General features: G+C 46.0%; 2 protein-coding genes across 2 annotated transcripts; one reads left to right on the top strand and one right to left on the bottom strand.

Moving 5' to 3' along the window:
• Positions 1 to 1,180: 1,180 nt before the first annotated feature.
• Positions 1,181 to 34,951, bottom strand: CDS1 (CDP-diacylglycerol synthase 1). Its single transcript, XM_030492985.1, has 13 exons — positions 34,868 to 34,951; positions 25,569 to 25,696; positions 21,585 to 21,681; positions 18,645 to 18,742; positions 16,348 to 16,487; positions 14,756 to 14,814; positions 12,462 to 12,544; positions 10,904 to 10,991; positions 9,774 to 9,842; positions 8,822 to 8,974; positions 6,458 to 6,577; positions 4,422 to 4,525; positions 1,181 to 3,823 (listed from the first exon to the last, which is right to left on the bottom strand). The coding sequence occupies exons 1-13, from the start codon at positions 34,949 to 34,951 to the stop codon at positions 3,694 to 3,696; spliced, it is 1,353 nt and encodes a 450-aa protein (XP_030348845.1). The 3' UTR covers positions 1,181 to 3,693.
• A 17,023-nt stretch (positions 34,952 to 51,974) lies between these two features.
• Positions 51,975 to 55,624, top strand: NKX6-1 (NK6 homeobox 1). Its single transcript, XM_030492231.1, has 3 exons — positions 51,975 to 52,587; positions 53,212 to 53,384; positions 54,391 to 55,624. Exons 1-3 carry the CDS (start codon positions 51,975 to 51,977, stop codon positions 54,640 to 54,642), a joined length of 1,038 nt encoding a protein of 345 aa, XP_030348091.1. The 3' UTR covers positions 54,643 to 55,624.
• The last annotated feature ends 5,324 nt before the right edge of the window (positions 55,625 to 60,948 follow it).

The following is a 60,948-nucleotide window of genomic DNA, read 5'->3' as shown; positions in this document are numbered from 1 at the left end:
TAGGCAAGTGCAAGTGAACTGGTGGCACCTAAATGGGGCTGAAGCTTTATATCTTGATTTCCCTAGGAGAATATGTAGGTTTTTCATACTCACTTGCAAAGGTTATGTCCGTGCTAATGAAATCCTAACAATACTGGTTTTTCCTCACCTGTTAGAGACCAAAATATAATTTGCAGAGCAAGCATCAGTATTGAGAAGTCAGGGTGTAATATGTATGCAATGAACAAATCATGGTGGCTGTAGTATTCAGTGGTACATCAGTGGTGGACTTGGCAGTGCTAAGCTAACGGTTGGACTCCATGATCTCAAGGGTCTTTTCCAACCTAAATGATTTTGTGATTCTATGTTTATGGGTGACACATTACTGCCTGTTTCTGGAATCCTGTCAGATACAGGACTCACATTGAAGTTTATGCAATTTGAAATTGCTAAACCATCAAACTGAATATCCATTTTCTAATTGAGAAACTATTTGCAGGAGAAAGAGCAATTGTACTTTAGCTACGTGCAGGTCCTGGTACAAGCTGGACAAAGGGGCTCTGTGCAGTGTGGTTTAAGAGTCACGTACAACAACTAAAGTCAACTTAGGAAAAACAAAAAAAGTCACAAATTCCCTCTGTTGCAACTGCACAAACAAGGATTACTTTGGCTGCTACGTCAGGATCCCTGAAAGTAGCTCCTTCCAACTGCCTCGGCAAACACACCTTGAATGGGTTCTGTCTGTTGAAGGTAAAAATTTCCTGTTTCTGTGCAAGTAACAGTCCAAAACTTTACCTGTCTAGCAGGAGAAAACTCACCAGTAACATTGCATTTCCTTTCCTCAGAAGAGTATCAGGAAGCAGGTCACAGGAAAGCTCCCTCTGTGCTTCCGTAGTTTTCTGAAGTCTGAGGAGGTGCACAGCACAGACGTGATTTGCTGATGGTGAGTGTTTAACAGATGTTACAGTCTTCACTGTAATACAGAAATGAGCTGCGCTTGTTACCCAGCTTGTTTGAGGCTGCAGGAGGTGAAGGGCCTTGGATCCAAGACTTAAAAGGGAATGAATGGTCAGGCATCACCTGAAGTCTTGAGGGGTAAAAAGTAGGGAAGTAATAGCAGGCTTTATGATTAAGAACATAACTTTAAGCAATAATATAAAGGAATATAAATTCTTGTTAAGAAATCTCCACCCACTGTATGTGCTGTAGGAAATACTGGACAGGAGGATTTCTGTCCCAGTTTTATTTTTATTACAACACCTGCTTCAATGAAAGATTGAAACAGTCAAAACAAACCAGACATTATATGCTCATACCATTTACAGTATTTACATAATATACACATTTATTTGTTTTTCTGCTCAGCGGGTAGTTATAGCAACTTGGAACAAAAGTGCAAGTGAAAAGTGACACTGGTGTAAACAGTTAAACTTTCCTGTTGGTCATATTGCAGTGCTTGAACTAACAGAAGTAACAAGTGTGGTAAATGCACTTCTTAGTAAGCAAGCATAGCTGTCACTATACAGTGACAGGTCCTGCTGAGGTTTATTTACACCAAGCCTAAGCCGTCAGAAAGCTATTGCTCTACCCAGAAAATTGATGAGTGAGTTCACAAGTGATTCCTTCTTCATTTTAACACTGAACAGCAGAATTGCAGTGTTGAACTTTCTCTTGTGCAAATACATAGCAATTAATTTCAAATGCTCTGTTGTAGTAAATGCTAAAATATAATTTAACTTTATTATACATGCTATAAAATTACACTAAAAATTTCAAGTTTCCAAAGTAACAATTACCTTTATATATATATTCTCTATATAATTTTTTTAATTTTCATTTCTTCTTTTCAAATATCCAGGATAACGATATACCAAGTCGATATACCAGCTCCACTATGGCTGTGATTTTTCATAAGCACCTACTAAAGTCCCATACATAACCAAAGTTTCATCTAAAAGTTAGCTTTCCAGAAATGCTATTTTGGTTGCCCTCTCATTTTCTTTTCTCTTCCCTTCTTTTTAAAGCACTTTTCCATATGTCCCACTCCCAGCAAGGCTGTGCTACCTTTTAACCTCAGGCTATGCTGCCCTTCTGGTGGAAGGGCTGAAATTCGGTCCCCTCCAATTAATAAGCCAAGTCACACAGCCACTGAAGGACAAGCAGGTGCCTACCATGGCCTAAGTTCAAAACGGAGTGCGCAGTGGTCCCAGCTGCATGGTGTTCAAAAAAAGCAGCCTGTGTTTTACAGATACATCTCTTCACCCACCCTAGTGATTTTCTCCATGGTTTTACCCTCAAGTAGCACCAATCATTTAAAAATTTCATCTTTTCTATATATATATATACACATCTTCTAATATTTTTAATATATATATATATACACACAGAGACATATGTGGCATTGGTACGTTCACTGCAGGAGAAACTTATTTACAATTAATTGGAAAAAGTAAGTTTTATCAAGTTACAGTATACCAAAACAGAATCGGCATTTGTGCTTTCTGTTTGTACAGGAGTAATTTTTGTCATTTCAAAAAAGTGTATATTTTTTACTTGCCTCAAGACATGTCACGTGATGAAAAAAGTTAGAAAACAGCTAGCATTGAGAATTACGGAACATCAGCTTTTCTCATATGTCTACACAATAGCCGCTTCCTATGAAATTCTCCAGTCAAACATCTATGTGGTTACCCAAGTTTGCTTGAGGATCTTCTTAATAAATAACAACACACAGCAGAAGAACCATGTATCCCACCTTGCACGGTGCACATTCACGAGATAAAAGCTTTGGCCTTCACTGAGTAACATGTTAATAAAACAGCACTTAAACTTCACTTACTCAGGACCTCAAAGTGCTTTTAAAAAGAAGGAAATACCCCCACTCTACATGGTAGTTAAGAGGCACAAGGAATAAGGCTTGAATTACTGTCTTCAGACACTGAGCAGGCCAAGGGCTCAAACTCCAGATTCTCTCCAATCTGTTTACTGGGTCGGAGAATCCCATTTTCTCAGGTAATCTCTACTCTTGGATGTAGATGCTTGTTTATAATCCATAACATCAACAAAAAAATCCAGCAGCTCCACACCCCAAACAGCCCAGCTACACTTCAGCAAAGGTTCTTTTCACTGGAAAACATGAAATAGTTTCATAAGAAGGAGTTTAATTAAAAACAGAGCTAAGTTTAACCTTCACAGCGATTTACTAAATGCAGGGAGTCTGACACAGCAGGCTGTAACTACCTCTGTGACCAGGCTAACAAATATTTTCTGGCCAATTGTCATTTCAGCACTGAGCTACATAAAAGTGACCACCTGCCTCATCTGTTTACATTTCAGTAGCCACAGGAGACCAAGAAAAGTATTGCTAAGATATACAATATCAAATAACTGATTAAAAACTAATGGTGAGTTTTCTTTTTTTTTTAATACAAAGCCTGTCAGGCTGGGTGCTGAAGGAAGGCTGCTGCCATCCTCTTCAGGAACTAAAATATGCAGCATGTGAACTGTTACTTTGCAAGCATTTTATTTTAAGAGTAAGAGATCCTCTGTGTCCTAATAGGAAGTCATAGCATTCACATTCATTTCAGGAAACATTCACCTCTTCCAGACCACAAACTACTCTCCCTTTAGCTGTTATCTATGTGTATGTTTGCAATGCTTTTTCCACAGGCTTCTTGTAAATGGAGGTTTCTTCTGGTCCTCTGTTTTGACAAACTACACTCTCAGAGATGGCTGCAGGATCCCTTTTTCGATGAGGTGAGATTTCAGGGTTTTATACACGCTTAGTTGTTGCTCAGGCTGAAGTATCAACAGCTGCTTCAGTAATTTGCTGGGATTTGGACCCCTGTCAATGAAAAAAATAGTATTTTTTTTTAAAGCAGCCACTCTAAAGAAACTTTTCAACAACTTTCCATTTTCCTCTTGCTGCACAAGCAATGCCTTCCTATTTTGGGGGACACCAAGTTAGGGATTTCTCCCATTCTTTCTCCTCAGGATGCATAAGCATTACTGGCAGAGCATCCTCCTAACAGAAACTAAAAGGCATTTCTTGTATTTGCTGCCAAATGGGGATATTAAGCAGGCTTATGACAAATATGATTCACTGATTCATCCTCAGTCACTGTGATGAACAGTTTTCATCAAGAGATCTTTTTTAGTTTATCTTCTAAGAGGCTGCTACACAAAACTTTCTGGTATTTAGGGTACACAGGTTACCTCTAACAGCAGTCACAGAAATATCAAGGCACAGCTTGAACTTGACATAAATCCTAGGCAGCAACATATGTTTTCTTAATAGTTCTGTATTTTAAGTCATTGCATAAATCAGATCTAGAAAACCACAATCTCTGCTGTGCTAACAGTGCAGAACATAACTTGTAAGAAACAGCTACGGTACAGCTCCTATACAAGGTTAAGGAGTTAATATTGTAAAAAGCCCTTACCTTATGAAACTGGTGATATAGACATGAACAAAAGTGGCCATCAAGTACTGACAATCAAAGCGATCCATTATTCCACCATGCCCAGGGATTGTGTCTGCAAAATCCTTTTGGGCGTGAAGGATGGAGAGGGAAAAAATTAAGATAAAAGTGATGGTCAGCGATTCCAACGAAACACACTTAGCAGCAGCACATTAAGGCCGCAATTAAGCTACAGTTTCATTGCACTGAGACAAGAGTTAGCAAGAACCTCCTTTGTTAAAGGAGTTTTTGACTGCAAAGGTGAGTCAAGGGGTCAGAAGAAAAAGAAGAGATGAAGCAACTTGTCCATGGTATCACACAAGAGGACAGCAGTTGTTCAGGTGCAGGTTTGCCAGTAGTGAGTACACTTGCATGCCTATACATACTTCATTTTGTAGCAAGCTTCTTAAACTAATGGCTGTCATTTCTTGACTCTGCAGAATCCAGTTCTCCTCTTAAATATTTTTATTGCTTTTTCCTTTACTGGTAGCTGCTGCTGAAACATTTGTTACCAGGGAACATGTATTTGCTACAAGAGAAGCATTAACCTGAGGACTCTTTGCAAGTTGTACTGCCCATTCATGTGCCATTTGTCTCACTGGCTTCTTGGTAACCTTAGTTAAAAACTATATATTTAACAGAATCAAAAACCACGGTAGAGAAAAAATTGCCACTACTTCAAAATATTTCTGACGCAAACAAATCTCAATACACTACCTTCGTGTTACCCCATCTTGTCTGTAGAACAGCTTTATCAAACTTCTCTCATACATCCTTTTCGTCATCCACACTCACTTGTGTAGTTGCTGGGTGAAAACCCTGACCTTAGTCATGTAGAGAAACTGCCAGCAAGCTAAACCAGTCCTGTGCCAGTGCCACTCCAGCCCTCTAGTGCTGGGCAATCTTGAAGTGTCCCATCAATCTAGCCTACATGCTGCTGTCAGTAACAATTCCACGATATCCCTGTCTTTCTGACAGTCCTTTGGTCACCACATTGGGGCCCAGAAACATATATATACAAAAAAAAAATAGTTAATATCTACTTTTTAATGTTCTACTTTAAGTGCTGCTTTCCAGAAGCATGTTTTTTCTCCTCAGAAGCCCTTCTTCACACAGTCTACCTGGACGTACAGGTATGACAGTACATGAGGCTGTAGCTAGCCAGGCAGTGCCGGACAAGCTGCTTGGACCAGCATAAGAAAGAGGGGTAAGTACAAGCACATGTATGGGAGTTCAGCACAAACGGAGAGGTTGATATGCTTCTGTGCAAAGAACATGCCAAAACTGGTTGATGCAGGGAACAACAAGAACAACAATAAGCAACCAGATAAGAATTACAGCAGTCCTACCAAGACATAAAGAAGGTCGGGAGAAAATTTGGGACTGCCCTCTTCCCATACTCCTGCTGCCACTTAATATCAGCCAGGGACAACACTGCCACAAGCGACAGCGCACACCTTGCAATAAACAGAGTTTAGCACATTCCATCATTTGCCAATACACACTCTTGTTACAAGGCAGCACTGTACTGGCAAAGGCAGCCAAACATCCCATGCTTTGGTGAACCTGACACATCAGCATCTGCGTACGACACAAATACTACTGGTAAAACACAGCCTGCCCCAATCTGAAGGGTAAAACATTTGTCAGTGCCTCTTGGGCATCTACAGATTGCCTTTCATGTCAAGTGTAAGGTCTCACATCCGTAGCTGAAAACCGTTCTGCAACATGACTTGGAAGGGTAATTAGCAACCAAAATATGAAACCAAATTATCGTTAGATTTCCAACACTAAAGTCATATTCCTAAATCTTTGCATAATCAACATAACACATACATATATCTAATAAAAATAAGTACTGCTGCTGATGCTAAAAAACAGCTCAAACATCATCACACCTCAGAAACACTAGGTACTACAATGAATGATTAAAAGAACCCAAACCCAACCCACCAATTTATCTAATTCAGATAAAAAAAAATCCAAAATAAGACTGGCTTACAGGAGTCATTACACACCTTGATTTTGAAAGCTCTTTTAAATCCACTGGCAAAGAATCCTCCAAATGGCCCAATTAATGAGGCAAATGTCGACAGTGCGATGCTGTGCAACTGAAATGGGTACATATTCACCGTTTCCTACAAGTAAAGTAAATAGCACTGTATTTCAGTATGTTTGACCACAAGCATTTTAAGCTTAAATATTTTTAAATGGGGCTGCTACAGACCAAATTTCCACAAAACTCCAGTTTTTCTGACACAAAGCAATACTGTAAAGAAAGGAAAAGTAGACACACTGTAGAAAGTTGCTGAAAGGTCTAGTCATGTGAACAGGATAAAGTATTCAGGGTTACTAAAGCAGTTGACTTTAACAAACAATGTGGGTTTCAACCAACCCCTTAGTTGATCATAAGGAATATAATTACTAATTCCATAACATATGATGCTACTCTCTAGTCTTTCCTGGCTCTTTTCCAGCTCTATTTCCTGTAAACAGAGAAGCTTTCCACTAATTCCTAGTACTGCTCTAGTAAGTGGTCCAATGCTCCCCACCCTCATGCAATTCTCTCAAGATAGATACGAATTTTGCACTGTCCACTGTACATAGATACCTTTGTGTATATACTGCAATAATGGGAGATTTACCCCCATTAATACTTTATGGTTTGCATTTAAACAGATATTGTTCCTCTCACCCTGTTCACAGACTTGAAATCTGTTTTGATCTATTCAAGTTCTTACAGATAAGAGAGACTTCACTGGGAACAGGTAGCTATTTTCCTTCCTGACCCAGATTAGGAAAAAAGGTCTTTTTGCTTAAGCACCTTCAAGTCAACGGTACCAGCTCCAGCCTCTGAGGGAACACTATGCTGGTTGCATCCCTGAGAGCAGAACACACCTCTGCTGGCCGGATCTTGGTAAAAATCATCTGTAGCTGAAAAATCCTGTTTCTTGTGTTTCCAATTTGAATCACACCTGGTGAACAGCAACTAGCTTCTTGACTACTTTGTGCAGTTATCTTAAGACACCTTTCTTTAGGTTAAATTATTTAGTTGGTCAAACAGAAAAGTTTGAGTTGCAATTAAGTTAATTTTGCTGGGAGAACACAAGGCTTGACATCTTTTGACACCAAGAAAAATGTCTTCCAAACATAACATCTGGTCCTATTTCTGCGAGAGAACATCAGGAATTGAGTAATTGAGAGGGAGATCAAAACCAGGCTGTTGCCCAAAAAAGTAGATTCAATTTGACTCTTTAAAGAGTGCTAAAACTAATTCTCTCTTCAAAAGGCTTGCTAGAGCCTGGCTAAAGTACTCCAGAAGTGCATGTGGAACTACCATATCTTTTTAAGGTTAATTGATAGCTCTCTATTAGACTGGCACAGAGTTGGGCATTCCCATCTCCTTACAGTTTACTGGACACATAAGACTTTTCTCAGTCCACATTGTGGTTTTGTACAGAAAAATCCTTATTAAATTTGCAATCGACCCCACAGTTCCTGGAGCAACAATACATTCATTTGGTATGAAAATACCAGACTACTTCTAGATGTCATCTTGCTTTTCTAAGTACCAACTGTAGCTATTAATTGCTTTCAGTCTTAAGTTTGATTGCTACAGTTTCCAGGTTGTGCTTTCTTCTTGTAACCACATCGACTTTTATCCTTCAGTGTTACGCCCATGTAACCACAGGTGAAGCCCACTGCCTTCTCTAGTATGCTGTGCCCTCTGTGCTGAGCCACTGCACAGGCAAGGGGAGTGCTGCAAACCCACTTGTTCTGCATTTATTCCAGTCACCTCCTCTTTGCCCTAAAGGAAAGATAATGATAGACTGCTTTATTTCTATTTGGTATTCTGTTCCTGTTGGAGTGCTTCTGGAGCCTGTGTGTTCGGAAGCACTACTTTGTAGGGTAGGATAATTGATGACCTGTTTCCTGACAGGTAAAGATACAATGGCTCACTTAAAAGAATTTGCAAGCTGGGTGTGAGGAAAAGGATTGGTGATTATATCACATGGAACAATTACTGGTACTCCTTCTTCATTCAGCACGGAAGTAATGACACCACAAAAATTTAAAGCTTGCTCTTCAAAAACAGGTTTGTCTGCAAACTGCCTAAGTGACATCCATTTCCAGCACAAATGGGATAAGGCCAGAAGAACACAGGAGGGTTTGCTCAGATGACTCCAGCAATGCATTTCAGTTCTGCTTGGGTGACCTCCCCTGTCTGAGCAATGGAGAGGCTCATGCTATCGATTCAGTTCTTACCCCTCAAGTCTTACCAGCATCCTCATGCTTTTCCAGAAAGGCTTAGAGAACTGTTCAAGCTGTGAAGTACACTTTCAATTTTAACCAAAGCCTTGGGTTTTTGTGTTTTGACTTACCCATCCCAAAACAGCCTGAAACAATGGTGGCAAAGGGTACTTCTTAATCTGAAAGAGCTCTGAAGGTTCACACTCTGTCACAAATCTGTTGGTTTCACTGTTATATTCCACAGGGCAGACAAAGTACTGATGTTGAGCCAAAAAATAGGAAAACTGAAAAGCAAAACAAGGACTCTTGAAATAGGCATTTGTTGTTACACTTAAAAATCATACAGTAAGGGATGGCTTTGTCATCACAAGCTGAGGATAATGAAAATCTTTCTAATTACAATGAGACCCAGAATGGTGTAAAATCAGCCTGTTAAAGTTGCAGAATGCCTCAACAAGGCAGACAAATATGGATGCTCCATGTGCTTAGTGATGATTTCCCAACTTGTTTTCCTTTTCATATTTCTCATACCTACTGGGCATTTCTGCATTACAAAAATCCCCAAATGTTAGCCACTCATCATTTCTTTGCAGTTCACTTCTCCATTAAAACTTGGACTATCGCTTCTACCAAATTTGGCAGTCACAGGTTCTGCTGACCCTGGTGATAAATTACTCATCGGAACAGTTACTGTATGCTGTTACAACCTTCTATGTAGACACATAGTAGTTTACATCAGTGTAAACTACTTCTCAGGAAAAATATGATTATAAAGTACATAATACAAAAGTACTACTTTACAAAGCATAAATAATGCTATCAATAAACTTCAATTTCAAAACTAAAAGATAAAACTATTCCAGATACAATAATAGTAATGGCAAAAATGCTCAATATAACCCATTAAGGAGAGGTGGAAGCCTTGCCTAGCTAGTTAACAGTTGGCAGAATTCTCTAGACAAAAAAAAACCCTCTTAGGCTTTCAGCAGTTTGAGATGACCAGATATGTCAGTAATTTTGCTTCAAGTAAAAATGTGAAGTTGAAGACTGAACCTATATAAGAAAAGTCCTTTGGTTACTTACAATAAATCCAAATACAACTGTGGAAAAGAAGCCTCCAATGAACCCTTCCCAGGTCTTCTTGGGAGACAGCTAGGCACAAAAGAGATAGAGTTAGCCTCATCAGTTGCATTACTGAACCCTTTTTAACTCTATTTCTGGAGCTTGTTTGTGAACATTAAAGCTCCTGCTTGGTTTTTCAAAGGTGAAATAGAGAATGTCAGCAACTGCAGCCACAGAACATGATAAACAGAGGAGTATAGCTAGGACCTGTCCCAGGCAAGGAGGGAAAGTGCCACAGTTTGGTGTCACTAGGCAGCTTGAGGGAACTGAGAGCTCCCTTCCCATCTGCTACTGCTGTCTGGAGGTTGCTGCTTGCCTCTGGCCACAGCTGACCCTGATTGAGCAGCTGGGCTCCTTCAAGCAAAAGACTTGGAAATATGCACAAGTACTATGGTTCTGTTGGAGACCTCTGCTAGCAAAGGGCACATTCAGATAGTGACAAAAGCCCGGATGATCGACAGTTAATGCTGGGAACTCCTCTCAGGAGACACTAGCTTCCAACGTACAGACTGGCAAACTAATACAGCAAATAACTGCAGGCACAGAAACACCAGTGTAGCAAGCTATTTTCTTCATCAAATTCTATCATGTTTTCAATTTAGGAGCAGTTTAAAATGAGAACCAACTAAATATCCAAAAGTTGACGTGGCAACATTATGAAAATATTCATGGCTTTCTATGGGGTCTTGCATATTCTACCAGAATAGGAAGATTACCACTTCTCAGTGCTATGTCAACAAGACCAAACAAGGAATAGGCTTATATGATGTAGCAGCTTATTTAAAATTACAACGCCTTTACGATAAGCATGCACTTAAACCTGCGTATGAAATCCAAAGAGAACCAATTATAAATTATGATGTAATAGGCTCAAACTGTATTATACTGTAATGCCAATATTACATTCACATTAATACTAGTTTCCACTTACAAATTTTCAGAAACAGGAGAGTCAATTTGGTTTTTTTAGCAAAGATGTGTACCATGCAGTACACTGGAAAGTATTTTCTCCATAAACATGTTTTTGAACAAGTATCAAAACAGCTATAAATTGTAAAAGCTTGTTAGTCAGGAAGTGCCTTAGTACATACCTTAATTAATGGAGTTTTGCCAAAGAAGAATCCAAAAATGTAGGCAGCAATATCATTGCAGATAACACTTGAAATTGGAACCAGAAACCTGGAGAAAGACATGAGAAGTTTCATAAAGAAAAAGAAAACCTGCCCAAACCTAAACACAGGACAAACTGAAACAGCAACCTTTCTTTCTGGGAAATTTTTCTGTAGTATTTGGAAGGAATTACGTTTCATAATGTGCTCACCTACTTCCCCCATGAGCAGCATATTTAGCTATACTGGTCTTAGTCTTCAGCCAATCAAGACCATTACAGGCCCATGTTAGTTCAAGTTGAACTATGATTTTGGTGCATGAGCTTAATATGTGAACAGGCTGACTTTTTCCTGTAAGGCTTGAAGACTGGTACAACAGTTAAGAAGAAATCAACAGATATAAACATGTTAGTGTTTTTGGTAACATCAAGGCAAGCAAATTCCTAGTAAAGTTCAAGGGCATCTAAATTAAAAAAGAAAAAAAAAAAAAGTTTCTTTTTCCTCCTCTTGTCAGTTAGGAGCAGTTTATGTTAGTTTTCTAAGTGTTCTTTTCATGCAGGCAGCATCTGAATTTGTTACTCAAGCCTGTTAACCTCTTTTTTTCCCCCTTTTCAAAGCAGGGATGTATTAATAAGCCAAAAGTCAGATTTTGTGACCATATGCCGAATTGCTTAGCACCAGTGGAAATACAAAACAGTAGGTTAGCAAGGCAACTAGGTTCAGGTTTTGGCACATGAACATGATTATTATGAAAATAATTTGTTTATACAAACTCTGTCAAAGCCTTTGGGTTTTCTTTCTAACTATGAGCACATCTTTTCTGCGATAATCTCCCTAGTTGTACATATATCACGAAAAGAAAAAGGAGAATATGCAGTATTATGTTCTTGGAAGAACACAAATAATCTTCCATATGTGGCTCTTCCTTCTTTCTCAACTTGCAGTTTCCACTGTCCCTAAAGAAGTGTGGGGTTGGAAAACACACATTCTCTTTGAGAAGTGGTTTTAAGTTTAACTGCATCATCAGAATTTAATATATTGCTGGAAATGGGGCAGAAAGATGACCCAAAAATATCCAAGATTTAAACTCTTAAAATATTTTTAGTAATCTGAATTGATCTGAAGAGGGAAGGTGGCCAGATTGGGAATTTCAAATTAAATGGTCCAACTTCAATAGCATTGAGCAATCTGAAGCTCCTGAGTAATTGAGAAAGAATTGTTGGATATTCATCCATTCAGCAAAATGCTATGGAAACTATTTCACCAAGCATGCAAGCAATCCTATTCCTTGCAAGTAAATGAAGTGGTTGTTCAAAACTATTATACTTGTGGCTGCCAACCTAGTTAAAGTGGTTTCTGTTTCTTCTCCTGTATCTTTTACCTCATTGTTCACAATTCCTCTGACTCTCCTTCCAACTAGACATTAATGCTCCTTTGTGTTGCTTTAACTGCTCCCATGATTATTCCCTAACCAGATCTATGTAAAACAACCAACCTTTCAATGCAATAGTTACAAATCAGTTTATTACTGTCCCCTTACCAGATCATGCCTTCAAAGAGATTTTGGATGACAAGATGAGATTGAGTTACAGTGATCAGCAAAGTGACATGAGTCCATGCGAACTGTTAACAATGCAACAACACAACAGTTAGTGAAAACACCAATCCTGTACACCTTGATAAATACTGGTGTGTCAGCTAGAGGAGCTACTTAAGAGCTCACAGAGAAGACCAGTTCTAGTGATAACGCAAGAGATGTGCATACAGTATATCACAAGTTAGCTGGATTTCTGAAGCAAGTATTGAAACTTTAACAGGTTTCCCCATCACTTACCTCCACCCAGAATTTTTTTAACGTGCAGTTTAACATCTAATTTAATAAGACATACACCTTCAGCATAAAAGCAGCAAAGCAATGTAAGCAATGTGATATTCTGTATATACATACAACAGACGTGTTAGAACTTTAACAATAAAATGGCAATGAACTACTAATGAAAGAGTCATGGTACACAGATGTGGATATCTCTCATAACAGAATACCAGTCCTTTTATGAAACATGAACATTCTCAGGATTAGCAAAACCAAAACGTCAATTTTTATGTGCATGGTCATTTAAACAGTCATTTTCCCAGTATTACTGTACGCACTTGGTGTTTTTTCTATAGCACCAGTGTACAATAAAATGGTTTCCAAACAGTTTCCCAGTAAAAATTCTAGAATAGATTTTATTTTCCAAAACTTTTAAATCAAGAACTGGTAGTTTTTCCATAAAATGCCAAATTTAGGCACTTTGAATGTCTGGATGATTTAACACTCAATGTCCTACTTTAATTCTCTTATCACATGCGTCTTCCTATGGCAGCCAGCATCTACTTCCAGTTAAGACAACTCAAGAAGGCTGAAAAGGAGGGGTGCAAGACCTGGCTGAAGGTTTCTGAAAATATTCCTTGCTGGTTAATTAAAACAGGGAATTTTTAGTATTTGTACAGTGATACTGGAACACCACCTAAAATCAAATGGTGACTCTCCGTATCTTTCCAAACACTGTGTTGCCACATAGTGGATACATAGCTTCACTCTGTTTTACTGCAATTCTCAGGTAGTCACATCTTAATGTTTTCTGGGCAGGCACTAAGTGATATGGCTGACAGCCCTTTTTTCTGACTTCTTTCCATAAGGCAAAAAAGGAAGAAAAACCCATGGAAAATTAATATATTTGCCCTGTGCCTATCTGAAGATGAGGTCTTGGTGGGAGGTGGGGTGTGTGTGCAGATTAGAAGGTAAAGACTACCTCTCCTAAAAAAGCTGCATCTCCCTGTCAGGCAAGTTCTCCACAAACAGAGTGAATTTTTTTGAGTAAAAGATTTTTTTACATACTCATACAGGGCTTAGCTAAGTCCTAGTCTAGAATCAGGGATCCTCAATGCTAAAGTGCTACTTAAAGCACTGTAGAAACAGAGGGGTTAATCCCTGGAGCTTTAGAAAATCTTTAAGATTGCACAATGCCCTGACTACTCCAGTTCTTTAAAGACAGGAGCTGTACTGCATTACTGTTTTACTATTGCTTCTAATCATTCCTATATAGAAGTGGGGTTGTTCAGTGGGGTTTTTTTTTATCGGTTTGGGGTGAGGTTCTTGTTTGCTGGTTGTTTTTTCTTGTTTTGTTGTTTTACCTCTGATGTTACAAAATTAGATTTGACTTTTAAAACACGTATAACAAAAAGGTTCATGCTCTTGATTAGCTACTATGCTGCTTATTAGGTGGACAAATAGAAGAGATGAGAACACTGGTTTCTTTTAATAGATTATTGATCTATTGAGGCACAGCAAAGCAGAAGACTAGAACTGCTGTTAAGGGTCACACAACAAATCTTTCACATAGGGGTTAAGCTCAAGTTCCCTTCAGAGTACTTCAGCAGGTCCTCTACAAAGTAATGCTTGAGTCACAAGAACCACTTCCCAAACTATGCCGAATGGTTTGGCTTCAGACCTGGGAGGGAGATGCACACCCCTCTCTCCAGGAATCTCTTTTTTATTATCACTAAGGGAAACAGATGCCTAACAGCTCAAATCCACTTGATTTCATAGAATAACAGAATGGTTTGGGTTGGAAGGGACCTTAAGATCAACTCCCTGCCATGGGCAGGAACACCTTTCACAAGGCCAGGTTGCTCAAAGCCACATCCAGCCTGGCCTTGAATTTCATGTTACTGTTGGTTTAAGCAGATTTTCCACACTACTCTTCCAACCTATTTTATGAACATAGGGACATGACTGTTCCTAGTGACATTCATAACATTAGTGACCACAGCAAAGTGGGTAATACACACCATGTAAAATTGCAGACGATAATGTTTCTTCACTAAACTCAAAACAAACATGCAGAAGCCTGTAAAACAAAGCAAGTGTAGTTTGTACCAGCTTATATTTAATTATACTGAACTGTGATATATCAGTAATTCTCTTCCCTTGAAGCAACTTTAAATCCCTCTGTGGCTGGAAGCATTTGCTTGTATTCAGTTAAGTGTACATATAGAATTATGCTTATTAGAGCACAAAATTCAGTCAACATCAGTAAAGACCATCCATTTCCTTACTTACAAGTTCTTATCATAGGCATCAGTTTTTAGGGGAGACCATCACCTTTTAAAAACCATTCAAAAACCAGGTCAAGCAGCTGGTTTTGAATAATTAACAGAAATAACTGAAAGGAAAAGACCAGCTTGCCCCTTTCCCACAGACAGGCATACGGCTGCATGAAACACAAGCGTGAAGTGCAGGCGTTGGAGAATTCAACAGACTGAAAGAAATGTTCTGGGTGGCTAACAGGGCATCACTTCTTCCATAGGGCAACTTCCTGCACCAGCAGGGTCAGACACACTCAAAGAGCCTTAGCCCTAAAGACAGCACTGCAGTGACCCCATGATCCCAATATGACAGCCTCCAAGGGGCTCTGCTATGCTCTGCCTCCTGCTTTTGCTCATGACTGGGTTGTCTCATCGCTCCCTTCAGTGCCCTTCAGTGGTCATGAAGCATTAGTTAAGTTAGTTTCCTCAAGCCAAACCCAGCTGAAAAAGGTCAAGTCTTGCAAAGCTAGTTTCAAGTTTGCAATCTAAGCACCTAGCAGAATTCTTACCTGGTTTTAAAAATAAAATTAACTGTTGACAGACTGACAGTTCATCATGAAGATCATGTTTCTTAATTGTAATTGCAGCATAGCAATCTCCTGACCCTTAGGGCAATCTGAGTCTTCAATTGATTTAATTTTAGGCTAGAATAATATTAACTGCATTGCTGAAAACACTGTGGACTCTATTTACACATTCACAAAGCAATACCCCACAAAAATGCCAGCTTGTCTCTTCTTCCTACAGAAAAGGCTTTTAAAAAGTCTTTCTTTGGATAGGGAGGAAAATCTATTCCTGAGTCAAGCATCTGAATATCTTGCAGAGAAAATAAAGCCTGAGTGTTTTGAATAATCAGTTAAAAATACATTAGTAAATCTTATTGCTGTAGACCTAGCAAAACGCTTGCACAATACAGCATCAACCCAGCACAGCAATTACATACACAAGTCATCTCCACAGACTGCCAAAATAGCATTCACATATTCAGATACTGAGCTGCAGTTCTTCAGCGATCAAAATTACTTCACGCCAACTTCTCTTGCGCACTATTAGCTCAACTTCCTCAAGATCATCTACTTATTTAGGCTACTTTCTTCTTCTCAGTGAATGCAAAATTTATATTCATCTTTTCACAGGAAAAATGGAACTGCAAACATTTCCTCAAACATTAAGTGGGAAAAGAAACTGAAAGTGTATAAAGCTGGAGAGCAACTTTTATTTATTATTTTTAAGAAGCATGCACACAAACAAATGCAGCACAATGTTCTTTCCTCTTTGCAATTTCTTACACTTACCTGTTAAATAGAGTGCAAAAGATATAAACCTGTGGTAGCGAATTAGGAATTGAAGCTGTTCTCTTCTCTGAACAAACGTAGCGAAGTAATCAGCTACAGTCTCCCCATAAAAGAAGTAGTTCACACACAGCAAAAAGTACCTACAACATACAACAGCTAGCAGTTATTTTAACAAGATAATATGTATTTAAGTCTAACTCTAAAAAACATAAACAAACAAAAAACTACAACATAAAGCACCAGACAAAAGGAAAACCAGAAGGGTAGAAGAGACGGGTGATGAAAACAAAATTCAAGTATAAACCCAGTCTTATACTCCTGGTGTCTCCTCTGACAAGGCAATTTTCATCATTTACTTCTTCTAAATCAACCACACTAGAAAAACAAACACATTTTGCAGGATACAGTTGGAAAATTCTCTTAATCCTTAACTAGTGTTGAATATTCCACACCTACGGAAGTCCTTTTCAGATATTCTGTAAGCACAGAACAAGTATTGGCTATTATCAGTACTGGTACAAGCAATTCTGCATATTCTTTTCCTGTATCCTAATAAGGGTAGTTTCTGATTTCTGACTTACAAACAGGAAAAAAGGTACTTGCATAATGAATCCTCTGAGGTTATAGGACAGTGAATCTGACATAGGGCTTGAGGACCTGAATATAACTATACTTTGGCTACCTGGCCTGAAGATTCTCATTTGAAAGTTACTGCTGCATCTCCTGCTCCACTCCACCACATGCTTTGCCTTTTAGCTTTCTTGACTGAGGAATAACCTTACAAGGTTAAATCCACCAACTAACCAGTAAATGCAGCTATTTCTACGACTTATATGAAACAATTTTGTGAGAGTATGTCCACACTCAAAGTTCAACTGAGTGAAATGTCACTTTCAGCCATCTCTTTTTGAAGGATCTTCCCCTTTCAGTCAAAACAGTCAGTACGCAATTAATTCTGTCACGCGTTGTCATATAAGTTCAGTTACTCAGCTTTCGAGAGTTCATTTGGGATCCTCAAATGCCAAGACAGCACTCAATAAAAACCAATAAATAGCAAATCCAAAACCACTAAGAGATGCACTTCTCAAGGCAACATACTCTTTATCTTTTATCTTCTGTCAGTCACAGAAGATACAAAACTTCTGATTCAAGACTGGATCTCTGGATGCTTGGGAGCGATCAGTACGCATTCGCTTCCCCCCAGTAGATGTTGACACTCACTTTGCAAGACTTCACATCTCTAAATAAGCCAAATATTTGATGTTCAGATTACTAACAGGATTCTTCAATCTCCCTGAAATATCTTAATATTTAGACTCATGGCAAGATGTTGGACTGAAAGGAGCTTTGACATTAACTACTGTGACAAAAAAGAGGAGTTGGTTTTGAGCTCCACATACTAAAGTGACAGTGGTCAACTGCCAAAGTAGACTAAGTGGTAGAGTGCACATCTCCTTTTCTAAAAATTTTGGCAAGACCACAGAATCATTCTCGTATGAGTCTGCTCTAGCTGTAATTCCAGAAGCTATGGAATAAAGCAGACAATAGATCAGTCCCCTGGATAATCCAGCAGTGACCAGAGGGAAACAGATTAGTATTTACAGAAGAGTCAATAGCAGAAATCTACCACATTATACAGTAAAGTTGCTTATAGAAGTGAAGAAGCAATGTGACAAGAGATAGAGAATAACTCAGACATTTCAATTCCTTAAAAAAAACAAACCCAACACAAAACCAAAACAACACAACATAGGTCATGTCTAAAGAATTATATCCTTAATCACCTTAGAGACTACATGTGTCCAACACCTTCCCATAAGTGCACAATTGGAAAGGATTTAAAACTTGTCTGTTATTTTAATTCTCTGTGTGTGTAAAGAGGAGCCTTTAAGGTATCTGTTCTATTTACTTCTTATGCAATGTTAACAGGCAAAAAAATAAACAAACAAACCAAACCAAAACTAAAGCAGTTCAGTTAATACATATCAGGCGATTATTTGCCTACGCGTATTTTTAGATATCTTATGCATGCTCAGTTCTGGCTTAAAGCATATATGCATGCATACATATACGTGTACATATATACATATTTATAACAAGGAAAAAAAATAAAGTAGTAAAAGGCCAACTGGCTTGTTCAAGTTCACGGGTGGAAGACAACTACAGAATCCTGTATTAGAGGCAGATGTCAAGTTCTACGATGGCACATGTCCTGCAAAACTATTATTCCACCATGACGGGACACAAAGATTCAAGTTTTATATCCTTGCTTATTGATGTTCTTGCTTGCTACTCACCAGCTGAGGGATCTAAACCACGGTAAATCATACGAGTGGTAGACTCTGTAACCTATAGTAATGATTTCATGGTAACACTTCACTTGGATGCTTAAGACCTAAAATAAGAGAAATAAAAAAAACATGTAGATATGCTCCAGTTAGTTCTTAAAGGCAGCAAAGTAGTACTGCAACCTGCACTAAGGAGACATACTATTCTGAATTCAAATTCCACACAGAAAACAGACAGCTTCAAAACAAGTCCAACAAGGACTAAAGCTCCATTTTAACCTCCCCAAAAAAACCTCAAAAGCCCTAGGCATGCTGAGAAAAAGCACACTGGGCTAGCTGCAAGAATACTCTTCATGAAACAAAGGAAAACTCCTGACTTTTCTTCATTAAAACAGTTTGGCAGCAGCAGGTCAAACATACTTGCAGTAAAGAAGGCTCTTCTATTTCTTTTGGCTAGGTTTTATCTGTAAATTTAGTTTAAGAAATATTTTCTAATCCCAGTGGAAAAAAACTAGCTGTACAACAGAACTTTGACACCCAGGTCTTCCAGTTGCAAACATCTCATTAAGGGCAATTAGCATTGCTGATTAGAAACAAAGCTCATCTAATCCAGGTCTTAATGTCACACCCTCCATGGCCTTAATTTTGTTCTGCTGATATCAGTGCTTCAGGTCTTGCCCAGGCAAGTCTGGTAGTAGGTTCTGTCAGTCTTTGGTGTCCGAAGGACTCTCTGCCGGTTTTGCCTCATCCACAGACACCAAGCAGATCACCCTTCCCAGATATCAAGTATTGCCAAACACAGGTCAGTAACCCTGTGCAGAGGCAGGAGTAAGAACCTACCCGCACTGACAGCACATGTCAGCATGCTAGGCTTTGCAGTATTCTCTTACCACCTGCATTCATGAATAAATTTCATCTTGCTCAACATGTGAACACAGTTTAGAACAGTCTTACACCACCTCAGTGAGTTAATTTTGAAGCTCCCCTATTTTGCGTGCTTTCTTCTGCTTAGCCTACATTACAAAACCTCAACGCTATACATGAGAGCAACATTTAAAGGACTGCACCTTACAGGGGAAAAGGACACTCGGGTCCAAACGCATGGAAGCTTGTGCCTGTTACCTTAGCAGCAGGCAAACATAAAATGTGCCTCAACTTTTTAGAGCAGTCTCAAGGCTTGTCCTCCAAACTTCACTGGATTACCCTTCCTACAAATTCCTGGGCATTTTCAGTCTCAGTATTTGCGTAAACTTTTGTTTAAATGCAAACTATTTGATTCCGTTGAAATGAAATAATTCATTAACAAAACTGTTTTTTCCCTCCATTCTTTGAGATGTAGTGTCAAATGTCAACTTTATGAACAGTTTACTATATTAGAAGACAGTTTTTGCTTTATGTTACAGAGGAAGAACTCTATTCCAATTCTGTAGTAACTTTAATTACTTTTTGGTTCATCTCTTGGTAACTTTGCCCATAATTGCAATCTCAGAGTACACCACTAATATAATGAATTACACTGCAAATTGATTAGTTCCCTTTTGTTAGTTATCATCATTCTGAAGGGTAAGAGACTACAAAAGGAAGGATTGTGAAAAAAAAATACCTCCCTACAATCACGTACACTTTAAAGGGGCTTTTTTTTGTTTGTTTGTTTTTTCACACACAATAAAGAAAATCCTCCACCAATAAAACAATAAATTACTAGCTTGTTAGGTCATTCACCTGAGACCTTATCGCTCTCTATAACTGCCTGGAAGGAGGCTGCAGCGAGGTGGATTTAGGTCTTTTCTCCCAAGTAACAAGCAATAGGACAAGAGGAAATGGCCTCAAGTTGCACCAGGGGAGGTTTAGACTGGATATTAGGAAAAATTTCTTCTCAGAAAGGATTGTCAAGCATTGGAATACTCTGCCCAGGGAAGTGGCTGAGTCACCATCCCTGGACGTATGTAAAAGACATGTAGCTGTGGCATTTAGGGACATGGTTTAATGGTGGACCTGGCAGTGCTGGGTTAATGGTTGGACTTGATGATCTTAAAGGTCTTTTCCAACCTTGATGGAAATGATTCTATGAACACAATCCAAAAGGTGTTTCACAGGAGGCCATGAAAAAAGCAAAAGCACATTTTGACAGTTAAACAAACTTAGACTCAAAAAATCAAAGTAGTCACCCACAAGTACCAATTTCAGCGTTTTAGAAGCCACATCCCTGCCTCTTACTTGCCATGACTGGCAAAGACAGTTAAGCCATTATCCAATAAAAATACCAGAAATGATGGAAAGAATTAGTAAATGCTAACCGGATATGCATGGGTATTATTATTTCACTTCATCACCTAAAAATTCACTTTATCTGTGTACCTTGGAAAGGGATCTACCTCCATTCTATGGATAAACCAAAGGCTACAAGGTAGCCCCATAAAGAAGTGGGGAATTAACATAGCATGCCTGAGCAAAGGCATTCAATGCTGGTCACAGACAGCAGACCAGAGCTGCCTCCTTTCCTCAGCTTCAGAAATTAAACTTTTGTGTCTTTGGTTTTTTGAGTTTTGTTTTGATTTTTGGTTTGATTTTTATTTTGGTTTGGTTTGGATTTTTTGCTTGGTTTTTTGGGGGGATCATTTTCTTAAAACAAACCTCAAAGAATGTAACAGTAGGTGATGTGAACTGCACAAGGAAATGGATTACGGTAGTTTGGTAAACTTCAAGGCAACAATCATTCAACTTTAATTCCTACTTTAAAAATCCAAATTAATTACAGTATATAAGAAATGCTTTATTGACAACACCCAGTTGTGAATCCGTCCAATGTTTTTAAAAAGTATTTACATTTACACAAGTAAGAGACAAATGCTCTGAATTACCTGTGTGGTTTGCTTCCAGTTCTGTTCGGCACAACAAACAAGTGACTAAGTAACACTTGCATGGTAGAATGTATTTAAACAAACTTACCAGAAGCATCAGCATAAACGATCCCAGGTATATGACCAGAAAAAACCCAGAAATCATAGCTAGACTGAGAATTCCACGAATCCACCAATTTTTCCATCTATTAAAAAAAAAAAAGATAATAAAAACCAAGCAGTTATAAATGAAAATAAATGCCACTTCCTTTACTCACTAAAGATTAAAGTGTATTAGAAACAGTGGGAGTTCCAGAAATTTTCATGTTTCATGAAACACAGGAAACACAGAATCAAACAACTATCCAACTAACCAGGATACACAGTCAAAGAAATTAAAGTTAGCCACCTTTCTTCTTCTTCCATGCTTCCTCCCCAAATGTAATTTGCGATTATATGGATCAGCCCCATACAGAAGCTGTTATGAAAATACATCATGACCCTCAAAAAACAACACATGATCAGCAAGATTGCTAGGTGCCCAGCCATATAAAGGCTTACATATGAAAGAAAGGCTGCAGGTAAAAAGGACACAACTCTGAGAGTAACAGCCAAAAAAGTATCAAACAAAAACCAACCAAACAGACGATCACCAACTTTCCATAGCAGAAAAGTAGCTATTTTGCCAGGTAGAGGGTTATCTTTTGAAAGCAGTCATGTGCTCTTGTGAGTGCTGGAACCAGCACAGAAAAACACGTGACAATAAGGGGTGATGGATCAAACTAGCTGTACTTTTTTGCCCTCATAAACTTTTGCAGCTGCAAGCGGCTACCTAAGGAAAGTAGAATAGAAATTCCTGTTACCATAAAATCACAAAATCATTCAGGTTGGAAAAGACCTTTAAGATCATCAAGTCCAACCATTAACCCAGCACTGCCAGGTCCACCACTAAACCATGTCCCTAAATGCCACAGCTACATGTCTTTTACATACGTCCAGGGATGGTGACTCAGTCACTTCCCTGGGCAGCTTGTTCCAGTGCTTAACAATGCATTCTGAGAAGACAGTTTTCTTAATATCCAATCTAAACCTCCCCTGGCTTGAGGCCATTTCCTTTTGTCCTATTGCTTATTACTTGGGAGAAAAGACCAACACCCACCTCACTACAACCACCTTTCAGGTAGTTATAGAGAGGGATAAGGTCTCCCCTGATCCTCCTTTCCTCCAAGCTAGACAACCCCAGTTCCCTCAGCCATTCTTCATAGGACTTTTGCGCTAGACCCTTCACCTGCTTCATTGCTTTTCTTTGGACAGGCTCCACCACCTCAATATCTTTCTTGTAGTGAGGGTCACAAAACTGTGGCCTCACCACTGCTGAGAACAGAGGGACAATCACTACCCTAGTCCTGCTGGCCACATTAGTTCTGATACAGGACAGGATGCTCTTGGCCTTCTTGGCCACCTGGGCATGCTGCTGGCCTATATTCAGCTGGCTGTCAACCAATACCCCAAGGTCCTTTTCCACCAGGCAGCTTTCCAGCCAGTCTTCACCAGCTTCACTGCTCTTTGGACAGACTCCAGCACCTCATTGTCTTTTTTGACGTGAGGGGCCCAAAACTGAACACAGTATCTGAGGTGCAGAATGCCTTCTTTGCAAAAGTAAGGGTTCCTTTTTAAAAAAAACACAAACTGGGAAGTCTTTGATGATGATGTTGGGGTTTTTTGTGTGTAATTTCTAGAGTGACCAAAATGTCGTTTCCCATACCACCACATCTCTACCCCTTGTCTCCAAAGGCTTGTAGAAGACAAAAATCAAGAAGCCAGTTAAATAAAAATAATAATAATAAAAGAAACCCCACCAAACAAACCCTCATCACGTGCTCCACTCTGCCGTGAAAATGTTTCTAGTCTTCAATAGCATGTATTTTATTGTTCATATTCTTTTTTACATAGAGTTTTTCTCCTCTTTTGCCTGTTTTCCCCTTCAAGAATTTTGCCTCTAAAATTACACTGAACCATCTAATCACAAGTTACTGCTAAACACAAAATCCCCTACTATCACTTAAAGAAATTCTTTCTAATATTTTGCTTTATATCAGTCTTGTGTTTCATTGCTGAATCAGGTGATTCATGGGACACTCTTGGTTTTGCATCATAGTTTTAATGTAAACTTCAACTATATTAATCTGATGTTCAAGGTTATTCACTGGCAGGTTAATTGCAGCTAAAACCACTAATTGGATTTGTCTTAAGTATCAGAAGAAAGGCACAACAGGTTTTATTGCAACAGATGCTTTACGTTCTATGACATGGGCTCATGGGCTATAGAGTAGAAGCTAGGTCCTAGTGGCATATCTATGATGAGGAAGGGTCCTTTAAAAGAATTCAACTTCCCTTAAGAATAATGTTAAACTATCATACAGTATCTTGAAGGTGTTGACAAGTGTAGCACTGGAAAGACAGCTTCAGTAAGACAAGCTCCACAACGTAGGAAGCCACCCAACAAGTTGTATTCTAACTCTCCCCTGGAAAGTTACGGATTCCTCTAAAGGCCAATATTTCTGAGAGTTACATTGCAACTCACTCATGTTGCATATTATGACAACAGCTCTGGTGGGACTGCCAGTTACTAAATTAGCATGTAATTTTGAATCTAGCATTCATGAAGCACCAAGAATTTAATTTTGCACTCAAAGAACCTTTGTGCACTTTTGTGCAAACACTCCAATAAAGAATTTCAAGCATGTAAAACAGGAAAAGTTTTGCCTGCACCTCTTAGTTGCAGGCTCTAAGGTATGGCCATGCAAGTGCCCTTTGGAGACCTAAGACTTCCATAGCATTTAACATGGCAAGTGAAGACTGCAAGTGGCAGGAACTAGATACTCCTTGCATCGTGATGGCAGTAGAGAACACCACATTCTGCCCACAGCTGGTGCAGTTTAGAAACATGCTTTTTGAAACCTGGGAATAAATTTGTTTACAGCTCCCAGACATCACAACACAGACAACAGATTAGAAAAGGAGCAAGTAAAAAACAAACAAAAAAAAGTAGTTTCACACTGCTATTGGAGATAACTACTGGAGATCAGTTTTTATGTAAGGACTTGGAAGTTTTTAATCATAGTCTGGATTAGAGGTCCTTCTTCTGACTCTTGCAATACCTAAAGTGCATCTAAAATATACATTCGATATTGCTTGGTTTCTTACATTGAGCAGAAGATATATACAATGTACACATGCATTTTACTAGGTAGTTTTTTAGTATGTGATCTATCACACACCCATGCTCTCTCATTGCATTAGTGAAAAAATGTGATGTGAATTGCCACCTCCAAAGGATTTGACTGATCAAATGTTGTAAAAGGGACTGTATAAAAAAATTATACTAGGAACTTTATTTTTCCTCTGTCAATAAGCAAGTCCCCATGATTATCTGTCTAACTATGCACATACACCTCCCCTTGCATTTGCTAGCCATTAAGCTCCTTTGAACAGGGTTTGGAGGCAGAAACCTGGGTTTGAAAAGAGATGGCAGGAAAAAAAAATAAATATTGCTTCAAAAGGTATGAAAAGCTATGTTGTATTTAACTACAAAGAAAAATTATTTAGAAGTGGAAATGCTGTCAGAAAAAGCTAGCAAAGCTCACCCAGAGAATTTACACTTCTTTACTTTTCATTCATACACAAATACCACCCTCCTTAGCCTTGAATATAGGAAATCAGTTTATTATAACCCCAGAATTAGTTACTCTGGATATCAAAACCAAATATTATTCTTTAGCGCCTTTTATTGCAATGCTCAGATCGAGTACCGGCAAATGTTTATGCAAACTGTAGCTAAACGTTGCAGCAGTGTACTTAGAAATGCACGCAGTGAACAATCTTCTGGTATATGCAAAAAAAGCTACACTGAAGGAACTACCAAAGCACAAATAAATCAATGTTACCCAGTAAAAATTTATCCTTGAATTTACATGTGCATCACATGAAATTTAAAACTGCAGAACAACTTGTAAAAATTAAAACTGCAACATAATCTGTAAGAATTTTAGCCAGCAGCTGTTAAATTTGAGATCTGTTGGTTTTACTATACCTGGCAGACAAGCCTGACAAAGCCCTTTTGAGGATTTCTGGAGTCCTGTCTGTTGGTGGAGGAATATCGGGAACATCTAAATCAGTTCTAAGATCCAACTCACGAAGGCTTTTTTCCAAATCTGCTTCCTATGAAGGAAAAAAAAACCAAAAAGCAAACACACGAGATCATTAGTTATTATGTCAGAAAACATTATTCAGAGTCAAAAACATTGCTTTAGGAACTGATAATATTTATATTACCTTTTAAAAGACAACAGTGGTGTACTAGTGAAACTGTAGATGTTGTAGGAGACAAATATATCCCAATAAATATTTATAAGAAGGCCAGGACTCAGATGTTGTGTCATTACCTACTGTGCTCAAGAATCTTCACATTCTAGACACTTTTACAGCCCACATACATAAAGTATGAAGATATATTTTTCCAGAAATACTACAGCTGACATAGAACACATGAGTTTAACAGGAATCTCCAAACTTCCAAAACATTCTGTCACTTACATCTCAAACTAGCCTTTTATGGAGTAAGGAGAAGGGTTTCCTGGTGGTTTAATGTCACATTAAGAAACAAACAAAAAAAAAAAGGAAATGGAACGCATGAGAAAACAGCCCCTTTGTACAATGAAAAGAGGTTGCTGGCGCAATCTCATACATACATACACAAGGACTCGAACCCTCCAGCTCGAAAAGAATAATCCAAAACCAAACTGTGAAGTGACCAAGTGTCCTACAGAGCATTACTCAGAATAATTTCTTGCATGACTCCAACACTGCAGCTGTTTCTTCAGTATTCACTAATGACCACTCAGGAAGACATCATCTATACAGGTTGTGTGTCTAACCCAAATGCAAAATAGGCAGTACATATTTTGGTGACAGTAACAAACTGCCACCATCAGAGTAGACTGTCAAGACTATTTTTCCCCTCGCTCAAAGCCAACACTAAAGGTGCTGATGATTTCACAGAATTTACTTCACTTGTTCTAATGTTACAAACACCCCAACTCCAGAGAGTCAGAAGGCTGCACTCAGCCCTGGCGCAGCAACAAGGCAGAGAGATGCCTCTAGCTCAGTGCCTGGCTTTCTCGAGACCTGAACCTCCTCCTGACCTGCCTCGCCTCCTTACATTCCCAAGCAGCTTCCAGCCTGCCCTGCCACCTCAGGTTCATCAGTTCTTAACAGCTCTGGGAACTCTGATTGCGCTTGAAAACTTTTTTCACCACCCCTATACTATTTCTGTTTCCCACTCTTTCCAAATTCCTCATCACAGATCTCAGGATTTTTTTCTCCTTAATCTATTTCCACAAATGTGACTGCTTTCCTTTCCTACTTTTCCTCAATAATATTATTTTCTCCCCTTTTTCTGAGTATTTTTGGCATTTTGGAAGACAGCAGAGTTATGTCCTCCCTCTTGCCCCAATCCCTAAGGCACCGCAGAATTAAGGTGGCCTACAATCCCAGCCATTACATGGTAACTCTCCTTATAGGCTATCACCTTTTCCTCTTAATCAATTGATCTTTGCCAGGAAGTTACACTTCAGTGTTCTCAGTGACTGACCTTTGTAAAGAACACAGGTGGAGAAGATAAGGCTGTTCAAATCTCGCTGTCCAAAGTCAAGGCCTAAGCCTATACCTAGGCACAGCGCTGTTGCGGCCTTGGGGAGGCGGGGGTCCGGCGCGGTCCCGGTCGGTCGGGAGCTGACCAGGGTCCTGCAGGCGGTCCCTCCCCGCTGCGCAGGGCTCTACCCCGGACTCTCCACACACCCCGGCGCTCTTTCCAGGGACACTAGTCCGAGGGAAAACACCATCGTTTTCGTTTTAAAAGTGTTTTTCTCTTTTTAGAACCCAAGACCGTGAGCTGGCACTATACACATGCACAAGGGAAACAGGGAACAACAGGAAGAGCAATTCTCTTTTTTAATGTCAGGCCTGTGTTTTTCTTATTCACTTTATGTACCACACACATGCCCAAAATTAAATTCTTGAATGGGTTTTACGTCACTTACTTCTTTGAAAAACATGATCAATACTTTCTCTATTCCACAGTTGAATAATTCTTAGACAGATATTGTCTATAATTAATACAAGTGGTCATGGTTTAAACACAGCTGGCAACTCAGTACCACTCAGCCGCTTGCTCATCCGTGACCCTTCTCCTCTCCCCAGGTGGGATGAGGAGGAAAATCAAAAGAAAGTAAAACCCATGGGCTGAGATAAGAACAGTTTAATAACTAAACTAAAGTACAATATAATACTACTACTACTAACAGTGATGAGGGAAGGAACAAGGAGAGAAACATAAAACTAAAAGGGGAGAGGAAAAAAGAATGAATAAACAAGAGTGATGAGCAACACAATTGCTCACCACCTGCTGACTGATACACAGTCCGACTCAAGCAGCAATCAGTCCCTTCCAGGTAACTCCCCCCAGTTTATATACCGGGCATGACGTGCTGTGGTATGGAACACCTCTTTAACTAGTTTGGATCAGGTGTCCTGTCTCTGCTGCCTCCCAGTATCCTGTACCCCTCCTTACCGGCAGAGCATGAGAGATTGAAAAGTCCTTCACTTAGTATAAGCACTACTCAGCAATAACTAAAACATCAGTGTGTTATCAATATTATTCTCACACTAAATCCAAAACACAGCACTGTGCCAGCTACTGGGAAGAAAAATAACTGTCCCAGCCAAAACCAGGACACAAGTAAAAAAATGCAAATATGCTAACTGTGGCCCAGACTTCAGAAAGTCTGTAGGACACCTGAAAAAGCACAAAAATATATAAAAAATTACCGTGCTTGCAATGCCGCTATTCAGAGATGTTTCTTATAGTGTTGTACCATAGCTTAGGAAATCAACTATTGATGCAATGGGGGCAGGGATCACAGATCTCTTCCAAAGCCATGTTCCAATGACTGTGATCTACACTGGAGTACAGCAAGCTCTGTACGGTTCTAGAAGACACTACTCACTGTGCAGATGATGGGCATTAATCCTGGCCCTAAGACCATGACTTAGCGTCTTTAATATTAATCCCTGCTTGCACATGGCAGAGATGTCCTCTCTTCTAAGCACTTGTAACTAAGAATATCCCCAAACCTTTTTGTTCCATTTTTGGTATTTTCATATTGCAGAATATGTTTCTACACTCAAAAAGTGCTTAAACATAAAAATTTTAAAAAATTAAAAATTAAAAATTAATATCTGAATTCATATTCCTCTGATGTTTAAGACAAACTGTTACTTATGCACCTCATTAGAAGCAGTGTTTTAGATTTGCTATTTCCAGCATCTGAATTCACAGGAGCATGGTATTTTTCAGAGTATCTGAACACCTTGAAGAAGGGTCGCTGTTTACCCAGTGCGTTTTTCAGTAGCTCATCCTTCATACTGCTGCTGCTGGGAGCTTGGCTGGTGCAAACTGCAAGTTGCATAGAACTTGCATTTTGACATTTTTTAGCTTTACATTGTTACAACAACCTGTGGGAGACAACCCCCCAACTATCTTCAATTTCCCTTTGAAACATAACTCAAAAATGACCTTAAATACTTTATTTTCCACTTAACTGCTATAATGGCCACAACCATTTCCTGAATAAGGCACTTAATTTGCAAACTCAGAAGCCACAGAGGAAGTTGTTCACTAAAAGCTAGTTATTTGTCTACTGCATTATGATGTGCTTAGAGAACCCCGCTACTGGTGGACAAGTTTTTCTTGATGATTGTTGTCTTAATTATTTTACAAGATTGATTATAAACATTCCAGTTTATAGCCACAAATAATGAAAATCATTATGGGAGGAAACACTGAGTTAATCATTACCAAAGCCCTCAAAAAAAAAAAAAAGAAAAAGAAAAAGAAAGTCAAGAGTCTTGCTACTTCAGCTTAACCCTGTAGTAGAAGCAGCTTTGGAGTTCAGTATAAAACCAAGTGGCCCTTCCTTCTCCTGCTCTGCACTCTGAGATTTGGCCAAGCTGAACACATAATAACAAGAGCCTGTGAGGGGTATTAACTGAAATGCCATGGGTTTTATACCATGAGCAGGTATTTATAAGGTTTTCAAAGGTTAATTGAAAACAGCAGAAGTTGTACTGTCCTAAGCAACTAAGACATCTTTCCACCCCAACTCCAAATTAAATGTTTGATCCAAGGTGTTTTCATTTTGTCCTAGTGTTCATAAACTGCAAGTGACAGAGCGTTTTACATGCAGAAGGTGTGCCACTCCTGTCTCCTTGATTCACATCCGAAGTGTCTATAACGGATAGATGTCGCAATAAGGTCATTGCTTGCTTCTCATCATTTGAAGGCACATGAACAGTGTGTTCAAGAGAACCTACCTGACCACCTCATAGAATAAAAGTCCAACAAGGGTGAGGTGATGCAGGCCTAACAAGTACAGGGAAGAAGGCAAACATGACAGTTATTCACATGCTATGATCAGCTCAGCAGATAATAAAAATGCCTATCTGAAACACTACATTGCTCATCAGTTTTCATAATTTCCGAAGTACCCCAAACCAAAGGTTTATTTAGTTGTACGTTTCTGGTTTGTTTTAATTTTGGTATTGTTAAGACCTGCATCCTTAAACTAAATCTTCCGTACAAGACCTTAAATGCTTAGCCATACAAAGGGGGAACTCAAACAGTCAAGAGCTTGAGCATCCCTAACAGGAATTCAAGATGTGACATCTTGCCACAAATTAAGCTTCTATGCGGATTTCTGCTTGCTGGCTGCTTCATAACAGCTACCAGAATATAGCCATGTGTCATGCAGAAAAAAATAGACATGTCAATCATTCATCATTCATCACCTAAAAGGATATATGCATCTGAATTGCTGTTTTGTACCACATGTTCTCCACTACAATTAACACGTGCCAATTGAACCACACGCAGAATTATTATAGTTACAAACGCACTTGCAATGTTTTGCTTGTACTGCCTCTTTTCCAGGACACAATAAGGAATTCCCAAGTAGACAGCAAATATGTTTTTCTTGGAAAATGCAGCATCTAAATGAAAAGCAAATGAGAAAACAAAGACATTTTCCAACAGCTTATGCGGGGGGGGCTGGGGGGGAGGAGGGGGAGTTTGCAAGCAAAAGAATTATTGCCATTCTACCTGTGTAAGTGTTACTTAAAGCAAGTTTTCTCTTCCAGCTCTGACCTTTCCACAGTCTCTCACAAGTTTTACAATGAAGTCACTAGTTTAGACCACATCATAGCATATTTAATTAGATGTGCCTTGATACCTTCCTCTAAAGTCAAGACATCAAAGTGTCAGAAGATACTGAATAATGAAACCTTTTTTTCCGAACTGTTAAAGCCTGACACATGCAGAAACACCAGCAAGAGAACTGCACACACTGAATCCAAAACTGAAACCTACAGATCCTTTACTAGCCGCATTAGAACTAATTCACCACCACTTCCAAGAAAATAGAGGTTTGGAAATAGTCAACCCTCATTATTACTACCATGCTTGCAGCAGACAGATTAGAGGTCAGGCTTGTCTGTGAAGAGTAAATAGATCCATTTTCTGGGTATTCCAAAAGAAGTAAGTCAAATGAAGTAGCTAAGTGATCCACGATAGACTCCGTTGTTCCACCATAACCCATACTACCATCAGGAATTTCATTTACCTCCAAGCAGGTCTGGGAGGTTTTGAGCACCAAAGACTCAAGCCCCAAACCCAGCTTCACAGGTCTGAGCAACTTATCTAGCAATCGATTCCCTGGAAGGGCAGTCTTATGGAACAGAAGCAGCTTTTTCAATACCACAGGAGAAACAGTGGTCAACAATTCCAGGCTTTTTTTAGTTACAAATAATTAACAATGACCTTAGACACACAGTCCCTTGTTCCCATGGCCAGCAATGCAACACAATTCCACTGCCCTCTCCCCATCCTACTCTGACAACTCCATACAGCACAGGTAAATGTGTGGTTACTTCCAGGATACACTCATATTTTTGAAGTATCTGAAAGCAGTAAAAGCAGTAAAGAATGCAAACAACTGGAACTTTAAAAGAAGTGTGAACACACAGAGATCAATCTGTAAAACTTTAACTGACTTATACATATTAAGTATTTGAATGCCAAATCACTCCTCTTGCTCCCAAGGGCCACAGAGTGTGTATGGAGGCATTTTGACAAGACATTCTTAGGAAAAGAGCATCCAAGGCAAGCAGCAGCAAATAAGAAAGGGGCAACCAAAAAATTGCTCCTGCATGCCACAGAAACAATAGACTCATGGAATTGTAAAGCCATACAGGGCAAAGGCATGTTCATGGGAACTTCACAAGAAGTCAGTTGCTCACTAGCTTATTGAGCCAATTAAGACACTCCGACTTGCAGACCTTGGAAACTTCAGGAAGAAGCTTCACTACAGGCATGCCATATTCCTTCATATAAACCCAAGAAAGTTAACTTTTATTTGAAATTATATGGACATAGAAATGGCTAACAGTTGTTTAGTGGTAAAAAACCATGCAGATGAGAAAAAAAAAAACAAACCAAACCCCAGCTTTACTTAAAGTGAGTAAGAAATGAGCATCTATGGACATAGTAAGCATAACATGAAAAGTATCAGATTACATACTGAAAACAGGACAAAAAGTACACAAGATAAAACCCTCCAAACACGTAGTGTTCATGAAGTTCTTCAGCAAACAGAGCACTTCTCCACTTTGCCAAACAAGGTGCTTTAAAGCACATCACCCTTATGTATCTGGAAGTCTGAATTAATTGGATCAACAACAGCAGAAGCAGCACAAGGCAGTTACCATATGAAAGGAGATAACCAAGTTTTCTCCTTCATTACAAGCAGAGCAAGAGGGCGATGTTCCTGAGCTGTGTACTAGGAAGCAGTAGAAACCCACTGTACCCTGGCCATCCTGAGAAGTTATGAACAAAAGAACAAGTTTGGGCTCTAATATACAATTAACACACCAAAGGACAATAAGCTATCCACTTGTTGTAAAGGTCAGGCAAGAAGTAGAGCAGAAAGATAACCATTTAGGATTGCCTATCTCGTGGCATCTGTGAATCCAGATGACCAGATGCTTCTCATCAGATCACCTACAGCAAACATTACCTGAGTACTCATATTCAAAACAGAGACCCAAACTGTGACCCACCGATTGAAAACTCAGTACAAAACGCTGTTAATCTTTACAGTTACCAATGGCACTAAGGACAGCTTGATGTGTAAAAACAATCCTTATTGTTGCTTGTGAGCCATGACAAGGCTCACCAGTGCTGTGCGCATCACAGACAGGTTGAACAACTTTAATGGGAACAAGGAGAGTCCCCCAAATAATCCTTTAAAAAGTCTTCTGTGATGTGGAAAAGGCTTTCCGTATCTAACAGTTCAAGCAATCATCACAAATGTATATGTATTGACGTACGTCAGTAACCAACATCCTAGCACAGCAGCAGTGTCCCTTCTGTTCAACATCATCTGAAAGTGAGTGAAACACTATGCTGTCAAGCAGCTAACATAAAAGCACAGTGGGCCTATAGGCAAGAACAGTGTTTTCCTCTCTGAAAATCATGCAGGTAAATGAATAGTATTAGCAAGTTTTAGGCCCACCCTTCTGAGGTCTGGAGCGTAGAGGCTTTGAATGGGAAGGATTCTTTGAAGGCAGCTCACTATGCACCTCAGAAATGAACTTAGGCTATAAAATAAAGCACACCTGAACAACTCCATAGAAAATCAGAATTTTGAGCATACCACAACAAGAAAACAAGTTTAAAAGTTAATTCTCATCTACACAGAAATACCCTCTGCACAGCTATAGCCTAAATGTTACCTTATGTGATGGCAGCCCTCAATGCAGCACAGTACTACAAATTTTCAAGTTCATTAGCTTTGAGTTCATGTAACCAAAGTGCAGAATAGAACCTGACTGTTGAGTTTCATTTTCCAATTCCTTGCCACAAAACCCAAGGCAGACTACACACTCTGCAACTTCAGCATCCATGCAGGTTTAAATAGTCACAGATTCAGGAGCCCTCCACCATGTATTGCAAACTCAATTTAGCAGTCAGAAAGCTTGTTGGCTTTTTTTTTTTTTTCCTTTTTAATTCCAGAGGCCAAATGAGAACATCTCTTTCATTTTATTCAGACAATTAGCAACTGTGATGTGCTTAGCTTTTGTAGGGATAAGCCTTAACTCCACAGCAAACAAAAGAAAAGCACCGTGGCTGTTTTGCCACTGTAATGAACCTGATGCATAGACTTAGTATTTTGAAAACCTCCTGCCTTTGCAGAAATGTCATACTGAAAGCCCTTTCCGGGACAGAGGTGAATGCTATCAATTAAACAGCCATAAAACAGAATCAGTCGCTGTGGAAGTGCTGACACACCCTTTAACCAGAGCAGATCACTATTCCCTGTTCATTTCCATGCGGCCACACTGGCCCAACCACACTGAAGCACACTCTTTGCCTGGCCCAGTGTCCTGGTTTTGGCTGGAACAGAGTTAATTTTCTTCCCAGTAGCTGGTACAGTGCTGTGTTTGGATTTACTATGAGAACAATATCAATAACACACCCATGTTTTAGTTACTGCTGTCTTTGAAGACTTTTCAGTCTCTCATGCTCTGCCGTGAGGAGGGGCACAAGAAGCTGGGAGGGAGCAGAGAGAGGACACCTGACCCGAACTAGCCAAAGGGGTATTCCATACCACAGAGCGTCATGCTCAGTGTATAAACTGGGGGGACTTGTCCAGGAGGGAGTGGGTATTGGCCAGCAGGTGGTGAGCAACTGTACTCTGCATCGCTTGTCTTCCTTGGGTTTTATTCCTCTCTCCCTTTTTGTTGTCTCCCTTTCCACTTACAATTATTATTATTATATATTCCTTTAAACTGTCGTTATCTCAACCCATAATTTCTACCCTTGTTTTCCGACTCTCCTCCGCATCCCACCACGGGGCTGGTGGTGAACGAGCGGCCGCACGGTGCTTCGTTCCGGGCTGCGGTTCAACGCCGACACCCGGAGACCCCGGCCAGGGGCGAACTACAGCGCGCAGCCTGGCGGGTCACAGCTCGGCGGCACCGGGCGCTCCCATTCCAGTCTCGGGGAGGGTAGGGTGGCAGTGGGGCAGGACACGCGTGGGCCCCTCACCGCTGCGCACCGGGCGCTGAGGCCTCTTGGCGCCGTCGCCCCCCACCCCTGCTCCCAGTGGGCCTGGCCGTGCGTTGAGAGGCGGGAAGGGGGCGGCAGCTCTGGTTCCCGGCCCCCACCCGCGCACCTGCCTCAACGGCCGCCAACGGCCCCCGGCCGCGCGCCCTCACCTTATCGCTGCCCTCCGCCGCCGCTTCTTCTTCCTTCTCCGCCTCCTCGGCGGTCGCCCTCCGCCGCCGCCGCCGCGCCGACATCGCGCCGCGGGAGCCCAGCGCCCACCCGGCGGCGAGCGGCTGCAACCGGGGCCGGGCCGATCGGGACGGGGAGAGCGCGGAGGCCGCGCTGCGGAACACGGCCGCCGCCGCCGCCGCTACCTTCTCCTCTGAGAAGCCCGGCGCTATCCCCACCCCCGCCGGGGTCGAGGGCACTCTCGCTGCGGACGCCGCCGCCACGGCTCGGGGGCGCGGCCGGACCCCAGCGCCCCGGGAGCAGAGAAGTGCCCGCGGCGGCTGAAGCGGAGAGGGCGGGGCGATGCCGCCCAGGTGCGCCTGGCGCTCCGCCCCCCGACATTGGCCCCGCCACCGGCCGGCGCAAGGGGCGGAGCAGGGCGGGATCGCGCCCCACGGCTGGTACCGCGGCCGGGGGCAGCCACCGGCCCGGCCCGGCCCGGCCCGGCCGGGCCTGGCCTGGCCTGGCCTGGCCTGGCCTGTGGTTCTCCCGGGTGGCTGGTGTGGTGGGGACCCGCAACCGCGGCACACGCCCGGGCCTCCTCCCGTGTCGCCCCGCAAGCCTCCGCAACATGGGCATGGGCTATAAGGCTGTTCTCTCCTGTGTGTCAGAGTGGCCCCTGCGGGCTTGCAGGGAGACGAGGCAGGGGAACCAGCAGGCACCTCCACATAGCCCTGGAACCAGCTCTGTGTAGATACCCGTGGACGCCAGTGCTGCAGCCTGCATGGGCGCTGCTGGTTGTCTGCGGAGTGCTTTGCTTTCCGCTGGGATACTTGTGGCCACCTGCTCTATGTCCGTTTAAAAAGGCAGGTTTGGTGCTTGACCTGTTCCCACCATGCCACATGCCCTGCCAAGCATGGTGCCACCGGCCTGTACAGAAATGTGAACTCTGTGCTGAAGAGTTCACAGTCAAGAAAAATGCTCTGCAAGGGCAGTTGGACATGCTCTGTAACAGATACTACACTGTCAGCTCTATCCTCCTCTCGAAATAACCACTGTCCACTAGGCAGGCTACCCCAGGAGAGGGTCTAGAGGGTGCATGGGAAAGGTACACAGGGCACAGGCCCTCTTTGCCCAAGCTGTATCTGTGCAGGAGACATCAGGAGTGGGCCTGGGTGTGCAGCAAAGCGGGATGCATCTCTGTGCAGGGAAACACCCTGCTGAACACCCTAACCTCATGAGCTGCCTCGAGATCACCCCTATCTGCTGAGACTACAATTTGGTGTCATCCCAGTCCTTTGGTCCAGTTCAGATGACTGTGCTGGAATGCCTTTCAGCTCTAGGACACTGCTGTTGGGTTACTGGGAGAGCAAACACTACCCTTGCTTCCCAAAGCCCACTGAATTCCTCCAGCCGCTGTGGCAGTGCCTGTCAATGTTGGTATGGCTACTGACAGTCTGGCCATGGCAACAGCTGGCTGCCCCAGAGCATTCCCCTAAAAACACTTAGTCTAGATGTCACGTCAGTGTCCACATGCTGGCTTGTTGTGTTTGCAAACACAGGGCCAGCACCTCTGGCAAGGCACCATCTAGCTGTGTCTTCTGTCATTTACATTATCCCTATGGTGACTGGTTTCACCAAGCTTGATTGGTTTTATTTCATTATTTAGTTTTATTCTATAAACAACATTATTATTATGTTCCTCCAAAGGTATGCTCGGCATGTTTTTAATGACAACGCTGCAGTTCAGGAAGTTAGAGTGAGCTGCTGTGAGTGGACACGGATTATGGCGTTGATAAACTGACCTCACTGCCAACAAGCATGGATCCTCCAGTGTTCAGGAAGAACAGCCTGTAACATGTTTCACCCGTGCACTGCTGACAGTGTCAGGAGGTAGCATGCCTGCAGTGCCACAAAGCACCTGGTGTGCTAAGAGAAGTGCTGCTCCAGTAGAAGGCAAACCAGAGACCTCACACCAGACCAGACAGGCCACAGAGTTTCTGCCATCGGGTCCTTTATGGACAAAGGTGACAGTGGTAGCCCACTGCAGATCAGCGATATGGCCTAGATCCTCCAACACTCCACTCTTACTAAGTATAACTTTAAATGTATTTCTCCATAAGGGAAATATTACAGGGGAAAATGGAGTCAAAACTCAGTTCTCCTTCCTAAAATATGTGACGGTGAGAAACAGTTCCCCAGCAAGGAAGACACCTAAACCATACAGGAGAGCTGGGAACGGAGTGGACCCCAATGGGTAAGGTATTCTTAAGAATACCCCAAGGTATTCTTTTCACTCTCTCCGTTTTCAGTAGGTTTCTACTTTGGAGATTTTTCCTTTTGTGCATTTCTCCAGCAAAGCTTTCAGAAGAAACCATGCTTTCCCTTACTGCAAGTGCAAGATGTGTGTTTATTCTGTTGGCCCTGCGATGGGACTAGCTGTCTAGAGGAAAGCATAAAGATTTATTTTATCTGCACGGAGAAAATAAGAAGTGGTTTGTCTGCTCTTCGCAGCTTTGCCACCCTTAGTGGCTGCAGTGCAGCGGCCAGACATCCAGGCTGTTTCCCCCAGCCTGCAGATCCCACACACAGGTCAGTAGTTCAGGGTGGAGTGGACATCAATTGCTCTACAGCCACCACGGAGCAGCTGGGTCTGGCTGAGGAAGTATGTGCTTGGTTATAGACCTTCCTGGTAAACTTGGCCTATTAAACAGAGGGCTGCGATTTACTATAGTACTATATTTTTGGCACAGAAAGATCCTTCTGCGGCTGACAAGGCAGAGACAATGCTTCAGTACCTGCATAAAGATCATTAGGCAGATCTCTACATCCTGTGCAGGAGAGGAGTAAGAGCTCCATTTCTCCTACATGTTTGCTCCATCCTTAACCTAGACAATGAAGGGGAAAAGAATTCACCTAGAAAAGCTTGAAGGAAAACATATTTGTTTAGCAAATGGTGTGATGGAAGAAAGTAACAATAATGGCAAAGGCGAAGTACTTGAAACATATTAATGAGCAGAGGCTAGTGCAAGAAGATGAGTCACTGCATTTCTGGAATAAGAAAGGGAGCATGCAATGAACAACTGGTGACAGTGGGGTGAGGGAGTGAGCAATCTTCTGGGCAGGGCCATCAGGAGAGAGAGAATTAAAAACAAGGACCAGGCTCTGGCGGGATCAGGCGGGAGCCCAGCCCCAGCATTGCTCCTTGTCTCTCCCAGCCGGGTGCTCCTGCTGCTGTTACACACCTTTTCACCCTTGGACTGCTCAGAAATGTGAGGAGGGCGAGAGAAACAGTGTTTCAAGCCTCTCCAGCCCAAAGGAAAGAGACAAGGGCCTCACAGAAGAGCTGTGGGGCAGGGTACTTAGAGAGCAAGCAGAACGTGGGAGCTTGGTTGTCCCGCTTCTGGGTTGCAGCCCCTTGCAGTCAGGGGAGCCCAGTGTGTCTCTTGAGTTGCAGCTGGTTAGACTGGTCTGATGGGAATTTTCCAAGTCGACACCCTGTTACTCAGGTTCCTTTGGGGCACATAAGCACACTGTCTGGAATGTAACACCATGTGTGGCAGAAACCTCCATGTTGTCTGCACACAAAGGTATTAGCATGTCAGATGCTGACTTTTCTGATATGCAAATATTATCACCTGTCTTGTATGAAAGTTCAGTATCTTGGTGTGTGAGGCCTTGGACGTTTCTGTTGCTGTGTTCTGCCTTTGCCTCCTCATATTCCCACATGAATTTAGTGGCTCAAAGCTGCCGGCAAACAACCCATACCTCAGCGACCTGGCCCAACATTTTCTGTAGCGCAGAAAAGCTCCTAACAAGCACATCACTGCACTTCTCCCAGGTGCCCAAAGTTAAGACACATAACCTGCCACCACCACGCTTCCACTGCCCTGCGCTCCAGTTATCCACAGCAGACAGATCTGCCTTCCTTGCTTAGCTGCGAGCTGCCTCTCTGCTGTGTGCCTCGACCTACGTACGGAAGGGGGAGTTCTCTGCAGGCAGATCCAAAGCTAAAGCCCTGTGACATTAAAACAGTTATATAAACCCTGCATTAAAGAACTTACACAAGCTGCATACAGCAGCTCCCCACAGAAAGGCAGCCAGGCTAGAGGCTGCAGTTGTCTCTCCTGTCTCTGTTGTGTCTTCTCTCCTTTTGTTGCTGCTGTGGCAGAAGCAAATGGAAGGATCTGATCCCCTGTCTGCTTGGAGGCTGGGGAACAGAAAGTACCCAGCTCAAAATGTGTGCTAGAAAGAACAGTATATCTGCAGATGTAACACTGAGGAGTCCTGTTGCTGGCAGTCTGGGAAACAGGAGTTGTTTGCAGCTTTTGGGGTTTTTTTTTGGAGGGGTGTTAATGGATTCCTACTAGTGTGCAGAAGTAAGACAAGTGGAAAATATTCATACCTACTGGTCAGCATAGACAGCACGTCAAACGATGTCAACAACAGCTCATTAGCCCCTCAGATAATATCAATTATGAATGATGCTGTAATGAGCTGCATTTAAACAATTTATAATCTTTTTGCATCCCTAGATCGTTATAAAGAGGAACCAGGGAGAGCCAGAAAGAAGCAGAGAACAGTGATACAACAGCCTCAGATCTCGCTGAGTGTTTGTTCTCCAAAGCACAAGGCTAGCTATTAATACCCTGCGTTCCCCTGACAAAACCGAGAGCTGCAAAACACTGCCTGGTGCTGCCTTGAGACGGCATGTGGGAGCAGGGCACTGCAGCCCAGGTGCTCGGGATATGCTCAGAGCTGAAATTTCAGGTCAGAAGCTTGTTATTACACAACCTGTGCACTCTGAGATGAATCCTCCTCCAGCTCTAAGCACTAGACTCAGATGCCTAAAAAAAAAAAAAGAAAAGCCTCACTGGAATATAGGATTGTATGAGTCAATAAAGAGGCTGCTTTTCTTCTCTAAATTAATACAGCATGAGCTCTAATACTGTTTTGCTGGGTTTAACATGGGTCAAAAGCTAGCGATGCTTTGCCAAGGCATCCTGAATAGAGCATACATATCTATATTTTAGTAATTTAAATCCGCTAAAAGCACTGAGTTGTGCTTTTGTGTTTAGTTAACATGTCATATAATCTGTTTACATTTTCTAGTCTGGCATAAAAACAACATAGTTCATGGTATTTGTGGTCGAGTATTATTTGCTTATTACTTGCACATTTGAACTTCATAATGTAGGCCACTTGTGTGCCAGAAAAAAACAAAACAAAATAACAAAACAAAACAAACAAAACAAACTGACCTCATTACTCCCAAATTAAGCACCAAAGTCTGAAGAACATAGTCTAGTGGCCACTGTGAAAGGTCTGGCTGCAGAAACCTTTGCCCCAGGCAGCTGTCCCCCTTTGTTTGGTCCAAGCGGCTGAGTTGCACAGCTACTGAGTTATTCTCGATCCTTCCTTCCTGCCGTAATCCCTGGGATGCTCTTGCTTTTCCCCAGAAAGGGTTCATATGTGGTCGACGTTTGGCAAGCTGCTGCTGTTTTCATATAAGATGTGAAATTACTTCTTGAACTTACTTGTTGTGGCTGTCTGAACATGCCATGAATCTGCAACACACCCTTCCTGTGTGATTTCACATACACTGTATGTTATATTATTCATGCAGATCTTTTATTTTAATACAAACCTCTGATTGAAACACCAAAATGTATCAGCTTGCAGCTTGCAGCTCTTCACACACTCTAAAAGGCAGGGATACCTTTTGCAAGGAGTATGTGGGCATGGAAAAAGGTGGGGACAAGCCTGGTGAGGAAACAGACTGGCTGATGACATGGGTAGAAACTATACCTTTGCAACTCCAGCTGGGTAAGGCCGAAGGAGTAATCACTGGATCACTTAAATGGACCGATGGCACCACTCTGCCAAAACACAAGTGACTGCCAGAGAGAAAAGAGGACCTGGCTCTGTTCTAGGTAAGTCCCACTACACGTAACACCAAGAGAATCAACTCTTCCCCATTCAATTCAGACTAACGTATTTGCAGAAATTAGCCTACTCTCTGGGTGTTTTGCATAGGACTGAAGAGCAATCCACTCTCCATAAGGTTTTAGAAGATGCTTTGTGCTTTATAAGATGTTTTTAAAGCAAGGACTCAGTAGATACACAATAGCTCCTTTTGGTGACCCCACATCTGGGGCTGCTGTGCAGCAGCTCACCAGCACTTTCAGAATGATACCAGCCTGGCAGAGACTCAGGGGGTGCTGGGACACCTGGTCATTCATAGAACAAGGTCAGAAACCCTAGGCACAGCCTGCAGCAGGCAGGGCAGGAGGGAGGAAGAGGAGACCTATTGCCTCCTACACAGCCCCCACTACTCTGTTTGGAAAAACCCTGTTGACAGGAGAAACTTGGCCAAGCAAACTCATTGTGCCCAGTGAACTTCCCAGCAGTTTCACTGGAGGTGCAGATAATTTATGTTAACATATATATATTAGCAGCCTTAACACTGCAAGTGTTAAGGCAAGTGCCTGCATCTAACAGCCAGCTGCCTTCCTCTGCAAAGCTAATCCCTTCTGCCTGATCTCAAGGGGACTGTGCTTGTGCCCAAACTTTATTTTCCCTCTTCAGTCTCAGGTCATTCTGGTTCTTTCTATGTAACTGAGCAGACCACAAAACTCTCTGACCAGTGGGCTCTCAGGGAGGGGGCTTTCCTACTGCACTGTGAGCAATCCCCATTTCAATCTGTTGCAACAAACATATGCTCCCCCACATGCCAGATACAAGGCCAAGCCCAAATCCCATGAGTGAGTATTTTGCCATCTTACGCTGAGGCAAATGCTGTTCTGCAGTTTCAGGAACACCTTCTACCATTCTCAGGTCAGAGTAGCGCTTCCATGTGCAGTATTTACTGTTTACTTGAGTTGTGTCTGCACTTCTGTCACTGGATTTGCTCCCTTCCTTTTTATACTGCTTTCAAGAAGTTTCATGTCATTTCATTTAATTGAACTCTAGTATTACCCTCTCTATTACTTTCCAGTTCATAAGAAAAGTTCATCTAAGGTAGGAGCAGGCATATCGCCATTGATTTTTAGCAGTTTATGAAATATCGCTCTGTTTTGCCAGCAATACCATCTTACTATCTTATCTCAAGGGACAGGCAGAGCATTATGGCATGCTCTGGGCGTATTTTATAAGTGGAGAGCAGTTGGCAGGATGCAATTAAGCCAAGTATTACAGTCATGATCTGGAAAGATTACCCTGTAAAGTCCTGGTTTGCTGCCATTTTGTTGTGGTAGTCTTCAGATTGAAGTACATCTTGTGTTTTACAAAGGTGCTCACACATATTCACTTAAGCGAATTCTCTGAGAGTTATCTTCTAGTGGTACAGTCATAAAAGTACCCTAGAAATTACTAACTGATTATACCTTTGGTATCTTTGCCTTCTTTCTCCAAACTCCGCGGACTGGATCTGGGTTAGATTAGACCTTGAGCTCTTTACTGGGAAGATACAGGTTGAGATAAGTGTCTTCCTCGCACTTAAAAAGAGCCAAAAAAACCTGAGCTGTGAAAGGCAGAGAGGCAAGGCCTTTTCTCTTAAGTTTTCAGGATTTGCATTGCAAATCTTGACTAGTGACTTATGGATGTATGTCACAGCACTCCTGTTCCTGATCTCACTTCTCTCCTCCCTGAGTTGCCAGCACACACATGGTCAGCTGTTGGCAAGTTCTTCTTATGCTTCTTTTTCTTACCTGGAGGTGCCAGGCAGCTTCATCTAGAGACATGCTCTCTGTGCTAAATGGGCCAAGGAACTGGGATCAATCAGCCTATTACCTGACCCCCAAACTCCTCAGCTGGCTGCCTGCCTCATGCTGAGATCATGGTGAATGAAGGATCTGCAACAATAGAAGGATCAGGTGCTCGTTGCCCAAAAGAGGCACCAGTTCTGCTTTTAGCATTTTAACTCCCCCTGGGCTGTGACCAAACTGGCTCGTCCTCAGTCAGGTACTGCCAGAAGAACAAGAGCTGAAATGGGAATGGAGAGCAACCACAGCAAGTGGCTTTCTACTGCTTCTACTGTTGTGCCAGACAGCTGCCTGTTTATCTGAACCCTGCCATGCAAAGCCAAAACAAAAAAGTCCAGAACCATATCTTCAGTCTCACTCTTCGATCCAGCTTTTTTCATGCAATTACAAACTGAAGGAATTCCCTGTTTGCCAATGCAAGAAGACTCACTCGCAGCCAGCTGTTGTACCAGCATGCTCAGAAGGTGCTTTGTGAACAGCATCCTTCCTGCCACCAACAGAGCTAATCAAAGCTAGTACTGGGATAAATTATTTCAGTGTAACAAAGCATCAGGAACATGCCTGGAGGTAGAAAAGACAAAACACGTGGGATTCTTACTGCAGGCAAGCATTCCCTGCTGCCCTGTCCCCAGTACCACTAGAAAGAAGTTCATGCAACCTGCAGAATATGACTCCTATTGACACCACTGGTTATGGCAAATGAGAAGGAAAGCGTGAGCGGGAACTGATAGAGATGACTGAGAAACTTGCAGAAAACTGACAGTTTCCTCTATGGGGCAAGAAATGGCAGCATGCTTTATCGCATGAGTCCTTGGCAGTGCCACTGCAAACTGAGGTGGGAAGCTGGATTTGAACTCTGATAGTAGGAAATTCCCCCTTCTGGCTGCAGGCTTTTTAGTGCTCTGCATCTGGAATCTTATCCTTCTCTGGAAGGAGGAAAGCACAAGGGAAAAACAAACCAGCAAACAACTCTTCTCTCCTATGGATTCAGCTTATTACAGAAAAACCTCATCACCGGTCTTCCTGCTTCTCTCAGCAGATCCCAAGCTCCACAGCAATCTCCCTGCCTTCTACGCCATGCCTCTGGAGAGCAGGTCCAGCAATTCTGCAATTCCCTATGGCTGCAGGGCCAGCCCAGCAGCCCTGAGCAGCTGCAGACCTGCTGCCTCTGTTGTGCAAGGCACTCAGTCCTCTCCCCTGGAGAACTGGGTTGGGCCTGGCAGAAGCCACCACATCCCCCGAGGTCTCTGAAGGTGCCACTCAGCTCTTCATGGCATAGCGCTCACAGCACCTGTAACAAACCCCCACGCTGTTGTTGGGGCCAGTAAAGTGATATGGAGTTTGCAGGGCTGGGTGATACCGCACACACAGATGGGAGGGAGGGAAGTAACTCCTTCTTGCTGCTCAACCTGCTGCCAGGCTGCTCTGCTCCAGCAAATCCCAAGGAAAGCAGTGGTGGACACCTAAAGCAATGGTGCAGCCTTACAGTCCTGACCCCATCCAGAAGAGATGCCCTTGCCCCTTCTGTTATGGGACAGCAGCCTCTGCTGACACAGCCCAGACAGAAGCATCATGTCCTTCACAATTATTCAAACAGTGATTTATATCTTTCCTTATTATATTCTAATAAAGTTACAAAGCAAGCAGACAGTCTCTATGCAGGACATGACATCATGGTAAGGTTTTACAGTGGCGGGAAGGAGACAATGGGGTCTGCTCTGCTGCTCTGCTGGGGCAGGGCGACTGGCTCAGGCAGTGCCTAGTGACTCCCCTCAATATTTGACCACACACTGAGATGAACTGTTTGCTTGTCCTCTTGTCACTGGTTTGTACCAGGCCAGGACCAGCATGGCCAAGACGGCAGAACCTTGCTGAGCCTGCCCAGGATCAGAAAAGAAGTGAAGCAAGGGGCTTGGAGCAAGGGAAGCTCAGTGTGACCCGACTGCATGACGGTGATTCACAAGCAAAGAGCTCAGGGATGGCAGTTTAGATAAAGTTCATTATTGAGGTAAAACCCCTGCAGACAACTTAAGGTGTGTTTTTCAGAAGGCTGTAAGAGAGAGGCTGAAAGCATTAAGCTTCCACCGCGTTCCTCGTGCCCTTCCCTGAGAAGGGTTACTCTCTTCCAGCCTTGCTCTTCGGATGGCTCAGACAGAGCAAGCCTACCCTCGCATGGTGGGACCAGAGCTGGGGAGGATGGGGAAGAAAGGAGGGGACCTACCTTGCCGTTGTGGTTTACAGCGCTGGAGAGCCGGCGGAGAGCCGGGACCGGCGGCTGGGGAGACAGCTCCTCGCTAGGTGGAGCTGCCGGAGCGAGCACCAGCGACCGGCCACGGAACGGGAACCCGCCGGCTCCGGCGGAACCGCCTGGGGCTTCCCGAGGGATGCACGGCATGTCCCAGCCCTGCGCCTGCACATCGCCAGCAATATCTTTTCTTAAATCAAGTCGTGTTACAAAGTATACCACTCAGTAATCTTTTCTATCACTTCGTCTAAATCTGCTAATCAATGCAGTCATGTCAGCCTTCAGTGTGATGGAAAATGCTGAAATACGATTTTCTAAAAATCATAAAAATATGCACATAATGATAGCTACTGCAGCCGCTTTCTCCCTCCCATCCCCATTTAGATCATCAATTTAACGATTTCCAGTTCCCTGACACTGGACCACCCTGTGCCAACAATTTCTAAGCAAAGCTCTCTCTGCTGATTTCCACGGGGGGCTGCTTAAAGATCGATAACCAGCGATGGCCTACCGTACATATATTTGTCTCACAGAGTGAAAGAAACTACATAAAAGCTCTAGCTATGCCAGTAACATTTCCATACATTTTTGCTGTTAATGTGAAACCAAAGTAAAACCAGCCATTAGTTTTAGCCTGGTTATCCACATCAAAAAGTGCTCACATGAATGCCAGGGTACTGCCTGGACCTGTACCCAACAACTACAGCCATAGAGACACTCGCTGCCCTGCACCTGTTTGGGTGGCTCCACCAAGGCCAGGGGATCATGGATGAACTTCTGCTATGTTTAAATTGGTATCTTTATCCACACCTCATGTGCACATACACATGTGCAGCAATGTACAATGGAAAGAAAAAGGAAGGTAACTTCAATGTACAATGGAAAGAAAAAGGAAGGTAACTTTGGAAGGGTGGCACCTTCACAGCCCTTCGGAAAAGTTAAATAATGGAGATGGAGGACCAGTGGTCCTTGTCCCTGCTGTTACACGTCTGGCCTATTCCATGTATATCTCAGCATGACTATTAATAGCAGGCTAAAATAGTTTCCATGACAGTGTCTGATCAGCCACACATGCCCAGCCCTCAGAGGGTTCCCTAAGCCCACCTGGAAATGGAGCAGGTCATCCCAGAAGCAATCATGCTGCAGACAGAGGTGGGCAGAGGCAGCAGAAGTCCCTGGCGCTGCTGTTCCCATTGCCAGTGGGAAAAAGGGCCATCCCTACTGCACGGATGGTGGTCCTTCACAAGCATGAGACCATGTCTGAATTCCACATTGCATCGTGACCACATCTGTGCCAGCTACAGCTTTCAGTAGCTCTACATTAATAGACACTCGTGGCAATGTTGAAAAATCTGTTGTGCACAGATTAGTTGGGATAAATGGAGAGCTGGTAACCAGAAATGCCACACGGCTATTGCTAGCAGGATTTTGGAGCCAGGATGCCAGCGGAGTACTGCGTACACCTGCAGCAGACCCTGTGGCCACAGTAAGTGTATATATATGTGGCTTCCACACTGCAGTGTAACAGAGATGGTGGGCAGTCTTTGGAGACGGAAGCTGGGCAAACTTCAGGTAAGGCTTGTACTGTGAGAGGGGCGCGTGTAGTGAGGGCAAAGCCTGAGCAGAGCCGGGGTCCGGGAGAGAGTTGGGAGCAGGACTGAGCCAGGAATGCTCCCTGGTGAACCAGTGGATCCCGGACAGACAGACACTCTCTGCGCTTGTAATCCTCTTCTCTGGCTTTTCCCCAGCAGGGGTCAGGCTGGACCAACGATCACAAATCAAAAGCAAAAGCAACTACTCAGCTCCAGCATCAAATGTTTTCGATGCTCCAGAAAGGAGAAAAACATTTTGCCTTGAAAATACAGAAAAAACTTGATCATCTCATTTAAGACAAGCAAGAGAAATGTTGAAATGGCAAGGGAGGTAACTGTAAGCAGCAGCCTGCAATACCTTTGTTGTCCCTGCAGCGGTTTTAAAAAGGCAATAACCAGATCCTGTTTCCACTCAGCCCGCTGCAGTCTCAGCCTCCGTTCTCGGTTATTCCGGATACACTTCGGTGTAAGCAGAAAGAGAAATCCGGCCAGGATGTGGGGACCACAGAATTAGAGCAGCAAAGTGACATGAGCTTGTCCTCACAAGTGGCTGGGGGCTTCCGGGGAAGGCAGAGCTCCCAGCATCCACCGCTGCCTGGGAAGGGGACCTGTTACCCACAGAAACCATGCTGCTGTCAGCCCAGATAAGTAATACAGAGCAATATCCATCCGACGTTGGCATCTCCAGCTAGAGCTGGCAGCGTTTCATAGCCCTTGGCACTCTGAGGAGCAAACTAGGCGGTCCACAGCGGGGTGCCCCACGAAGTGGTGCCTCTTGCCTTACGTTGTCACCCGAGGTCTGCAAGCAGACGCTCTAGGACAAGAACGCTAAAAAGCAGGTGAGATGTACCCAAACGCCTGGGTCCTGAGAAATCCTCTGGCGGGCTTTGCCTCCGTTTATCGCCTAGTGAGAGAACACAGAGGATGGCATTCCACGCTTGGAATTTTAATGATAACTTTATTATATTTTAGTGTATTACTGGCTTGCGATTTTGTAGTCTTACAAGAAATTTCCGTTTCCACATCTCCATTAAATGTCTGATTCATTTTCTTGGCTCGTGGTAATGCCTCAAAGCTACACCACTAAAGAATCAGTGCTCTGCATTAGATAAATATAAGACCGAGTCTGATTAACCTATTAACTATTTTTAATTAGCTTTTACTGTTCTTCAGATATTCCATGTTTTTTGAGGAAGCAGAAAAAGAATGAGAGCACGCTGGTACTATAGAGCTGTATAGAGCTAGCATATGGACCGAGATTATTCATCATCATTGGCAGGAGCTCTGCTGTAGGGAATCTTGCAACAACATCACAATTTTCCTGGTGGAGTGAATGCCATAATGGACACATTTGCGGCGTGAATTATGGGCAAGATAGAAAAAATTTAAATCTTTATAGCATTTTTATGCTCTGTCTTCCTTTTTGGTAATCAGATCTTGATTAAGAGTTGGAATTAGCACCCAGAAGAACATTAGGCTTTCCTGGCTCAGTTCCTTTCCACCATGCAGGGCAGGCAACAAACGATTCAGTGGCTTTACAGTGCTCTTACAACGAAAAGGTGTCTAAATACCTATCCATCACTTTAGAAAAGTAACCGACTGCTTGTTTGCGATGAAGAACATACGGTAATGGCAAAGCAGTTCATTTGCTAAATAAAGCGATCACTTGATTTAGTTCAGACGGACACCTCTCCCAGTCACGATGCCTTCCCGGGGCAAAAGCTGGGGTCCCTGTCCCCGCTGCTGGGGGGCTGGCGAAGCTCTGGGCAGGGCCCGGCCAACCCTCCCTTGGGGGCAGCAGCCCGGGCACAGCTGGACACCGCAGCTGGCGCGGTGCAGCAAGCTGCAGGCCGGGTCCCCGCCTCGTCAGCTTGAAGAATATCTGACCCTCCTATGCCAAAGCACTTTGGACCTTCTAATTTTAGTTGTTCTCATGTGTCTGGATTTGGTTTGGTTTATTTTTTTCCTTTCGGATATGGTGGGACCATTCCAGCAGAAACGTGAATTTCGGAGGCGCAGCTGCTCCAGCACTCGTACTTCCTACCCCTCGAACGAGCAGACTAACTACAGCTTTCTCTGACAACACTCCTGTGTACCTCTTAATTCCAATCTCTCCTTCGCCTTCGGTCTATGTGACCGCGGTCTCCGCCGCGCTCTTTATCCCCCACCTCGTCCGGCCCTTGTGCCCCGCTGCCCGGGCCCCCCCCCCGCACCGGCTGCCCCGGCGCCCTTGGGGGCTGCTCTGGCTCCTCCCGGGGTCCTGGGGGGCTTCTGCGGGAGCTGGTGCCGCGGCTTTGCCTCCTCCGGGTGGCTGCTCGCCCCCCCGACCCTCGTCGTCGTCCCCCTCCCCGTAGCCTTGCTGCTCGCCCGCCGCTTCACTCGCCCCCCGGCTCGTTCCGCGGCTGCTCTCTCTGCTATTATTTAACGCGGTTGTTGATTTATCCGCACCAGGGCGGTGAAGCGTTTGTGATGAGACCTCGGGAAGTTGGGGAAACGCAGATGGTTGGGTTTCCCTAGTTGGGGAAACCAGCAGCGGACCCGTCCAGTCCCCTCAAGGAGTAGTTTGGCTTCGGCGTTTTCGGGCTGCGGTTCGTTCACCGCAGTAGCCAAGTCTGCTGCTGAAGCGGGTGTTACCCCCCCAATACCGAGGCGGGGGGTGCTCACGGTGCCCCCCCCCCCGCTGCTGAGCGGACCGCGCAGCCCCGGCTGCGCCCGCCTGTGCCTGTGCTTCGGGGAAACAAAAACTGAGAGTGGAAAGGGAACGGAATATCAATATCGTCAAATATTTCTGGGTGACAGGTTTTAAAGACGCAGAAAGGGAGTAATGTTGACGGCTGCCTTTGAAGGCGAACTATTTCTCAAGCACGATTCGGCCCGTTTGGCGCCGTCTCATCTGCGATGCTATTTTTAGGAAAGAAGTCGCTCGAGGCGGCCCCCAAATAAACGCTCGTTTTCAAGATGCCACCCATTCATTGCAGGCGGATGGAAGGAGAAGCGGTTCGCGCGGGAGGGATGGCTGGGTTTTGCTTTGCAAGCAAGCCCGGAGGCGCTGGACGCTGCACGCCCGCTTCGGCTGGGAGGGAGGCGCGGGGCCAGTGAGCACACGGTGCGGCCGCCTGTCGCCGGCCGGCGGGCGGCCTGAGCCCCGCGCTGGCCCTGCAGGACCACACTGCAGAAGCAGTCCCTGCGGGCTCAGGCCCCGGCTCCCCCCGCGGACCAGAAGCTGCCGCCTCTGCCTGTGGCCGGCCCTGACAAAGCTCCCCTCGAGGAGGAGGGAGCCTCTGTCCATCCCCGCCCGAGCCACATAGTGCGGACCCCGAGCCACGCACCGTGTCCTCTGCAGGCGGGGGGAAGAGCAGCTCCCCTGGGTGCGGGCCATACAGCGGGGCCGCCTCGCGCCTGCCTCTAGACTGCCAAACCCGGTTTAATCTTTCTCCCCCCAGTTAAAATGCAAATCGGTCACTCTGAGAGGCAAGGTCCCCCCTCCGCACGCCTGAGCCCCAGCCGAGCCCCAGCGCTCCCGGAGCTGCGCGGCCAGCGGTGCAGGGCTGCGGGGCCGAGCGCCCGCTAGCTCAGCTGAAGCTGGCGAGGAAAGGTCTTTCTTTTTGTTATTTTGCTTTTAGAATAGTTGAGAAGTGACCCAAGGACGAAAAAGAAAGTAATAATAAATCAAATTCAAGAGTTAAATGCGAGAGGCAGTCTGCGTGGCTGTGCAGAAGTTCAGGCGAGGCAAGGTCCTGCTCTACGCGCCCGTACTCCGAGTGTGTTTTTTTCGCCGTGTTGTATATTAAACAATTCCGAGCAAGAAGCGGTATTTAGAAAGAGAAGGAATAGAAGGAAACACCGCCGCAGGTCGAGGATCAACATATTTTCACTTTTTATCTAAGACCCCTAATTAAAAAAAAAAATCCCATCGAAATTCCACACCACCCCCTTTTTTTCCACGCTCAAGGAAATAGAGTTCCCCATAGGCACACGCACTCGGGCACAGACAACACGGGAAAAAGTGCTCAGGGTGACTCTGCACCGCTTGTCTCCCCGTGGGACGCTCTGTAGGGGCCACACGGGATTTTCTCCCTTCCAGCCCCGGGTGATGGGAATTGCCCCGAGCGGGCGCTGGGGACAAGGGTCGAGGGGCTGCCTAGGGTGTGCAGCACCGGCCGGGGCCGGGCAGGGGAAGCGGGTCCCGCCAGGGGGAACACGCTCTTCCAACGTGCGGCGGGTGCATCGAGCACCCACAGGCACCCAGAGGCGTGCAGGAGGGTCGGGCCAGGCCGGGGCTGGAGTGGCTCTGCTCCTTGGAGTCTCTGTTCCCGGGGCAGAGAGACAGAGAGAGGGAGAGAGAGAAAGGAAAAAGGAAGAAAAAAGAGAAAGAAAGAGAGAAAGAGAGCGCGCGCGAGAGAGAGAAAGAAAGAGTAGAGGGAGTGAAGGATGTGAATAGATAGTGGGAGGAAAAAGAGGGAGTAATAGAGGAAAAAGAGGAAAGGAGAGTGAAAAATAATATAAGAGATAGGGAATGGGAAAGGGAAAATAAAAAGGAAACTAGAGAGAAAAAGAAAAGAGAAATAAGAAAGATAAAAGAAAGGAAAAGAAAAAGAAAACGAAAACGAAAAAGAAAACCTGAAAGGAAAGGGGAAAGAGAAAAAAAAAATAAAATCTAACACTAAGGAAAAAGGCAAAAGAGGGGAAAAGGGAGGGTAACGGGGAAAAAAGGAAAAGAAAAAAGAGAGGAAAAGGGAGTAGAAAAAGGGAAAGGAAAAGGGAAAGAAAAAAGGGAAGGAAACACGAGAGGAAAAAGGGAAAGGAAAGGGGAAAAGGAGAGGGAAAATGAAAGGAAAATGAGAGGAAAAAGAAAGGAAACGGGAAAAAGAAGAGGAGCAGAGGAGTAAATAAAAGAAGAGCCATAGAGAGAAGAGGGGAGCGGGGCGAGAGCCCGAAGTTGGCGGCGAGGCGGGTGCGGTGCGGGTGGGCAGGGCCGCCCGCCGCCCCGCCCCCGCCCGCCGCCGCCGCCGCCGCGCCCGCTGCCGGCCGTGCCCCCGCTAAAGGAGGCAGGGAGCGGGGCGGCGCGGCAGTGCGCCCCGAGCCTCGCCCGCAGCCCCGACAGCCGCGCCGGCAGCCAGCCAGCGGGAACAGCGCCGGGAGGGATGCGGGGCGCCGGGGCGGCGGCAGGGGCGGCGAACGCGGGCCCCGCGCCGCTGTGAGCCCCGGCTCCTCGCGGGCGCGGAGAGAGGCGGTGTATACGTGTGTACTCGCGGGCGCTGCGCACATACGCGCACACACACACTCGCCGGCAGCAGCTCCGCTCTTCTCCCGGCGAGCGGCCGCCCCGATGCCCGGCGGGGCGGCGGGGCCGCCGCTCGGGCGCGCAGCTCCCCGCTAAAAGCGGCGGCCCCCGCGGGCCGGATGCGCGGCGCCGGTGCGGGCGGCACCCCCGGGCCCGCCGCCGGGGCCCCGCGGCGCTAGGGGCCGTCCGGGCCCCGCGGCCCGGCCCGGCGGCGGCGGCGCGGGGATGCTGGCGCTGGGGCAGATGGACGGCGCGCCCCGGCAGGGCGCCTTCCTGCTGGGCAGCCCGCCGCTGGCCGCCCTGCACAGCATGGCCGAGATGAAGGCGCCGCTGTACCCCGCGTACCCCCTGCCCGCCGGGCCCGCCTCCTCCTCCTCTGCCTCCGCCTCGCCCGCCTCTGCCTCGCCCTCGCCGCCGCTCGGCTCCCCCGGCCTCAAGGCGCCCGCCGCCTCCTCCGCAGCCGCCGCGGGCGGGCTCTCGGCGCTGGGCTCGGCCCCGCCGCAGCTCTCCGCCGCCACTCCGCACGGCATCAACGACATCCTCAGCCGGCCCTCCATGCCCCTGCCGGGCTCCGCGCTCGCCTCCGCCTCGCCCTCTGCCTCCTCGGCGGCGCCCGCCGGGCTCCTGGCCGGGCTGCCCCGCTTCGGCAGCCTCAGCCCCCCGCCGCCGCCGCCGCCCGCCCTCTATTTCAGCCCAGGGGCTGCCGCCGCAGCCGCCGCCGTGGCCGCCGGGCGCTACCCCAAGCCGCTGGCCGAGCTGCCCGGCCGGACGCCCATCTTCTGGCCGGGGGTGATGCAGAGTCCGCCCTGGAGGGACGCCCGTCTCGCCTGCGCTCCCCGTGAGTACCCAGCGCCGCGAGGCAGCGGGGGGAGCGGGCCCGGGGAGCACCGCCGGGAGTCCACTCCCGGTAATGGGGAGCCCAGACGCCCCGGCATCGCGGCGAGACCCTCCCGGGTCCCCCATCCCCGGGCCAGGCCGTGGCTGGAGAGGCTGGCTTTGCCTCGCCTTCTTTTGCTTTTGTTTCTGAAGTTTGCTTTGCTTTCTCCCTCCCTCTCGGCCGGCGCGAAGCCCCGTAAAATGTCGGTTATCGCGGCCAAAAGAGGAGCCCTCTCGGGGGAGGGCGGCCGCGCTGCCGCCACTTTCACCATCCCCACCGGGGACTCGCGGGGGTCCAGGAGCTGGTTTTAGGGGCGCGCACAAACTTTTCCGAGCAGGACTTTCCGTTACCGCCCGTTTGCACTGGCTGCAGCTTTCCTAGAAAACAGTATCGTTTGTCCGCTCAGAGTTTCGATCTTTACAGGAAAAATAAACAGGGGGAGCCGGGAGGCTGGAGCTTTGTCACAGCCCCCCCCGCGGAGTGGAACCCCCTGTCCCCCGGGGCCGCTCGAGAGAGAAGCGCTTTCCCAAACCCGCAGATTAACGTGTCTGTCCGTGCCTTCCCTTTCTCTCCCCCCACCGCCAGATCAAGGCTCAATTTTGCTGGATAAGGACGGAAAGAGAAAACATACCAGACCCACTTTTTCTGGCCAGCAGATTTTCGCCCTGGAAAAGACTTTTGAACAGACGAAGTACCTGGCGGGCCCGGAGCGGGCCCGGCTGGCCTATTCGCTGGGGATGACGGAGAGCCAAGTCAAGGTGAGGGCCCGGAGCGGAGCGGGGCTGGGGGCGCGGTAACCAGGCGAGCAGTCGGGCCCCGGCGCGAAACCGGGTCCCCCCGGGCGGCCGGATCTGCTGCAGGGTCTTCCCTGGCGGCTACTAGCACTTAGCCCTTCGTTACCTTACTGGCGAGATTGAGAAGAGCATTTTAAAGCATATCTTAGAAAAAAAACAAAACCCAAGCAAGATTGAAAAGCCCGGTGCGTTCAGCCTGAACGCCACGGGAATGGCCGCCGTGCTGGGAATGCTCGAGTTGGGGTTGGGACGTCAGGGAGCAGGGGTTCTGGCCCGCACCCCGCACAAAACCACCTGGGCTCCGCACCGCGGCCCCGCGCTGCCGGGCAGGGACCGCGCACCCCGCTCGCACTGTCCCGCCCCAAACTCTCCGGTTTAGTGAAAACCGGAGCTGTGGCAAAGCGGAGGTGCCAGGAGTTGGGGGACCGCTCTGAGCCCTCCGGGGGGACACGAGGCAGGCTCGGCCAGAGGCGCCTTTCAGCGGTGCTCACGCTTTTAGACTGGTGTAAAGACCCTCCATTGTCACTGCAAATATGTCCCTATGGCTGCGAATAAATTACTGCAGCCTCTACAGTGAAAATACCCCCCTCCTCTGGCAGCGCCCTGACGGAGGATAAATACATCTTGAGGGGCAGGTGCGGCTGGGGAAGGATTCAGCCCGAAATGTGTGTTACTACATGTTACTACAACCCCCTTATCCTTGGGGCAGGAGGGCAGGGAGAGCCCCGGGCCCGCCAAGGACCTCGGGGGGCGCTGGGGGCTGCGGTTCGCCCGCCCTGGGCGGGACCCGCACCGCGTGTCCCCGGCTGCGGGGATCGCGGTGCGGCGGGGCTCGGTTGCTTTTCGTTGTGGGGGAAATGGTGCGATCGCTGGAGAAGCAGGAATCACAACCGCAGGCTGGGGCCGGGGAAGCTCGGGGCGGCGGGGCCGGTGATGGAGCCAGTAATGGTGACGGTGGCTGCGGGGTCAGGTCTGGTTCCAGAACCGGCGGACTAAGTGGCGGAAGAAGCACGCGGCAGAGATGGCGACGGCGAAGAAGAAGCAGGACTCGGAGACGGAGAGGCTGAAGGGCGCCTCGGAGAATGAGGAGGAGGACGACGACTACAACAAGCCCTTGGACCCCAACTCGGACGACGAGAAGATCACGCAGCTGCTGAAGAAACACAAGCCGGGGGGCGGCGGGCTGCTGCTGCACCCCGCCGAGGGGGAGGCCTCCGCCTAGCCCGCTCCGCCCGCCGCCGCTTTCGGAGATGTACAGATCTATTTTTCTAGACTCTACGCGCCCGGGAGGAGGAGGAGAAGGAGAAGCCGAGGGGGAGCAGAGAGGACTGTGGCTGAGCGGCCCCCCGGCGCCGCGTGTTATTGTAGGGTCGCGCGGAGCGTCGGGGCTGCGCCGCTCCCCGTCCCACTCCCGCTCCCGGTGCCGGCGGTGCGGCGGCCGCCTGTTGCGGCTCTTTGTAAATAAACCGTGAGTCCCCGCGACCATAGGCGTTCCTTACTGTGAATATTTAAAATGTAAAATACCTTCTTTTTTTGTACAGCGGGGGCCGGGGGCGCCTCCTCCCCTCCCGGCCCCCCCCCTCCATTGCCCGTCCTGCGCTCCGCGCCGCCGGGCGGCACCGGGGCACCCCCCGGAGCCCCGAGGCGGGCGGCAGCGGGGCCGCCGAGCAAAACCGCGCCGCGGCTGCCGCGGGCCCCTCCCTAGGGCCGGAACTGCAGCGGCCCCGAGTGCTATTTATTAGTATTTTTGAAACACTTTCTGTTGCGGTCGTCGTGCAGGGGCGGGGGGTGAGGGCGGGGACAGGGCGAGGGCACAGAGTTTGCTTTCACTTGCAAAAAGTAAGTGAAAGGAGGGGACAGAGTTTTGCTTTCACCGTTTCCAATCAACCGAGTGTTGAAAAAGTAGCTGGTGGAAATTGTCACAACCACTTTCAGTCAAAATATAAAATTCATTTAGTTGCTGTAATTGAATTTAAAGTGTGTTTTCTTTTGTATCATACGGAATACTATAGAATGTAAATTGTTTTCCTTTTTTTTTTTTTTTAAGCTAATAACGATGGTATATCGTGATATAGCATCTTAACATTTATTAATTTATATTAAAAATAATTCGGTTTGTAAAGAGAAGAAAAGCCCTTTGCAAGACCAGTTAAATGTAATGCACTTTCTGTTTAAAAAAAAAAAAAAAGATAAATCAATTAAACCAGTTTAAAGACGTCTGCTGCCTTCACTAAAGGATACAGATAATCTGATCTCATCAGAGATTAAATGACACCACGGCACTGGAGGAGGGAAAAGAAAAAAAGGAAGAGATAATTTTCAGGCTCTTTTGTTCAATCTCAGTAATAAGTTTTTGGAGTTGGGTGTTTTTGTGTGTGTGTTGTTTTGTTGTTTGCGGTTTTTTTAACGATGGAAGTTGCACGCTTTGTCGTGTGAGTTGAAGAAGGATGCAAATAAAAATAAGCCGCGGCATGTCTGGGGCTAGGGCTGGTGGCCCGGTCCGGTCCCTGCCTGAGCGGCCAGGCAGAGTTTCCATCCGGCCCCCAGAGCTGTTCGTCTCAGCCTAAATTAGGCTGGATTCACTTTTTCAGCGGCGGGCGACGCAAACTATTAGCGAGGGCAGAGCGTTACCGTTATCATGGGAAAGAAATTGCTTTCCGAGAAGAAAACGGTGAATAAAATAAGAGCCCGGCTGAGGGTCTAGAGTAAATAGTTAGACCCAATACCGAAACAACTGGTTTAAATTGAAACTCATTATCTCGACGCGATCATTTCCATATCTAAGCAGACCAGAAACAATCGCCTTTTTTCACGGCTGCAGCAGAGCAAACAGAAGCGCTGACATGAGAGAGGAAAGGGACAGCTCTTCTGAAGGAAAAAATAAATTTGTATTGTTCCGTAAAATTGTGAATCAATTTCTAAATGGGGGGGGGGGAGAGAGAGAGAAAAAAAAAAAAGAGAAAAAATAACATTAAAAAAAAAAAAAAAAAAAGGCGGAGCGGGGTTTTATTCCGCTTTCGGCTTCGTGTCGGAGCCGGGAGGGGGGTCCGAGACCCGGCGCGGTGCGGCTGCCTCGGCGTGGCCGCCCGGGGTCTGCCAGGCCGGGATGCCGGGAGCTGCCCATCGCCCACCGACCCCCGCAAATCTATCCCGAAGCGTTGTAAAGGCAGGAAGGGAAAGGCCGTTTCCAGAGTGCCGGCTGGACCCTGCCGGCTCTCGCCGTTGCGATTTCCACGATAGTTTTTGCGGGGCTATGGGAACGAAATGAAAACACAGCGGGGCCCTCTCCGCCGGGGCGGGGTCCGGCCGCTGCCGGCTGGAACCCGGCCCATGGCAACGGAGCCCAGCCCGGGGCCGCGAAGGCCGGGGGTCCCCGCCGGGCTGGGGCCGCCAGCGCTCCCGCAGCGCCTTCTCCCGGCGGCCTCTCCGCCGCCGCCGCTCCCGGCTCCCGGCTCCCGGCTGGGCGAGCACCGGCTCCCCGCCGGTACCAGCGCCCTCCCGTGTGTCCCGCGCTGCCGTGAGCGCCCCTTCCAGCTGACTGCAGCAGGGACTGAGGCTTTCCAGTCAATTTACTTCTGCACGGAGACCCAGCTGGCCACCAGTTGAAGTTGGTACCGGCAACGCGGAATCGAGGGGAGGGGGGAGGGGGAAGCCCAGCTCTGCTCGCTTGGTTGGGCTGGTTTTGTCTGGGGCGCTGGAGAAAAGAGCAGGTTATTCACACGAGCTCACACCCCTTCGCCCTTTGGGGCAAGTTTTGGAAGCCAAACCCGGCTTGGAGGAGAGGCGCAGCCTCCCGCTCCTCCAGAAGAGGACTTTTTAGGAGGAGATCCAAGAACTAACCTCGGGATCGCTGCCATGGACATCGCAGAGAACAATTAGGAGACAAAATGTCAGCGGGCTTCACGGGGCGTGAAGCCCCCCCGTGCGTGGAGCCTGGACGAGATCAGCCGCAGTTTCAGCTCAGTCTTTCAAACATGCAGGAGTTTGCTCTGTGATGCTATAAACTCAGGGATAACAACACTAAAAATGTACGGCACGACTCCCCAGCGGCAGGCGGGCCAGCGGAGTCTCTCCCGCAACACCCCGCACTCGGGCCTGGGCCGAAAGCTCCGCGAGGAGTAAGCGGTCACGCAAGTGGTCCTTGGCTGAGTGGCGAGAGACCATGGCGGACTGGTCCCCACTACACCCTTCTCAAACAGCTTTTTTTTTTTTCGTTTATTTCTGTAACAGAGGCCTTGCGTTTAAACCGCATGTATGTGCGGCATTTCCCGGCTCAGAGGAAATAAAGGGACTGTTTCTGGGTTTACCCTGCCTCGGTCCCTGCCATGTGCCTTCCCTGGGGCGCGGGAGATAGCGCGGGAGAAATTCCTGGCTGTTCAACCCTAGGGTGCCGAAGGCATCCTCCCTACTTTTCCAAACGCCGCTGCTCTGCCGAGCTACTTTCAACGGGAACCCGCTGCGGTCCCTCTCCAGCCCCAACGAGCAGCACCGAGGGCGGAGGAAACTTTTTTTGCCCGGAGACAGGCCCAGGAGGGGTCCCCTCTCCGCGCCCTGCAACAGCCATCGGCATCGGGAGGCATCGGGAAGAAAGGGAAGGAAGGCACGGGAAGGGGAAGGCACGGGAAGGGAAACGGGGCCGGGGGCCAGCCCCGCTGTCCGTTCCCCGCTCCCGGACGGCAGCTGCTTCCCGCGGGAGACATGCATATGGATGCGGGACATATGGACGCGGGCAGGATCTGCACCGCAGTGCTGCAGGGCCCCGAGGCCGCAGCCCGGGCTTCGCCCCCGGGGGACGCGGGGCACAGGGGGAAGAGGCCAGCGGGCAGGAGCGGCAGCAGGGGAGGAAGGAAAGGCTTCATCCTCGCGGGGTAGCAAAGCGGCTGCTCGCCTCAGGGCACGTGCGGGGTGTCTGGGGGTGTCCCAGTCCATACGCCACTGCACCCGGCCCCCGACAGACCCTACACCAGCGCTGTCACAAGCCGGAGGCCTTCGGGCTCTTCCATCCCGGCAGCAGCTCCCAGCCAGACCCCCAGCGTATGCAGCAGGGGCAGCAATGCCTGTGCCCCTGCCAGAGAGATGCCCAGACCAACGCCACGCCGGGACAGCCCGACCACTTCAACGGGTGACTCTCCCACCCTTCCCCTCACGCGTGATCGCCTTTCATGAGCTCCTGAAATCCCGTTATCGTTCGTCACTTCTCTCTCAGTGATACTAATTTGTAACGCTTCCCATAGCAAGCACACACTCCCTCGGTGTCTGCCGCCGTGATGTCGTTGCATGCAAGACTTTTGTTATACGTGTGTCAGCCGCCCCGAGGCTTTGCTTTCGGCACCCCCTCCCTCGGGACACGAGTCGTCCCCGGAGAACCCGCGGGTTAAAATGCAGGTGGCGGGCTCTCACCCGCGGCCCTCCCTCCCCGATCTCCCTTCCCGCACTGAGGCCGCTGGGGGAGGGATGGGCGCCTGCAGAGCGATCCCGCGCTCCGAGCCGGCGTGGCTGCACGCAGATTCAAATGTAAGATGAACTGCTCCCTCCTAATTGGAGCTCCGCGTTTACCTTCTGCACCGATAGGTATTTTCCAGATACATGTTTATGGCAGCGTGTACCAGCTGTCTCTAACAGCGGTTACAAGTCTCCGGGAGGGACGCAAACATCTGCCGGGGAGCGGGAGGCGGGCGGCGGGGCTGCCGCACGGAGCGGCGGGCATCCCGCACCGCATCTGCACCGCACCCGCGGCTCCCCGCTCCAGCAAACATGATTTATAAGAACAAAGTTATTTATACGACAACGACACGGGCAGGCAGCACCGCACCGCTCCGCGCCCCCGCGGGTTTAACCCCTGCCATCGGCCAGGCTGTGGCGCGGCGGGCGGAGACAGCGCCGCGGGACCGGTCGGTGCCCTGCGGGGCCGGAGGGCTGCGGGGAGCGCTCGGCGCTGGCCCGGCGGCCATAGCCCGCTGCCGCACACCGAAGTGCATCCCTGCAATAACGTCCTCGATCATTTATTAAAAGTCGTGTCAAGCGAGCCCACATAATTCATCTTTATGCAAATACATCAATGTCAAGCCATTAGTGTATTGCTCGGGTTTTTTATTAAAGTGCATTCTTTTTAATTCAGCTCGGTAAAATACGAGCCCTATTGCTCAAGAATTATAGCAACTATTAGAGTAACATATGGGCAACATGCACTCAGAAAATAAAAATCAACAGATAAAGTGGCAGGGTCACAACGGGGAGCAAACACTTAACAAAATGGTAGCGGGGTAATAGATTTTTCTCCCTCGCCCCCTGCTCTGGGGTGTCAGGAGGACCCCGTCAGTGCGTGGGGCGGCCCTGCCCGGAGCCCGGAGCCATCCCCGCCCCGTCCCGGTCCCTTTCCCGTAGGGGATGCGGGAGCGCAGCCCTGCCCCACCAACAGGCACCTCCGCACTGTCACCCCACCCCACCCCCCCGCTATCCCCGATTTAATGAGAGAGTTGCCCACATCCTCATCACCCTAGCATGGTAATTGAGCAGATCTATTAACTTGTTACACTAGATTTGTTTAAAGAGACTATTACACAGTCATTTAATCAATTTGTTACACTGGAGGTCCTGACTTATGAGACACTTGCCGTATGATTCCTTAATGACTGAATTAATTTGTTTTAATAAAACCAACATTGTGTACAAGCGCATTTCGAGAAATGTAATTTTTGAGACGGAACACTCCAATGCTTCATCTGATTAGGTCTTTTCTATGGTTTATCAAAGTCGGGAGTTGCCGTCATAAACCGCATGTATGGGGTATTTTTCTTTTTTATAGCGTCATTAATTTAATATGGATCATTAGTTCTTTATACACATGCATGTTCTGACAAATGTACCCAATGAATAATGCACCTAATGTGTTTGGGCTCAAATGCATCACGCCATAAACAGAAACTGCCGCAAAAAGAAATACTAATAAATAATAATAACAACAATTAATATCTCAGCTGCCCTGTCCTCTCCCCATCTCGCTGTGCTCAAGGCCAGTGTGGTGGCGGAGGAGCCGGAACAGGCATCAGCACATCGGGATCAGCACACCGGGGTGACTGCGGCCGGGGCGGGAAGGGATCGACGGTGAACTAAGGTTGTACCGAGAGCAGGTGTAGGACAAGAAAAACCGCGTTTGCTCCTGATGGAAACTGACGTGTGCGGAATAAGTGTAAACAAACACGAGGGTCCCAAAGAAAAGGAACTTGATGGTATCGATTATGTAAAATAATCGCCACGTTACAAATGTTAATGTACTATGTTAATGTACTGCAAATAGCCGGCATTTGAGGTCTGACTTTGCGCAGAGGAAGGACGGAGCAGCCTCGAAAAACGCTTCGGGAACCGGGGCGACAACAGCACTACCGGCACCGTTAACCACAGTATCGCTATAGCGGTGATAGTAACACGCCCGGTGCCCGGGGGCCGCGGGGCACCCAAGGGCAGGTTGGCCGAAGCGGCGGCCGGGGAGAGCGGCTTGTGCAGGGGTGCGGAGGGGCCGAGGGCAGCG

Source organism: Strigops habroptila, chromosome 7 (genome assembly GCF_004027225.2).
Source record: "Strigops habroptila isolate Jane chromosome 7, bStrHab1.2.pri, whole genome shotgun sequence".
Lineage (NCBI taxonomy): Eukaryota > Metazoa > Chordata > Aves > Psittaciformes > Psittacidae > Strigops > Strigops habroptila.
This window is presented reverse-complemented; position numbering and strand designations above follow the sequence as displayed.

What these genes read in the sequence shown, in the direction of transcription:
- CDS1 (XM_030492985.1), bottom strand. Translation starts at nt 34,951, where the DNA reads ATGTCGGCGCGGCGGCGGCGGCGGAGGGCGACCGCCGAGGAGGCGGAG. An exon ending in TTTTGCACTCTATTTAACAG is followed by an intron (nt 14,815 to 16,347) that starts GTAAGTGTAAGA and finishes TTTGTTTTACAG; the next exon opens with GCTTCTGCATGTTTGTTTTG. An exon ending in GCAAAACTCCATTAATTAAG is followed by an intron (nt 9,843 to 10,903) that starts GTATGTACTAAG and finishes TTTTGTGCCTAG; the next exon opens with CTGTCTCCCAAGAAGACCTG.
- NKX6-1 (XM_030492231.1), top strand. Translation starts at nt 51,975, where the DNA reads ATGCTGGCGCTGGGGCAGATGGACGGCGCGCCCCGGCAGGGCGCCTTC. An exon ending in CCGTCTCGCCTGCGCTCCCC is followed by an intron (nt 52,588 to 53,211) that starts GTGAGTACCCAG and finishes CCCCACCGCCAG; the next exon opens with ATCAAGGCTCAATTTTGCTG. An exon ending in TGACGGAGAGCCAAGTCAAG is followed by an intron (nt 53,385 to 54,390) that starts GTGAGGGCCCGG and finishes CTGCGGGGTCAG; the next exon opens with GTCTGGTTCCAGAACCGGCG.